General features: G+C 38.6%; 1 protein-coding gene across 1 annotated transcript; it reads right to left on the bottom strand.

The window, feature by feature from the left end:
* Positions 1-19,718: 19,718 nt before the first annotated feature.
* On the bottom strand, positions 19,719-55,278 carry LOC137055368 (5-hydroxytryptamine receptor 3A-like). The gene is made up of 9 exons (XM_067429094.1): positions 55,174-55,278; positions 51,612-51,811; positions 30,852-30,896; positions 30,604-30,713; positions 24,243-24,415; positions 23,971-24,128; positions 22,985-23,195; positions 20,590-20,721; positions 19,719-20,175 (listed from the first exon to the last, which is right to left on the bottom strand). The coding sequence occupies exons 1-9, from the start codon at positions 55,211-55,213 to the stop codon at positions 19,970-19,972; spliced, it is 1,275 nt and encodes a 424-aa protein (XP_067285195.1). The 5' UTR covers positions 55,214-55,278; the 3' UTR covers positions 19,719-19,969.
* Between the last annotated feature and the right edge of the window lie 16,811 nt (positions 55,279-72,089).

Raw genomic sequence — 72,089 nt, 5'->3', positions numbered from 1 at the left:
CTCAGAGAAAAGGTTAACTCCAAGTCTTCCACAGTCGTGGTCAAAGCTGATTCGAAAGACCACCGTTCGCCAGTTTCTGTGTTTACAAGAAGCGTGTAAGCGCAACTCTGCCATCACCAACTACTCAATGTGATTGGCCCAACCAGAGCTCAGAGCTCAGTTTATAGCTCAGAAGTGTATTAAAAGTTGCTAGACAACACTCACGGGCAAATTAGATTTGTTGACGCTAGGGTGCGTCTATGGGGTTCCATTTGTGCCAAAAATAAGTTGACTGCCCAGTGCTTTGTACTATACATTTGTCCTTGTCATCAGTCTTTGTCAAGTTGTTCGGAAAAATTGGTATATGTTGATGTGTGTGTTCACTGTTTATGTCGATTTGCTCTGTTGTCCTTACTGTATTGATCCTATTTTTTCAGATAAAGTCCGAGCTTAAACTGTATACTGCTGTCCCTACAGTCATCTTAACTGTCATCCTGTTCAGTCATCTGAACTGTCGTCCTGTTCTGTCGTCTTGTTCAGTCATTTGAACTGTTGTCCTGTTCTGTCATCTGAACTGTCGTCTTGTTCAGTCATCTGAACTGTAGTCTTGTTCAGTCATTTGAACTGTCGTCTTGTTCAGTTGTTTGAACTGTTGTCTTGTTCAGTCATTTGAACTGTCGTCTTATTCAGTCATCTGAACTGTTGTCTTGTTCAGTCATTTGAACTGTCGTCTTGTTCAGTCATTTGAACCGTCGTCTTGTTCAGTCATTTGAACCGTCATCTTATTCAGTCATCTGAACTGTCGTCTTGTTCAGTCATTTGAACCATCGTCTTATTCAGTCATCTGAACTGTCATCTTGTTCAGTCATTTGAACCGTCGTCTTGTTCAGTCATTTGAACCGTCATCTTATTCAGTCATCTGAACTGTCGTCTTGTTCAGTGATTTGAACTGTCGTCTTGTTCAGTCATTTGAACTGTCGTCTTGTTCAGTCATTTGAACCGTCGTCTTGTTCAGTCATTTGAACTGTCGTCTTGTTCTGTCATTTGAACTGTCGTCCTGTTCTGTTGTCTTAACTGTCGTCCTGTTCTGTCGTCTTAACTGTCCTCCTGTTCTGTCGTCTTGTTCAGTCACCTTAACTGTCGTCCTGTTCTGTCATTTGAACTGTCGTCTTGTTCAGTCATCTGAACTGTCGTCTTGTTCAGTCATCTGAACTGTCGTTGTTTTCTGTCGTCATCTGGTTCAGTTGTCTTAAAGGGATAGTTCACACAAGCTTTTTAGTTTTTATTATGTAACGTTACTCACCATCAGGTTGTTCCAAACCTGCATGAATTTATTTGCTGAACACAAAACAAGTTATTTTTAAAAATATGGCTAACCAAACAGTTGTGGTGACCCTTTGAATTACATTGTATTTTCCCCATACCATGGAAGTCAATGGGGCAAGATTTTTTTTTGAAAAACATAATGTTTTAGGGTACAATTTAAAATAAGTAAACTTAGTAAATAATGACATTTTCATTTTTCAAAAACTCACCTTAACTGTCTTCCTATGTTCATCCTTATAGGCTACTATCGTTTAAAATGTGTAGACTACAGACACAACAAATTCACGCAAAATGTAAAAATAAAAGCAAAAAAACAGGACGACAGTGCAGATGACAGAACAGGACGACAGTTAAGATGACTGAACAGGACGACAGTTCAAATGACAGAACAGGACGACAGTTAAGATGACTGAACAAGACGACAGAAAAGGATGACAGTTAAGATGACTGAACAAGACGACAGAACAGGACGACAGTTAAGATGAATGAACAAGACGACAGAACAGGACGACAGAACAGGACGACAGTTCAAATGACTGAACAAGACGACAGTTAAGATGACTGAACAAGACGACAGTTCAAATGACTGAACAAGACGACAGTTAAGATGACTGAACAAGACGACAGTTCAAATGACTGAACAAGACGACAGAACAGGACAACAGTTAAGATGACAGAACAGGACAACAGTTAAGATGACTGAACAAGACGACAGTTCAAATGACTGAACAAGATGACAGAACAGGACGACAGTTAAGATGACTGTAGGGACAGCAGTATACAGTTAAAGCTCGGACTTTGTCTGAAAAAATAGGATCAATGCAGTAAGGACAACAGAGCAAATCAACATAAACAGTGAACACACACATCAACATATACCAATTTTTCCGAACAACTTGACAAAGACTGATGACAAGGACAAATGTATAGTACAAAGCACTGGGCAGTCAACTTATTTTTGGCACAAATGGAACCCCATATGCGTCTAGATTTCTAGGCTACTGCCAAGCCAGAACCACATCAAGATGTTTTGTTTGGACACTCACTATTGACAATCTAAAGGGTGAGATAAACGGTTGACTTTCTAACTGCCTCTGCACACAATTGGATAGCGTTTCAACATGCTAGACGACGCTCGTGGCAGATTAGACTTGCTTCCGCTAGAGTGAGTTTAGATTTCAAGGCTAAATCTCAACAATGGTGGCCATCAAAAAGCTTTTTGCTGTGTGTGTGTGTGAAGCAATAAGTAGTTGCAAATATTTTTGTGCAGAATTTCATTCTATCAACTTCACAGAGCTGTTGTAATCAATAATGTAAAATCAACACTTCACTAATACTATCAGATATTGATTTCAGAATTTTAGTTCATCAGGTATATGAAGATTGCATTAACAATGACAACCAAACATGAACCATTGCAAAGATTTACTTTATGCTATTCCAGCCATAACAAAACATGTGAACTAAACACAGATATAGCAGCCAGAAATAAACTAATGTAAACCAGTCAACTGTCAAGGGCCACTAAAGCAAACACTAATCACCATAATGGTGACTTAAAAATGGTGACTCTTTCCTTCAGTGATTCTGCTTGTTATCATCAGGTGTCTTCACTAATGGTCAATCATCACTTAATTAATCTCTTAAGTATCTCATTACCTTTAACACTTCTTCAGAGTTACTTTTAACACGCTTGAGTGTCAAGTCAAATGCTGTGTATGGAATTATTCTATATGTATGATGAAAAGTTAATTTTTAATATGTATGCTTTTGCTCTGTACCTGATATATCTGCTGATCCATAGTAATATTCAAAATGGTGGCTTCTGCTTCAGAGATATTTATGCCGAGGAGTTCCCACTCTCCCTGGGTCTGAATTAATTCCTTGTTTTCGAGTGTAGCCTGATCTGAATCTCTTATTGGTCTAATTGCAAGATGGTGATCTGTGGGAACAAACATAAGCATTGCATCATGTATTAAGTCAAGTCATTCAGAAAAAAAAACAAAAAGAGTATGTTTCATTTTTGTGTTTGTTTGTCAACACTGATTTATGTGTTTCAGATATATACTTGAATACGCTGTAGACTGAAGTGTTATACTGCAGGTTTGGGTGTCGAAGGGAAACCTGTAGAGATCCATCTTACAGGCCGTGGTCAGAGATAAAACATCAGATGAGAATATACGGCCATTATATGTCAACCGCACATATGGAGACTCCTTTGCTCCAAAGTTTGTCTCGATGCTAAATGGATTTAAAAAATAACACTTACTAAATATTATTTAGGACAAAATGATTAGAGATCATCACAAAAAAAAGTTAGTTATACGAACCAAAATGGCATTCAGAGCAATATATATATATATATATATATATATATATATATATATATATATATATATATATATATATATATATATATATATATATATATATATATATATATATATATATATATATATATATATATATATATATATATATATATTGTAATCAGAGCAATATCCCTAGTGCACACTGCTCCCACCAGCAGGGTGTTAAAGTTACACTGAAGCAGACACTTAAGTGATTAATTGAGTGATGATTGTTGATTATTGAAGATATCTTATGTAATGAGCAGAATGAAATGAACACTGCTCAGTGTGCACACTACAGACTGTTACATGTAACACTGAATCAGTTTATTTTGATAGGGTTAATTAGATAATTAAGTGATTAATGGAGTGATGATTCAGCAGCTTCACACATTACTAACAGACTGACTTTAATGCAATGTATATAAACAATTGTACCGCCTGCAAAAACAGGTTTCTAAGCAGCAATGCATTCTGGGAGCCATGGATTAGTTTTGTATGATACACCCAGAATGCAGTGCAGCATGAAGTACATCACCATTGATGAGATTCATACACTGATTCTTGAACAAATCCTTTGAATGCTATTAATTGTTTCCCATTCTTTCACTAAGTGAGGGAAAAAAGTTTTGTTTAAAGGTGCCTTAGAATGAAAAATTGAATTTGCCTTGCCATAGTGAAATAATAAGAGTTAAGTAGGCCCTACATGTACCTCACATACTGTAAGTCTCAAACACCATTGCTTCCTACTTCTTATATAAATCTTAGAAATCAAAAACACCACGGAAAAAAAGTGCTTCTCAACATAAACCCAACCGTGATGCAAGCGTTGATGATCATTTATATGCACGCCCCAACATTTGCACCTGTCCAAACATGTTCATTGTCAGGCGGAAATGATGAAGCCGAATCATCGGGACTGCAGCGTCACTCGAGGACAGCAAAAACGGCAACTCTCATGACATATTTGTCATGTTTAGGCTTTGCAGATGATGTGAGGACTTAACAGTCATGGTTGAGGTTTATTATAATCGGATACCACAACAAATCGTTAGTTTGTTCGGCCCATTTCAAGCAAGCTTTGCTCAGCATCTTAAAGGGTTAGTTCACCCAAAAATGAAAATTATTTCATTAATTCCTCACCCTCATGTCGTTGGACAACCGTCTAAAACAAACCGTCTGAAACACCTTCGTTCATCTTCGGAACACAAACAAATATATTTTTGTTGATAGCTGATGGCTGAGAAAGGCTTCAGATAGGCCTCCATTGGCATTCAGTATATTTCCACTGACGCACTCAGAAGACCAATAAAGGCACTAAAGACGATGTTACAAAGTCCATCTCACTACAGTGGCTGTACAATAATTTTACCAAGTGACAAGAATAGTTTTTTGTGCTCGCATTCTTTTAAAATAATGATTATTTTATTAATGTTTTTTATTAAAACGATCATTTGACAAGGCAATTGATTTAGTAAAAATTTAAGGATGTAATTAAACAAAGACCGACTGAATGACACTTTAAGCAGAACATCTCAAATGGAGATTGATAAAATGCAGCTTACTTGTGTATTGGTGTTTTTAGATCATCCACGAGCAAGAGAGAGCTTGCGTGCATATGATTGACAGATTGGATATGTTAAGGTAAAACAATGGATGTGTTCTTTTCACAGAAAAGCTCTGAAATCTGGCAACCGCACGAACACGAGCTCTTTCTGGCGCGGATGATCTGAAAACCCCAATAAGCAAGTAAGCTGCATTTCATCAATCTCCATTTGAGACGTTCTGCTTAAAGGGGGGGTGAAATGCTGTTTCATGCATACTGATCTTTTTACACTGTTAAAGACTTGGAATCCCATACTAAACATAGACAAAGTTTCAAAAGTTAAGGTGGACGTTTGATGGGAGTATTTCTTTGTCAAAAATACTACTTCCGGTTAGTCATAAGTTTCGGCAAGTTTTTTGAGATCATGCGTCCCCTTTGACGTTAACGGGGGCGGAATTTCCTTGTATGGGCCTTACGGACAATTCTACCGGAAGCGCGTGAGAGAGAGCGAGGGAGAGAGCGAAAGCAACAGGCTATGCCCATCAAAGCGCTGGCTCGTAGGCTGCGCTGCACAGGTGATGTGCACATAACAATGTCACCAAAAGAGTGCGTTTTTGGTTGCCAGACCAAGACAGTCCTGCACAGATTCCCCAAAACCCCGCGTTAAGGCAACAGTGGATGTAATTTGCTTTTCCGGATCAGCAACTGAGTTGCGCGAATGTTTATATCTGTTCGCTGCATTTCGGTGCCGACTGTTTCATAAACAAGGCCCAGCTCGACACAGGATTTTCCCAATCGCCTAATGCTGAAGGATGGAGCAGTCCCAACGTTAGAAGGGTGAGTGAGAATGCTTCAAATGTCTGTGTCTTTGCCTATGCTCATCAAGTAGCCCAAACATGATCACGTATAGTTAATTGATCAATGGAGCATGCGATGTGTAGTGCGTGTACATTTGTTTAGCTGGCCACTATATGTGTAACTTTATGTTTGTGTATTGTAAAAGCACTCCAAACAACAATACACAAAGAGGGGGGAAATATGTTGAACTAAATAAGAACGCTTCTTCATTCAAATGCGCTACTATTCCGTGTCTTTCTATGTAAACACTAACTAATCCTGCTGTGCAAAACCGGTCCGCTTACTGTCTACACAAACCACGCGTAAACACACAAACACACGTGCACAACTGCACTTCCCACATGTACACCTTCAAAGACAAAAATACGACGATATAATTCAAGTATAAATATGTAAATAACACAAGCCACTAAGCATATTATATAGTTAGTGTGTAACTTGTACCACATAGAGACGTCCTGCTCTAGTCGTTTTTGCTGCTGCTCCTGTTCAACTGCAGCCTCTGGGTCTGATTCCGGATCATAGATGTATGGCTGTATCTGATTAAAAGCCATATTTTTATTTTGAATAAAGTTTTTTTCCCGCTGTTAGGGATGACGCACTCGACTCAACACAAAAGCAGCGCGCTGCTGCACACGTCATTATTTAGCTCCGCTCACACGACACGCCCCCACCCGCTCGGCTTTTTTCGGAAAGACTCGGAACAGCGCATCTTTCTTATATAATTATAAAAAAAATAAAGACTTTTCGGAGATATGCAGGATGCAATGCTACTCTATAGGTACTCAAGATTGACATGACACTGACTGAAACTGAGTGTTTCACCCCCCCTTTAAAGTGTCATTCAGTCGGTCCATGTTCTGTCAGGACTCAAGAGCCGCCTCGCTGAACAGCTGAACTGCTGTCCTGTGAGCTGTAAGCTGCTGAAATAAGCCAATCAGAGCAAAGCTCAACATTAATATTCATGACCCTTCCAAATAAGACAAAAACAGAGCATTACATCCTAGGGACAATTTATAGGGTTGTAATTGGACCTGTAAAACTGTATCTGAGCCATTTTTGCCCTTAAATAAACCACATACCCTTAATGCAGATATCAGAAAACAACTTAACATATTGTTTCAACTCATTCTAGGGCACCTTTAATTGTTTTATTTTATAAAAAAAAAAAAAAAAAAAAAAAATTAAGTTCTGACAAAAGTGTTTTTATACCTTTCTACAATTCCGATGTCTGGAGTCCACAACGCACTTTTGGGTACTACAAGTGAACCGATCCCACAAATATCACTTGTATTCCATTTCAAATCTTTGTTTGTCCAATACTGTGAAGTTATAATTATGGAGTTAACAGTGATCATACGAGTGAGATGGTTGAAAATCAAGTAAAATCTAAAATGTAACAAAAAGAAAAGAAAAAAATCAACTTAATGAAATAAGAGATTTACAACACTCACATTGATCATTTTCACCTGTGTCCAGATGCTCTGGGCCTTTTCATTCTGTAGATAAAAAGAAGTGTTGAGTGACTACAACTGCTTGCATCCCATTATGAACTGAATCGAATGAGAAGGTAAACCATGCTGGAATCATACCACAGCTATGATGGAGGACATGTATAGATCCACATAAATTATGAGAGCTCTCTTTAATGGCAACAGGGGCTGCATGTTAATGGCGTTCTTGTCCAGGGCAAGTCGTTGAATAAGTTTCCCATAATCTGCAGCATATTTTGTGTCATTGCAGTTTGCAGCATCAGATACCCAACCTGTGAAGACTTTTTGTTATGAAGTGCCATTTTTGTTATTTTCTAGTTACACATCATTGTGCCATAACCCCAAATGAGTTGAATCTTGCATAAAAAGTTGAAAATTGCTTAACTTATTTTTATGAGTCAAACAAAAGTCAAACCAGATTGACTTTACTTCTATCAGACGTCTACAGATGTTTTATTGAGGAATTAATAGAGGTTTTGCTGTTGATGATTTATTGAAAATAATAGTTTAGTTGGAAGTCGCCATTATGGTGATCAGTGTTTGCTTTAATTGAGCAGTTTGACTCGACTTATTATCATTAGTCTCTCTCTTAGTTTCTCTAGTGCTTCTGTAACTGTTTGTTATGGAAAGAATTTCAAGTGAAATTGTCTTCAGATGGTGTCAGCTATATGATGATGATAAAGATATGAATTTGAGTCACTGATCATATTCAGAGCCTATTATTTGTCATGTTATTATTTTCTTGTTAATTGATTGTAATAGTCCTGTGATCGTCTTGCAGTGCTCTAATCTGAGGGATTGTGCACCAAAAAGTTTTAATGAAGACGCACTGACAATAAATAATCAGTGAATAAATCTCAATACCGGTAACATGCTTAATGCATCCTTTAAATCTCATCAATGGCTCTCAACCAATGAATTTGGGTTGTAGTTGGGAGTAATGTTGTCATAACTTATTGATCATATATTTTTTACAACACATTTTGGTACACACACACACATCATGACTACAAGTTGAACAAACTGCTATTGTAAAAAATATATATATATATATATTTGAAAATATTTACTTACTGATTGAGGTAAAAAAAAACAACAGTAGATACATGCCGGAGAAACAAGATGCCAAGTGTTGAGATAATGTAGAATGATGATTCACTCTTGAACAGATGTCTGTCATTTGGTCATATAAATCCACTCTGTGTAAGAAACATGCATCTCCCCAAATATAACTGGATTTTTTTATGTTAATTCAGTAAGGTCTGCAAATAACTCCTGGGGACACAAACGGCAGGAAAGGGATTATAATGCATTAAAAATATAGTCAAATATTTTGTGTAAACATATACTACTAATCATAAAACAACATAAAACAACTTCCTAGGAACAATCCAACTGTAATACGAGATCATATTCATTAGGGACACACTGTACATTTAAAAAATTTTTAACTTCGGATAAAAAAAATGACAAACAGTGTACTCCCAGAGTGCATTGCAGCTAAATAAGCATTGCTTGGTTTGTTCATTTATTAATTTAATTTTTTAATTTATTTATTTATTTTTATTTTATTTTTATTTATTTTATTTTTTTTTTTTTGGGGGGGGGGGGGGGGTGCACACTGAGCAGTGTTCATTTAATCTGGGCTAACCCATGAGGGACCTCCATGGAGACTGAGGACAAAACTGGCTCTGCCTCAGTTCTGGGCCCAGGTCAAATACATCTAGGCTCCGCATGGCTGTGCTGGCTTGGGATGTGATCATATTATTTCCTTCATGTTCATACTAATAATACTTTGAAGACATAGAGCATTTGACCTATGTATTATTTTAACTTTTTACATTAAACATTTGATATCAGACTACATATTCAGCTTGCAGCAGTTCGCAGCTCTGCACACATGATACACTGATAAAGCGGTTCCGAGTCAGAACCGGGTTGCAGCGGTTTTTCGATCACCAGTACAGAATCGAAAACCATTTCTATCGGACATTTTCGATCTTTCGTGTTCGATTCTGAGAACCGGTGAGCTGAGATACTGAGCATGCGTGATAGCGTCGTCTTGAACTGAACTGTTTCTCTCGGACAGCTGATGCTGATAATATGCGCGCGGGTAAATTGAGGATTAAATTGAGGAAAATCCCAAACATGACGCTTTGTTATTAATGCATTGTATTTATAACATTATTTTATTATGTAGGCCTACAATAATTTTCACTCAAACAAATTAAAAAGTCGGTCGAATCCAAAAAGCTCTAAACGAATTTTAGAATTGTTAAGAGGGCAAATAGACCATTTTAAAAAGTTAAACAGGCTACAAAAATAAAACGTTTAGGTTACAGCTGCATCTGTCTCTGATAAAAAATGTTGCAGCGATCTGATGCTTTTGATCAATTAGATGTTATTGAGCTCTGAAACCAGAACAAATAACTTCTATTTTTTGTTTGAGTAATCTAAATTCATACGTTTTTAGCCTCATCAAACCACAGCTGGCTTGAATGCATGTTTAAGGCTAACGTTAAAGATCGTTTCAATATGACCGAACATTTTATTGTAGGCTATAGCCTAATCTTTTTTATGGATAGGATAGGCTACTAAAATGTTGCACACAGGAAAATTGAGCGGTCCTTTTTCCAAACCCATGGGTTTCGTCATAAAGGCAGTTAGGCTACAAACAGTCCTGTCAGACAAACTGTCCCACTTCAGCATGATCTTCTGATTAATTTTTCAACACCCGCAGTTAAAATTACAGACACACATTTATATCTCAGAATTCTGACTTTATAACTCACAATTGTGATTAAAAATTGTTTTCTCACAATTAGGCTATGAGTTATAAATACCGTTAAATTTACAATTTTTCGAAGTGAAAAAGAACAGGTCATTGAGTAATTAACAGTGAAAAAACGTAAATTGACATTCCCAGAATTCCCCACGTGACACTTCGTATTTGATGCATTTTCATTGAATTAACAATGTTTCTTCTTAGTTTTTTCTAATCACTTATGTACATTAAGGTTTTATGTTACATCTAATGTTGTTAAATTAATGTTTATTGCATTTTTAAAACATCATGTGTGCTACCATGATGGTGTTTGGTGTTTAGTGTTTGTGTGTGCACCTTCTATATGTTAATATTGTCCCTCCAAAAGCTGCATGTGATGAGCTTTGATTCATCATGTGATTCTCATCACCACTATAATTGGTGATTGTCAAATTATATAAAAGGAAAATAACAGATATTAGCATTTCAATTGCTTCAATTGAAAGTTGGTCATTTAATAATTCGGTTCAATATTTTTTTTTTACCATTATTGTTTTATAGTGTACTGTGTACACATAATTATTTCTATATAAACTTTCAAATTATAGGGTTTTTAACTGTAAAAAAAAACCAGTTTTAACCGTAATTACCGCATTATAAACCTTTAAATTATATGCTGTTGTCCCGTAAAACCTAAAACGTTCCTGCCGTATTTTTTACGGAAAAGTTCTGGCAACCAGAGCTGCCGGTTTTTTACCGTAAATTTGATGGGTATTTTTTTACAGTGTAGGCTACTATTTTTTTTATTTAGTGGCGGAAACGAGCTTCCATGTATATTCAAGTGTAAAGGTGGATAGGAAACTTGTCTACAGCTTCACCTGCGGGTGTTGAAATATTAATCAGAAGATCATGCTGAAGTGGGACAGTTTGTCTGACAATACTGCTTGTAACTGCCTTTATGATGAAACCCATGGGTTTGGACAAAGGACCGCTCAGTTTTCCTGTGTGCAACATTTCCTATTCATAAAAAAGATTAGTAGCCTATAATAAAATGTTCAGTCATATTGAAACGATCTTTAACGTTAGCCTTAAACATGCATTCAAGCCAGCTGTGGTTTGATGAGGCTAAAAACGTATGAATTTAGATTACTCAAACAAAAAATAGAAGTTATTTGTTCTGCTTTCAGAGCTCAATAACATCTAATCGATCAAAAGCATCAGATCGCTGCAACATTTTTTATATCAGAGACAGATAGCTGTAACGTAAGCGTTTTATTTTTGTAGCCTGTTTAACTTTTTAAAATGGTCTATTTGCCCTCTTAACAATTCTAAAATTCGTTTAGAGCTTTTTGGATTCGAGTGAAAATTATTGCAGGCCTAATAAAATAATGTATAAATACAATGCATTAATAACAAGCGTCATGTTTGGGATTTTCACTTGACAGTAGCCTGATCCTGCCCAAACAATCGTGATTTTTATGCCATTAATTTTATTTAGCCTATTCAGATATCCTACAGAAGTAACATTGTGTGTGTTTTTTACTTTTTGTCAGTATTGGAAACTCCAACAGACTTTTAATTCGTTTGAAACCCTTACAAAAAAATAACTGCAGTACATTGAAGTAAAACTGCAGTAATTTTTTTCATTGTAAAAAAAAAAAAAAAAACTATCAAAAATAGGATGAATGAAGTTTGAGAGGTAACAACACGATTTTAGATTTAATTATAATATTGTACATGAGTCAAGAAAGTGAGTCGCTGTGTGAGGAAAGTGATTCGCTGTGTGAGGAAAGTCAGTCGCTGTGTGAGGAAAGTCAGTCGCTGTGTGAGGAAAGTCAGTCGCTGTGTGAGCAAAGGGATTCGCTGTGTGAGGAAAGTGATTCGCTCTGTGAGGAAAGTCAGTCATCCTGTGAGGAAAGTCAGTCATCCTGTGAGGAAAGTGATTCGCTGTGTGAGGAAAGTCAGTCATCCTGTGAGGAAAGTCAGTCATCCTGTGAGGAAAGTGATTCGCTCTGTGAGGAAAGTCAGTCATCCTGTGAGGAAAGTGATTCACTGTGTGAGGAAAGTCAGTCGCTGTGTGAGGAAAGTCAGTCGCTGTGTGAGCAAAGGGATTCGCTGTGTGAGGAAAGTGATTCACTGTGTGAGGAAAGTCAGTCGCTGTGTGAGGAAAGTCAGTCGCTGTGTGAGGAAAGTGATTCGCTGTGTGAGGAAAGTCAGTCATCCTGTGAGGAAAGTGATTCACTGTGTGAGGAAAGTCAGTCGCTGTGTGAGCAAAGGGATTCGCTGTGTGAGGAAAGTGATTCGCTCTGTGAGAAAAAGTCAGTCATCCTGTGAGGAAAGTCAGTCATCCTGTGAGGAAAGTGATTCGCTGTGTGAGGAAAGTCAGTCATCCTGTGAGGAAAGTCAGTCATCCTGTGAGGAAAGTGATTCGCTGTGTGAGGAAAGTCAGTCATCCTGTGAGGAAAGTGATTCGCTCTGTGAGGAAAGTCAGTCATCCTGTGAGGAAAGTGATTCACTGTGTGAGTAAAGTGATTCGCTGTGTGAGGAAAGTCAGTCGCTGTGTGAGGAAAGTCAGTCGCTGTGCGAGGAAAGTCTGTCGCTGTGTGGAAAGTGATTCGCTGTGTGAGGAAAGTTCGTCGCTGTGTGAGCAAAGGGATTCGCTGTGTGAGGAAAGTCAGTCGCTGTGTGAGGAAAGTCAGTCGCTGTGTGAGGAAAGTACTTATACACTGTAAAAAAATATTTAGAAAAAAAGTTACTTGGTTGCCTTAAAATTTTGAGTTGATTGAAATTAAAATTTTGAGTTGATACAATGAACATTTTTTGAGATTTGACAACCTTTATTAAAATATTATTAAAAGATTTTGTAAGCATATTGGGTAATTGTGTGTTTTATTTCTGATGACGCAGTGAAACATGCCAAATAGATTTATCAATTTTTTTTTATGTGGTTCAGATACAAACATATTTTGAGTTTCTATTTATTGAACAAATTTACTTCATTGTATCAACTCAAATGTTTAAGTTCAATAAACACAACATTTTAAGGCCACCAGGTTACTTACTTTTTTAAGTTAAACCAACAAAAACCAACATTTTTTTTTTACAGTGTACAGATCCACCGTCGGCCTCTCAGTGGGCAAGTCAGTAGTTACTGGCTATAAAAGTATAGTGATTTCCCAAGACAAGTGTTAATCTTATTTTTGGACCTTCTCGCCTGCCGTAATCATCAGGGGTCTTCACTAATGGCCAAACATCACTTAATTAATCTCATAATTATCTAATTAGCGTTAACACTGCTTTCAGTTACTTTTAACATAATGCCTGTTCAAATGTTGCCAGAATGTTGGCCAGTTACAGTGGAATTTTGTTACAAAGGTAAGATAATTAAACTCCTCGTAATGTCCGGGTTTATTTTTGTTTTCTTTTTGTATGTTTACCTGCAGAATTTCCCTAAGACCATGCCATGAAACTCCCTAACCTGCATGTGTTTGCAGGTAAACACACAGACACAATACCTTGAAACTTGAGAGTCTATTAGTTAAATTCAATTTAATTCCTCAGTTTTTTTCTCTCTGAGCTTGCTGTGAACATCAAACCTTTTGTTATTTTCCTTGGTAGGAATATATATTAATTCTTTAGAATATTTACCCGCCCAGGGCTAGTGCAATATGTTTGTATAACTTTCACACAATGCCATCATCGTGACAGCGTTGTGAATTTATTATTGTGTTGATCTCACTGAAGCAATGCAAATGTGTTGCTCAACGACAAGATCCTCTTAATCTCTGTGAACCATCACACAACAAACACCACATGACTCACAGGTCATACAGACGGTGTACAAATCCATTTCTACACACTCAGAAAAAAAGGTACAGTGGAGGTGATGTTCTTTGGAGAACAAAACATATAACTGTACCTTTAAAGGTACAAAAATGGTCCTTAGGGTACAATTATACCACTGTTTTCCTCAGTTTGGTCCAGCGTTTGGCTGCAACCCTGAAACACATCTATAGAAGCTCTTATTGAGAATTAACAGGTTTAGATTTTGATGTTTTATTGAAACAGTTTGGTGACCATTATGGTGTTCAGTGTTTCCTTTAGTTGCGCAATTTGACTAGAATTTTTAAGTGAGTTTGTGGTTTTTGTTACAGTGTAACCAAGACACAATTGTTCAAACAAAAGAAGCCATAAACAAAGTATATCGTGAAAAATAATGCTTGAGTAATCTCATCACTGAATAAAAATATTCATAAATAATATTCAACAATAATACTTTCTTGCCATAGATCAGACATTTTGCTGTTGTGCTCATAACAAACAGTTACAGCAGCCAGAAAAATCAATGTTAAAAAGAAAAGGTCAAGAGCCCAATTAAAGTAAACACTGATCTCCAGACTTCAAACTAAACTATTATTTTCAACAAAATATCAAGATCTAAACCTCTGTTAATTCTCAATAAGAGCTTCTGTAGTCGTCTGACAGAAATAAAGTCAGTTTGGTTAGTAATGTGTGAAGCTGGTAATGCTGTTTGTGAAGTTGTTTAAACATATTACAATAACCTTGTGTCTGAAACAATGATAATGTGGACGTACAACTGAATGAAAGCATCAGGTTTTGAAAGTATGACGTTACTGTGTTACAAGTGTGATTAGTTTGGATTTTTGTACTAAGAGTTTTGAAAATGTATACCTTATTTGTGAAAATAATCCAAAAGCGAATAAAAGAAAACTGTAACTAGGGCAAGGTTAATTCAATTTTTCATTCTAGGGCACCTTTAAACTACCTTGATATATATCTTAATTCACATGGGAGGTGTTAGCTTTCTTTACTTTTGCTTTGCCAAAATAAGGCAATCAGATTCCAAACTTTTTTTTAAGTAGACTGAACTTGTTAGAATTTACAGTGATACTTTAACATGAACTTTTGATTAGTGAAGATATGAACCAATGAAGAGCATGACAGAGTCATAAGGATTCATAAGTAAATAACAGCAGCCTTTTTTATTGTAACTTTAACAGCATACAACAACTTGTAGAGGTAACAGCATAGTACAAACTCAAAAAAAACAAAACAATAAAAGTCAGGGGATCCACAATAAAATACAAATAAAGAAAAAATGAATAAATAAAATAAAATAAATAATAAATCATTTAAAGCACAAGAAATTTGGACATGTTCAATGATATTTTCAGAGCATGACAGTTCTTCAGTAATTTCAGTGAGGAGTAAAATAGCTTAAATTCATTAATGTTCAAAGCATGGGTGAAAATTTCTCCACTTACAACAATGAATATGGTATTTAGCAAGTAGGAAAACAATATTCACAATGTCTGATGTAGAATTATTTAAACCATCAAGGTAGAACAGAATATGGTTAATGTTAAGTACAGGGATGTTTGACATTCATAAAGGTGCCCTAGAATGAGTTGAAAAAATATGTTAAATTGTTTTCTGATATCTACATAGAGAGTAAGTGGCTTATTTAAGGGCAAAAAATGTCCAGATATAAAGGTACATTTACAACCCTATAAATGGTCCCTAGGATCTAATGCTCTGATTTTGCCTTATTTGGAAGAGTCATGAATATTAATGTTGAGCTCTGCTCTGACTGGCTTATTTCAGCAGCTAACACAGGACAGCAGTTCAGCTCATGAGTCCTGACCGCTTGATGAGATTCATACACTGATTGTTGATGTCTGTGCGTGTCATTGTAGATTAGCCCTTTCGTTAAAATCTTCAAGCTGATGGTTATAATACTGCAGGATCTGATGCTGCAGTAACTTAGGAATTATAATGAAAATGCATTAATAACACAATTGTTACAATCAAGTGACATTACCAAACTTTAAGATGATTATAACCCTGTCAACAACAGATAACCGTCATCACCTGATGTTAGTTCATTTAAGGTTATTTTGCTGCTACTGCAGATGTGTTTTACAAGCACACTTTCTCAGCAGCCAAAAACTGACAAATGTATAATAAGAGTAAAGAGCCCAACTAATGGAAACAATGATCACCATTATGGTGACTTCAAATGAAGCACATTAGAGTTAAACCCCTGTTAATTCTCAATAAGAGCTTCTGTAGTCGTCTGACAGAAATAAAGTCAGTCTGGTTAGTAATGTGTGAAGCTGGTAATGCTGTTTGTGGAGTTGTTTAATCCTCTGATGAGATCTTCAGATTTAATGTCATCTTTTAACTTTAGTTGATTTCATCTAAGGCTGTGGCTGAAGTCAGTTGTAGTTCTTGTGTTTCTGCTCGTCCCTTTTTCTGTTCTCGTCTTTCCTTCAGTAATTCTGCTTGTTAAAAGGGTCATTAATGCTGAAATGACTCCATATTTATTATACACCGATTTTGTGACTCAGATAAGGTCTAGTTCTGGTTTATTTCTTTGTTCTTGGCTGACATGTGGCATTGTTATGGCCTGCTTGTGGCCCAGATCTGGCAAACAGGAGTGGGCCACTCAAGGGCCGTCATTCATCGCATCATGTGGGCCAGATCCGTATTCTACATGTGCCAGATGAGGGCCAGATCTGGGCCGACACAATGTTGCTATGTGGGAACCGTTTATCCCGCCTCTGGGATTGAGCCCTGTCAATGGTGAGTTTTGAGATGGTAGTTCAATTCGCAGGACCGGACACCAGTTATTTTGCCAAGAGATTTATTTTATATAATTTTATATCAGACATAGGAGAGAAAGACAATTTTTCTGGGAGATGATCTTCATTCCAGCTTTCTCTGTCTTCCTGGACAGACACCCAGTTTGGATATTATAGGTTGCTCAGACAGAGAAATCAATTGTATTACTAGATAAACAGGTTGTTTGCGCTATACCTCGTGCTTTCACGCGGCATAATATACCCTAGAACATATGCATAGAGAAACTTGTTGTTCATTGTTCAAAATATGTCTTATACAGAACTTGTGACATGTGTCATATGCATTGGTAGGAAAACAACATCATGCTACACAATACTTCCTTACAGAGAATTACAATCAGATGTGGATAATTGGAAAACTTATGCTACATATTCCTGTGTTCAAAATAATCTCCTCTCCATGTCTCTCACACTCCTGTGCTCAGACTCATTCTGACTAAATAATAATGATTATACAAATGATAATGAATATTAGTAAAGAATAATAATACAAATACATAACTGATTAAACATACTAATAATACAAAATAATATTAAACAGTAAAATTTGGATGTACAGATAGTGTTTTTGAAATCTGTTCAGAATTTTAAAAATCGTGTAGTGTATTCCAGCCTTTACTTGTTTATTTGGTGTTTTCAGAGCTCGTGTTCGTGCGGTTGCCAGATTTCAGTAATTAAGTTCTCCCAAACAGAGCTTTTCTGTGAAAAGAAACCCGTATACTCTACGGGTTTTACCTAAACATGTCCAATCTGGCAACCATATGCACGCGAGCTCTCTCTCGCTCACGGACGATCTGAAAACACCAATAAACAAGTAAGCTGCATTTTATCAATCTCCATTTGAGATGTTCTGCTTAAAGTGTGTCTTTCAGCCTGCATTTTAGACTTGTCTTTTATCGTCAACGATATTGCATGTTTATGTAACGTTAGTCACAATGTAGGCTAACATTACACAGTGACTGTGATGTAGCCTAATCTGAAATACAAATAGGCAAAAACATCATAGGAAACACCATACTTCAGTTCTCAAAAATATAAATATATAACTTATATTTTTACAAAATGAATAGCCTTGTCAAATTACTATCGTTTTAACTTATATGGTGGAAAAGGTGACGTTTGCTAGAAGGATCGAGTGAACGATCTGTAAGCAAAGTATCTACGGTTGTATTTTGTAATACAAAATAATATTAGCCTTTGTCATTAGACACACTATTTAGTTGTGTATGATACTTGATGTTTCCTATTGTTACTGTACTAGCATCTTGCGTTATCTAGACAACGCTGACACATTGTAAAATGTGTTTCTTTGAACTTAGGTGGAATTGGCCATTTAACATACTTTGAAAAAGCCTTTCCCAACAGTTCAGAAAGGTCTATAGACACACAGTTTTTATTATAATCATGAAAAAATTTGGATTTAAAAGCATCTGTACAGAGCAAAATCCCCAGTGTTAAATTAACACTGCTCAGTGTACATATGTATCCACACTACAGGGTGTTAAAAGTAACACTGAAGCAGTGTTAAAGTTATTGAGATAATTAAGAGATGAATTAAGGGGTGATTGGACCATTAGTGATGAACACCTGATGATAACAAGCAGAATCACTGAAGTAAAGAGAAACACAAGAACCACAACTGTTCTTGAACAGTTGTAGTTCAAGAACTACAATTGACTGCATATGCTCTGAGACTAAAATATAAAACATCTTAAACTGTGTTTCGATGATGAACAGAGGTCTTACGGGTGTGGAACAACATTAGGGTGAGTCATTAATGAAATTAATTTTATTTTTGGGTGAACTAACCCTTTAAATCTCTGAAGATCTCAGCAGAAGGAGGATTAAACAACTCCACAAACAGCATTACCAGCTTCACACATTACTGACCAGACTGACTTTATTTCTGTCAGACGACTACAGAAGCTCTTAGGCCGGAGACACACCGCAAGCGCGGTGTGAGCTTGGCGTTTCTGTTGCGTGTCAGCCGCGGGGCGGCTGCGTAGCATTTTCTCTTTCTTTGCACACCAGAAGCGTGTCTGACGCAGCGCTGCTGCTGCTATTAATGTACAGGGAAGCCCTACTTCATGTTAATTACACGCCACGCAGCCAAGATGCTCACGGCACGCTTGCAGTGTGTCCCCGGCCTTATTGAGAATTTAACAAAGGTTGAGATGTTGATGATTTATTGAAAATAACAGTTTAGTTTGAAGTCACCATTATGGTGATCAGTCTTTGCTTTAGTTGGGTAGTTTGACTTGACATTTTGAGACAAGTGTCAGATCTTTATGTAGTGTTTGATTTACTGATCATAATCAGAGTGTGTTATTTGATTACATATCATATTATTAATTTCTCGTTATTGATTGTATTAGTACTGTGATTGTCAAACAATGCTCAAATTAATCTTAGGTTTTAAAGACACACACAGACATTAAATAATCAGCCAATGAATCTTAATAACACTGACATGCTTCATGCCACAATGCATTCTGGGTGCTTCATACAAACTAACCAATAGCTCCCAGAATGCATTGTGGCATTAAGCACATCACCATTGTTGAAATTCATGAAGCTGGTAAGGCTGTTTGTGGAGTTGTTTAATCTCCCTTTGCTGAGATCTTCAGAGATTTAATGTGCTGCCACACATTTTACCCTTTTTTTTCTTTTTTCTTTTTTTTTTAGTGCGTTGCTTATTCCATCCAAAATTAAAATTAAAAATGTCTGTTGTTGGAGCTTGATGTCAAACAAACTTTGGGTTTAGAAATCAACCAATTTTCATTTTCAACCAAATGATGTCTGACTGATGTTGTGTTAGTTGGAGTCAAATGTCTTCCTGATGTCACATTGACTTACTGTGCCTGCAGGGGTTATTTAAGCATCTTTGTGTTTTGCCCATGTATTCTTGTGTGCTAAACTCTATAATCTAAACATAAACTCTGACTAAAAGTTAGTATTGTATTGTATCTTGTCTATATAACACATCACTATGGAATCCAATTCGACCCAAGCACAGACAGAAACACAATAACAGTGATTATGTAAAGAACCAAGAAGATGTCATCTATGATTCTTGCCACTCTGGTCCAGGTCAGACATGTCTTCTCTTGAGTTGCAGCTCGACACTCAGTGAGGATCTGCTTCAGATGCTTGAGGCTAAAAGAATGCTCTTTATTCTGATCTCTAACTGAGTCTGGAGGGGAAGAAAGCAAAGCATGGCTCTGGATAAACACTTTTGTCTGCATAATCTCACATATGCTTTATAAACAGTTTTTGATAGGGGTTCTTTGTTGATGCTCCATTGTCGAAAAATAAATAAACTTCATATGTGGCTTTAGAGTGGTTTGTTTCATACGCAATTACATGGTTTTACATGTGCTAATGTCAGACTACAAAAGCTATTGTAGGGGCACAAGGATGCTGGAACATTCACATTTTTCATTTAATTTTCAAGAAGTGTAATTAACTCAAAGATGAATTTGATTTGCTTTTCTCTGCATGTCTTACTAACAAATCTTACTAACAATCAAATAAACCTGAATGTGTGAATTAAAAGTGTAAAATACAGGAAAATGTTCCTTAAATCAGATTCTGTGTCAGCTCTTACCATATTGGCCACTAACAGTAGCTGTTGTTTCCACTGATCTCTTCTCAGCTCCTTTAGCCATCAGATAATTCACAAAGACGGTCTCCACAATGCTGATGCTCATTAGACAGAAAACCGCACCGCAGTAAACCCCTGTTAATACAGAAAACTTTGACTGCAATAATGCCTTTAAAATAACAACTCTGTTTTATATTGTAATAACGTTCGTGGATGGAAGGAAGGAGGCGGGAACCGGCGAACGTTTCAAACATTTATTAACTCAAAATAAATAAACAAAATGAAAGTAAAACCACGGACAGCCCCTCACGGACGACTGCCCGCAAACACACACAAAATAAAACGTGGGCAGCCCCTCACGGACGACTGCCCACAAACACATAAACAAAACTAAACATAAAATCCAGGCCTGGTCCTCTCTCCTCTTCCGCTGCCCTGTTCCTCCTTTTATGCTCCCGTCACATGGCCGCGAGACGAGACCGGTGTGCCACGCAGCTGGCACTCGTTGACATTAATCACCGGCCCGCTCTCGCGGTCCCTCGCCCCGCTGCTTGCCACACCACATATATATATATATATATATATATATATATATATATATATATATATATATATATATATATATATATAGTGGAGTGGAGTGGAGCGGAGCGCGGCGCGCAACATAAGTGTTCACGGACAACTGGATCTGCAGCTGAGAATGTTTATGGGTGTGCATTTCCTCTCTGGCTCTAGTCACGTGCGCGCGCACCCTACCGGGAGAAGAGCCCGTGCGGCCCATACACCCTTCCGCTCTTATTAACGTCAAGTCGAGCCATACTCGAAAAAAACTCTCCGAAACTTGTGAGAAACCGGAAGGAGTATTTTTGACACAGAAATACTCCATCAAACGTCCAACATTAGTTTTTGAAACTTTGTCTATGTTTAGGATGGGAATCCAAGTCTTTAACAGTGTAAAAAGCTCAGTATGCATGAAACAGCATTGCTTACAAACAATTGCTAATTTTACTTGAAAGAATCCAAAATAATCAAAGATATTTGATATTTGACTTTGAACAAAGACATTTGTTTTGCTGTGTTTCACCCCCCTCTCTCTTATCAGTGGGGCTGTTTGGGATTCCTAAAGACAAAGAGATGTTGAGGGCCTGTAGGCCAAATGTGTGCCACACCTGTAATACAGTGGGGGAAGTCTGGTCTGACTGGTCAGTTTGAATGTCTCAGGGTTTCAGTTACATGGTCATGGGATGGATAAAAGAAGATTGCAACTGTTGCTCTGGGTTCTTTTTACTCTGACGCTGTCTTTTTCTCGGGCTGTAGCTTCTAGGGGCCTTCTTTGGCTCTTCTCTTTGCTCTCTCTTTTTCTCTCTCTCTCTTTCTATCTTTCTATCTCTATCTCTCTCACTATCTCTCAGGTAATATTCTACACATGCTGGGTACGATTAATGGTATAAGTTTTTATCATCTCATTCATCTATTTTGTAACTATTTTAAGTGTAACCATAGCCAGATTTTGTCATTAAATTCTTTCAATTAGAAATGATTTGCTAACTAATTTTGGTTTGGTATTGACTTTGAAGTGCTCCCTATTGCAATGCAATATAGTCACATTAAAGCAACGCTTTCCCACATATTTTCCTATTGTAACTGCGCTTATTTCCATCGTTGGTATAAGTTGCAGTGGGTGGTTATAGACAAGAAATGTACAGTTTTCTACCATCACGCTGATAACGTTTCTTTAGTCGTTCGGCAACCCTGCAGTCAGAACCACTGTAGGCGATCCACCCTTACATACTGTTTCTTCTTCACCTTTTGATCAGGAAATTATTTACTCATTCAGAAGATGTGTAATAGTTACCCCTTGCGTCTAAGAGTGAAAATACGGAAACCCAGAAAAATTCTGTGTTTGGCGGAGAAATGTTGTTTTTTTTTTAATAATGGAAAATTCTGTTTTTGGTGGGGAAAGAGTTAGTGGCAAGGACGAAAAAGAAGAGGAACAAGAGGAGGATGAAGCAAAGCAAGACAAATGAACAAGTGTTGTAAATCTCTTTCTTTTCAAATAAAAGTTTCCGAGTGATATCAGATTGTGTACGTGTTTTTATTGTACTTATTAGCCTGTAACTGCATGAAACAGGAGGGGAACAAGAGCCACTTTAATTTACAGCCTGTAGATTCATACTTATCCTGTAAACATGGATAATTCCCCCGTAATTAAAACATACTAAGAGACGAGTATAAATAATTTGTTAATTTTCCTGATAGTTACCCCTTTATTCCCCCAATTCACATTTTCAACTATAATTCACTTTCAGAGAATACTCTAAGTTTGATGCATATTATTTGATTGTGACTTCATTTGAGATGAAGAAACATTAAACAAAAATCTTAGTGTTAGACTCACCAATCAGAGGGATTTTATCAGCAGTAGAGGGCAGTGTGTCATTAACAAGCAGCAGCATCACAGAAATAGACAGGAGCAAAGTCACTTTAAAGCTCAGCTTCTCTGATCCATTTGTGCCAATGAAGAAGGAGGTCAAATCCAGAACAAGGAAGAGAAATACCGGTACTATAATGTTTATGACATACAGTAGAGGTCTCCTTTTTATGGTGATCTGAGAGAGAGAGAGAGAGAGAGAGAGAGAGAGAGAGAGAGAGAGAGAGAGAGACCAGTAATGATTAAATTTGAGAAATGATTAAATGATTGAATTATTGAGAAAAAAAGCGGTATATAAATGTAACCAATTAATTATTTATAGTGTCACTAAGCAGCCATATTTGCAGGTGATTGCAGAACTTATAATTGAATAGCATATTTCAAATCAGCAACAAAATCTGACATGAATTGTCCCATAAATGTTGTTTCTTATGCTCAAATAGCTTATTTTTCCATCTAGTCCAGCCAATGCACATGTGCAGTCCTAAGCGGAGCCGGAGCTTCTAACAACTCCATTAAACAACTCCACAAACAGCATTACCATCTTTACAAATGCACTGCTTCAAGTCAGCCACCAACTGATCTGCGCATCGCTGTATGAAGTTGAACACAGCTTTTGACTACATTCACCATGCTCTTATTATCACACGACCTACCAACATCAGTTGAGTAATTTCAATGACATTCACAAATCCACTCCTGTGGCCTCATGGGATATTAAAGTGTCCATCGTATCCACATCACAGGTCATCTGGGTACTTTTTGCCTACTCTTTTAAGAATATTGTAAATTTGCTTCTTTTGTCACATTCTGTTTTTCACCTACTGTGCAATGATCTTGGATGCAGTCAATGTACCAGCGAGGACAACAAGTGGGGCCCACATGGGTTTCTGTCTAAGTGGGGCCAACAAGAAAAGAAACAACATTTGACTCCATAAATGTGTGCTCTGTACCTGATATATCAGTTGATCTATTTCAAACCCCACATCCAAAGTAGCTTTAGTGTAACTTATATTGAGGAGCTCCCATTCTCCCTGAACCTGATAGATCTCCTTTGACATATCAGTGATGCTACTTTGATTAGTTATTGTGTTAATTGTAAGCTCCTGATCTGTGGGAACAGACATTAAAATTGTATTATTTCATATTAAAAGACAAAGTTTAGAACATTGAAACATGTTATCTTGTGTTTGTTTGTCAAAACTGATTTATGTTTCAGATTTACTTGTATATGTTGTAGACTGAAGTGTTATACTGCAGGTTTGGGTGTCGAAGGGAAACCTGTGGAGATCCATCTTACAGGCCGTGGTCAGAGCAAAGAAGTCAGATGAAGCTGTAACGCCGTAATGGAGCAACAGCACATTTGGAGACTCCTTTGTTCCAAAGTCTGTCTTGATGCTAAATGGATACAATATCAATTAACAATGATTACCCAAATAACAGATTTTTAAAACATTAAATCTCTTAAGATCTCAGCAGAGGAGAATTAAACTCCACAAACAACATTACCAGCTTCACACATTACTAACCAGACTGACTGCATTTATTTCAGACATCTACAGAAGCTCTTATTGCGAATTAACAGAGGTTTAGAGGTGCTGGTCATATAATTACAATATCATCAACAACCAACATAGCAACATTGTGTAGGCCCAGATCCGGCCCACATCTGGCACATGTGGAATACTGATCTGGCCCACTTCTGTTTGCCAAATCCGGGCCACAAGCAGGCCATAGCAAAGCCACATGCCAGCCAAGAGCAAGTAAATTACCTAGTGCTGTTTTAAACTACCAGACATCAGATGATGATTGTTACCTGTTGATGGCTTTAAAATTATCATGAAATTGAATGATGTAATTTGATTCTAAAAATTGTGTTATTAAAGGTGTGCTTGCAGGGGATTTCACTTTTTTAACATTAGTTAGTGTGTAATGTTGCTGCTTGTGCATAAACAGTATCTGCAAAGTTACAGTGCTGAAAGTTCAATGCAAACTGAGATATTGTCTTTTAAAGTTATGGCAGTTTATTGCCTATAAAAAACGGCCGGTTTGGTCAACAACAAGCTTCTTCCTGGGTTGGTGACATCATAAACCCTTGCTAGTCACCGGTAGAAACTACATTTGGCCATCTAACCAATCTAAGACCATTGTTTTTCAGAGGGATGGTCTTCATAGAAGCAGGAAGCAAACAAGCCGTTTAAATGACAGTGGAGACAGCAGTGTGGAATAAAGGTAAAATATGAGAAAAATAGAGCATTAAAAAAAGAAGTATTAAGACATGTTATACTGCACCCCATAAACACAACCAAGAAAGAAAACATGGAACCACCCCTTTAATGCATTATCATTACTACCCCTGAATTACTGCAACATCAGATCTTGCAGTAACACTGAAATTAGTAACACTGTGTGATATCTTTTAGTCACTCCCAGTAAGGCTTAGTTTAGGCTTAACACTTAGGAAAATAAAGATATAATAAAGACACGACACACCACGAGTTGTTCACTGTGTAACCGTTTTCTTATTCTGTCATTTCAGGGTCACAACAAGGATGCAAGTGTACAGGGGGTCCGTGTATCATCTGATCATTTCATTTCCTGTTTGAAATGGAATAACGAGAACACATAAATCGTCTCGTTTATTCGTTTTTTTGTTTAGTTTAAAAACGAAAAATGAGATTTTGGCTCGATTTTTCATATTTCGTTTGCGGTTTATAAAACGGTTTATGGGTTTGATATTTTGTTTCCACACGTGGGCGGCGCCGAAACGCCTCTTTCATCTGATTGGTCAAACAGCTCCGCCTTCAGCGCGAGCTCTTCATTCTGTCAGGCAGAATACAAGTGCGGGACTGACAAATGCAATTTAATTAAAATACATGTCCGAAAACACCACACACTGCTAACTACACACAATATTTAAAGCAGAAATATGTTGCTATATGAAAGATGTTGTCACGTAATTCGTGCTGTTGCGATTTGCAAGCCATTAATGTGAGCCATAGGCTATTATTTGAGGATGATAGCCTGTTTCTCATTGATAAATACGGTGCAAATAGTCCCGTCTCTTTGGATAAAAGGGAAATGGAAATAAAAATAAATAACAGGCTGAACTGTACATGATAATATGTCTGTGATATTTGCCACTCTCGTCTTTTATTTACATCAAAAGGCAGGTAGGCATGTGTGACATGTCAATAATCAAGAAAATTGAATAGAAATACAGTTTATATTTGTGAATGTGTCTATTCTGTTCACGTGAAAAGAAAGAGACAGAAAAGTGAGAAGTATCAGTAAACATACATTAATTGATACTGACAAAATTAGCAGTTTGGGTTTAATTAAAATCATGTCGGTTGAAGAGCACGACATAGGCCTACCTTTAAAATCGTATTATTTTTATTATAAAACAGATAATAAATAATGAATTGGGTGATGTTTCTCTGAGTTGTCTTTATTAAGTTTGCTTGAGAGCTCCAGCATATAGTCCTATTTAAATATTATTTATTATTAATATTATGAGAACTATAATGCTTCACCAAACTCAGCTCAGACCTTCAGACTGGTCTGACTCACTTATATCTTTTCTAACGGGTCAGACTTACTTTCCCAAAAAATCCCATTGACTTGCGTTATCTGAGCAATGATGGCCGTAATGATTAAAGCTGTCCACTAGAGGGGGCGACAGGATAAGTCTTTTCTACTCACTTTCCCTGTTTGCAACAGTTTAAATGACAAATTAATTTCATTCATAAATAGGCCATATCTGTCTATGAGAACAAGCTTTACACTTCAAGCTGTACAACTTATTAAAACTTGAACACTGCTTGAGAGTTTGCCACTCTTTAGTTTCTTTTAAGATATTCACACTTTTGCATTTAGGGCCTAATGTTTGTCCATCTGGAACTTGCTAGGTTTGCCCTTTGTGCTGCTCCCTATGTACTGGAAACCATGTCTTGAATCTGTCTGGATACATTCTCCAAACCCTGAGAGGCCTCCAACCGCTACTCGATTTGCTAAGGTAGTGAAGGGCAGCTTTTTCAGCATCTCTGTGACAATTTAAAAAAAGAAAAAGGTTACCTAAAAGGTTTCGGGCCAAAAGGTCGCTTGCAAATCGCAACAGCACGAATTACGTGACAACATCTTTCATATAGCAACATATTTCTGCTTTAAATATTGTGTGTAGTTAGCAGTGTGTGGTGTTTTCGGACATGTATTTTAATTAAATTGCATTTGTCAGTCCCGCACTTGTATTCTGCCTGACAGAATGAAGAGCTCGCGCTGAAGGCGGAGCTGTTTGACCAATCAGATGAAAGAGGCGTTTCGGCGCCGCCCACGTGTGGAAACGAAATATCAAACCCATAAACCGTTTTATAAACCGCAAACGAAATATGAAAAATCGAGCCAAAATCTCATTTTTCATTTTTAAACTAAACAAAAAAACGAATAAACGAGACGATTTATGTGTTCTCGTTATTCCATTTCAAACAGGAAATGAAATGATCAGATGATACACGGACCACAGGGCTCCACCTAGTGGTAAGTACCAGCATACATCACACACAGTAGCAGTGTTAGAGTCAATAAGATGCTTAAGTGATTAATTGAGTGATGACTGTTTGATTATTGAATACACCTGCTGATAATGATCAGAATCACTGAAGAAAAAGATGTTTCTGTTTTCTTGAAATGTTTGGTCACCATTATGGTGATCAGTGTTTCCTTTAGTTGGGCAATTTGAAACACATAATTAGTTGCAAAATAAGTTTAGGCAAAGATTATTAGATGATAAACCATGGCTCATCATAGAAAGGTTATTGATTAGACTCACCCCTGGTTAAAGTAGTTCATTCTTAAAGCAGCACTTGGCAACTTTTGCTTTCGGGGTCCCCCTACAGTTGGGAAAAAATAATGTCCTCTGTCATCCTACAACAGGTGATGCCATCGCGCATGCATTTGTTGACATGACAGCCCTGATAGCCCTGAACTAGTGATGCGTGGGTCGTCTCATAACCCGCGGACCCCGTATGTCTATTTAATGGTCGCGGGTGCGGAGCGGGTTGTAAAAATATATACAGTGGTGCGGGGCGGGCCAAATAACTTCATAAAAGCATCCCCGCGGGTTGGTGCAGCACTAACAGTTACCCTGAACACTGCAGGAGGAGTTCACATGCAGGTGTTCTTCTGGCGGCGAGTGTGAAATGTCTTCATCCCAAGTACAGTCAGTGGCATATGTTTCAGCATGTCATATGAATATAATTTCATGGGTTTTATTTTTTTCAAACGCCAAATAATTACGATGCTCACGTTTACAAGCCAGCGTTATTATAGTAGTGTATTGGTTACCGTTTTACAGAATCTATATGATACTTCAATTCAATGTTTGAGTGGTAGCTCACCGTAACAAGCAGGACAGCATCGGTCGGGCACGCCTCCTTCAGCTCACGCCGACGAGCAAACGCTGGTCCAATGTTGATCCTCGTCCTGCCTTTAATCCCATCACTTTTTCGTTTCCTCTTATTGCTTTCCTCAAACAAAACCTTTTTTTTCTTATTTGTCTGTGCTGCTTCGGACATGACTATATTATCCGACGAACAAAGCTGGGCTCGCACGTCCGAATGTAAGGAAGTGTGGGTGTTGGTGGAAGTGAAGTATATGCCGTAAAGCAGTCGAATTTTGTAGTTCTTTTTTTTCTCGGGTTAAAACCCGAAACCTGAAGTTTAAAAGTACGATTAAAAACGATACAGACCCCATCAAGCTCTGGCAGACGTGTCATTCAACCTATTGTAAGTCGATGTATCATCACAAGAGTCTTGAAAATATATTATGAAGGTTGAAAAGTTACCTAGTGCTGATTTAATAGATTATATTCAAGTGTAGATTATGCTCAGGTGTTATGAGAGCCCAGGTTGCTCTGATAGTGGCCTTCAGCTTTTCTGCATTGTTGGCACATCGCATCTTCCTCTTCACAATAGCCCATAGATTTTCTATGTGTTAGAAATGGGTTAAGGTCAACCGAGTTTGCTGGCCAATTAAGAACAGGGATACTACGGTCTTCATGCTATACAGCTGTGTTGACCTTGGACCTCAGAAAACACAGTGGACCAACACCAGCAGATGTAATGGCACCCCAAACCATCACTGACTGTGGAAACTTTACACTGGACCTCAAGCAACGTGGAGTGTGTGCATCTCATCTCTTCCTCTAGACTTTGGGACCCTGATTTCCAAAGGAAATGAAAATTTTACTTTCATCAGAGAACAAAACTTTGGACCACTCAGCAGTTCTTTTTGTCTTTAGCGAGCGAGACGCTTCTGACACCGTCTTTTGTTCAAGAGTGGCTTGACACAGGGAATGCGACAGCTGAAAGCCATGTCTTGCATACGTCTGTGCGTAGTGGTTCTTGAAGCACTGACTCCAGCTGCAGTCCACTCTTTGTGAAACTTCCCCTACATTTTTGAATGGGGTTTGTTTCTCAATCCTTTCCAGGGTGAAGTTATCCCTATTGCTTGTAAACTTTTTTTCTACCACATCTTTTCCTTCCCTTCGCCTCTCTATTAATGTGTTTGGACACAGAGCTCTGTGAACAGCCAGCCTCTTTTGCAATGACCTTTTGTGTCTTGCCCTCCTTGTACAAGGTGTCAATGGTCATCTTTTGGATAACTGTCAAGTCAGCAATCTTCCCCATGATTGTGTAGCCTACATGCAGAACTAGACTGAGAGACCATTTAAAGGCCTTTGCAGGTGTTGTAAGTTAATTAGCTGATTAGAGAGTGGCAGCAGATGTCTTCCATATTGAACTTTTCTGGAATACTGAAAATGGGATTTTCCTTAGTTGTCAGTTATAATCATCAAAATTAAAATAAACAACACATATTTGAAATATGTGTGTAATGAATAAATATATTATACAAGTTCCACTTTTTGAATGGAATTAGTGAAATAAATCAACTTTTTAATGATATTCTAATTATATGACCAGCACCTGTAGATGTTGATGTTTCGCTGAAAATGTTTAGTTTCAGGTCACTATTATGGTGATCAGCATATGCTTCCTTTGGGCTCTTAATCCTTGCCTTTTTTTAAGCTCTGTCTTTTTCAGCAACTGCAGGTGTTTTCAGAAAATATTTTTGCAGTAAAGCAGAGCAGCATGTCTGTTTTAATGGTCAAAAGACTGCATTAAATTGCTTTAAACAAAAATGTTTTCTGTTGGTTTGCTTAATTTAGGAATTGAAGCATTTTATGAGAAGAAAGATAAGCTTCATTTTTTAACTGAAGTGATTTGTGTAAGATTGTTTAAAAAAATGTTGCTGTATAATTTATTCATGCTGCAATGCATGCCATGAATGTGTGTTGTATGTGGGCATGAAGCATGCCACCATTCTTGTGTTTCATATGCCGAATGTGGATGTCTGTGAGTGTATAAATGACACAAAACATTTATAAGGCAACGTTAACACTCACAGAAATCAACAGTTGCAGTAAAAGCAGTTGTTTAAACCATGCTAAAAGAGTCATTACCCCTATTCTATCCATAATTTTACAATTTTACTGATGTATCATGTTCTGACAGATGTAATTTTTATACCTTTCCAGTATACCAATGTCTGGAGTCCAAAACATATTTTTAGGAGCTGAAAATGTTTTTATGCCACAAAAAAGGTCATGATACCACAACGTGTTCCCATTTGGCCAGGCCTGGAAAATTGACATAATGAGAGATTATAAGACACATACTGTATTCTTAGAAATCAATTAAAACATCTGAACATGTTACACAATACTGCAAATTGAGTAAAACTTGTAAAATAAGAAAGAAAAAAAGAAAACACTTACAGTTATCATTTTGACCTGTGTTGTGAGACTCTGGGCTTTTTCATTCTGTGGATAAAAAGAAGTGTTGAGAGATGACGCTACAACACTGTTAACCCAAATAAGTTGGCAAGACAAAAAAAATGCCAATTAAATGCCTTTTTTTTTTTTAAAGTTAAGTAAAGTTTAACCCTCTGAACCCAAAGAACAAGCAGGCGCGTTTTGCTTGTTTTTTCCTCATGACAGTGTAAAACAACTTAAAGGAGAACTTCAGCGCTGGGAAGGTGAATCTGTATTTAAACTGGGTCATTACTGTAGTAGAAATGTGAAATTATTTTTTAATTTGGTGCTTTCTAGACTGAGAATAAAAAAGACAGACAATGTATTTTTGTCTCATGGGGATGAAAGACAACAATTCCCAGAATGCTTCGCTGCCCTACGAGGCCACTCCCAAAGCCACCGCTACTAGATTACTGAATCAGTGATCACTTTCCCACCGCGATCGCGATCATTTTCATAAAATCAGTTCAGTTAGAGTACAAACACTACAATTAAAAACATTGTGAAAAACATTGTGAACATGTGTGTTCAATATGTAATTTAGCCACTGAGGGAGTCTCACAGCCCAAAGTGCTGCAGGAGTCACATTGACAGTCATGGATGAGCTCGTGATGAGAGCTGAGGTAAAAGCGACGGCACTCGTGGCATAGATACACAGAGCATGTTCAGTCTGCTGTGTTTTCAGTTCATGCCTTTGAAAGCTTAACTTTCATAGGAATTAGTTTGAGAAGTTGAAAAACTTTGTTCTGCTGGCCGCACCGTTTCAACATGAATGTCTGAGTCTGCTAGCCTGACAAGCCAGACCCATATCAAGATGTTTGGTCTGGAAACTCACCATTGACAGCTCAATCTGAGGGGTTAGGATAAACGGTTGTCTTTCAAACTCCATCTTCACGCGATAGGATAGCGCTACACCAACCAGACCCACATAGCAACATTGTGTCGGCCCAGATCTGGCCCTCATCTGGCACATGTGGAATACGGATCTGGCCCACATTCTGCGATGAATTACGGCCCTTGAGTGGCCCACTCCTGTTTGCCATATCTGGGCCACAAGCAGGCCATAACAATGCCACATGTCAGCCAAGAGCAAAGAAATAAACCAGAACTGGACCTTATCTGAGTCACAGAATCTGTGTATAATAAATATGGAGTCATCGCAGACTTAATAAGCCTGTTAACAAGCAGAAAAACTGAAGGAAAGATGAGAACAGAAAAAGAGACGAGCAGAAACACAAAAACTACACTGTAAAAAATTGTCTCGTAAAATAACGGTAATCTACTGGCAGCTGTGGTTCCAGCAATGTACTGTTAATTTACAGCCCTCTACTGTTTATATACAGCTCTCATTTTTTACAGTATTTTACCGTAATAATACCATGAAGGGTAACTTTTAATTTGGAAAACTGATCGCTTCAAACTGGAGTTTCCGAAAGATGTTGGGAGTACAAGTTTTGATATTATTAAGACTAATGAAATGCAAGTTAACACAATTATTAGTTCATTGAAAAATTCAAAATGTAAAGATGTTCACCAATTGGATACTATGTTTCTAAAAACTCATAAAGATATTTTAACTCCTATTATTACTCATTTAATTAATTTGTCATTTGAACATAGTGTTTTTCCCAATGCATGGAAACAAGCTGTTGTTACTCCGATTTTTAAATCTGGAGATCATCATGAAGTTAGTAATTACAGACCGATAAGTATATTACCAGTACTCTCAAAGGTTGCAGAAAAGATTGTTTTTGAACAACTGACATTCTATCTGAAAACAGTGAAACCTGGGTTACACTGTATGCAGTTTGGTTTTAGAGCTAATTATTCTGCTGAAACAGCTACATTACATTTAATAGAGCAAATAAAATCCAAAGTTGACAAAGGGGGATTAGTTGGTGCCATATTTTTAGATCTGCGTAAAGCCTTTGACACCGTTAATCATGAAATTCTACTTTCTAAATTATCTAATTTCCACTTTTCATCTAATGCCCTAGCATGGATATCCTCGTATTTATCAAATAGAGAACAATGTGTAAAAATTAAAGGGGTTAAGTCTAGTAATTTACATTATACAATGGGTGTACCCCAAGGATCAGTGTTAGGCCCCTTATTATTCAGTCTTTATGTAAATGATCTCCCGCTTCAATGTAACGGGATACAAGTGCAAATGTATGCTGATGACACTGTTATTTTTACGCATGCAAAAACCGCAGAGCTAGCAGCTGAAAAGCTACATGTTGCCATGGAACGAATTACACATTGGCTGGAGAATTCATGTTTAACCTTGAATATTGGTAAAACTAAAGGAATGTTTTTTTCAAAAACAAAGGTTCAAACACCAGTGGATATTTGTATAAATGGTGAAAAGATAGAATTAGTCAATGAGTTTAATTATCTTGGTGTAATATTGGATTCAAATCTTCGCTTTAAAAAACATGTAAAGAAAATGCTGAGGAATATTAAATATAATTTAGCAAATTTCAGACAAATTAGACATTGTCTTTCTGTTGATGTAGCCAACACTTTTATGCATGCCACAATACTTACTCATATTTCATATTGTCTCACATGTTGGGGTCAAGCTGGTGAAACTGTGGTTAAGCCTTTAAAATCCCTATATAAACAAACTTTAAAAACTTTCGATAAAAAACCTAAACATTTTCATCATTGTAGCATTTTAAAGAAATTTAAATTATTGAGTTTTGAAAATTATGTGCTATTTAAAAATTTGTGTATGGTTTATAAAATTGTAAATGGTTTGGCTCCTTTGGTACTCAGCGATTTTGTTAGTTTCCGTCCGAATATTTCTGAGAGATCTACTAGATCATCTATGAGAAATTGTGCTGTTCCTTTTCGTCGTTCTACTTTTGGACAATCCTCTTTTGCTGTGAAAGCTACGACTAACTGGAATGCTTTACCGGAAGGTATAAAAGGGTGTACATCGTTTGGAATCTTTAAAATGCAGTTGAAATCTTTTTTAGAATGTAATCAGCTTTGTAAACACTGACATGGTTGTTGTTTAATTGTTTGTATTGACAATGTTTTATTAATTTATTTTTATTTATTTTTTTGTATTGTGTATTTGTGTATATATGTATTGGGTATGTTATTTTATTGTTGACCTGCCAAAGGACTGCGGGTGAAAATTAGCTTTGAGCTAAATCCGGTACAATACATGAAATGGAAACATTTATGTTAAAAATTGTACATTGTCCTTTTATAAATAAAGTAAAGTAAAGTAAACAGTTCTCATTTTAAAACTAGTATTTATAGGTGTTTGTATCGTAAAAATTCATTTGAGTCCTTTCACATGTGTAAGGTGTAGTAGTAAAATGATTTAGAAACATGACTTTAACTTCAATCTTTGCGGTTCGTTGTGAGCAATAGCACACACGTATGTGATAAATTACTCAACAAACGGCTCATAACTGCATCAGCAAACACAGTCACTGCCGTTAAATAAAGCATCAGGCAGCATATCATCAATGTTTCTCTGCTCATCCTGGACTGAAGCACAGGCTCTACTCTTCACAGCAATGGTAACCCACAAAACTAATGAATTCAACTGAAAGATTTCTTCTATATCATCTTGTGCAACAACACATAAACACAGGTCATTTTAATATTTACTCTCCTTATCAGTTACTGACTTTGCACAACTTTTTTCTATTAACTTTCACTAATATTTCAGTGAAAATATCTTGATTCATCTGATAAATCTGACTGTTACGTTTTACAGTATATTACTGTTTTTCCTTGATTTAACGGTAATCTACTGGCAGCTCTGGTTCCAGTAAAGTGCCGTTTTTTTACAGTACTTTTCCGTAAATGAATTTACAGTTTCTTACTGTTAATTTACGGTTCCCACTGTGGGTTTTTTCATCTAACCCCTTTAACCATTTTAACCCCACAGCAAAATCTTCAGTTTTAAATGAACACTGAAGAGTGTACACACTACAGAGTGTTAGAGTAATTGAAGCATTGATGAAGTTCATGAGATAATTAAGAGATTAATTAAGTGATAACTGAGAACACCTGTTAACAAGAATCACTGAAGGACAGAGAAACACAAGAACTACAACTGACTTCAGCCACAGCTTTAGATGAAATCAACTGAAGATAAAAGAAGACATTAAATCTCTGAAGATCTCATCAGAGGATTAAACAACTCCAAAAAACAGCATTACCAGCTTCACACATTACTAACCAGACTGACTTTATTTCTGTCAGACGTCTACAGAAGCTCTTATTGAGAATCAACAGATCTTTAGGTGTTGATGTTTAATAGAAAATATTTGGTCACCCTTATCGTGATCCGTGTTTGCTTCAGTTGGGCTCTTGGCCCTTGACTCTGTAATGATAGTCTTTCTTTGTCTGCTATAACTGTGTGTTTCTTAAACACATTTATTGTAGCAAAAAAGCCAAGAAAAAAATGGTCAGAAGTTATTGGCTATGTTTTGTTATAATTGTAATAGGATGTTTAGTTTGTTAATCTTGTCCAGTGTTTTTCCCTAAACAAACCCATTCTTTTAAAAACATATATCAACTCTTATTTTACGTTATTAAACTGGGACCCTACTGAAATTATCAACCACTGATTAGGAATTAGTTATGAATGATTTATAAAGTCATGATTTTAACACATTGTTTGCTCTCTGCTGGCATTTAGACTCACATAGACTTGAAGAATCAGCGTATGAATCTCAACAATGGTGACAATCAATAAAAAAAATGAACAGATCAACTCTGAACATCACAAAACACTACTTAAAGTCAACACAACAACAGCAGCAAAAATAAAGGCAAATAGTAAGAATTAAAGAAAATAACCAGGCTATTCAGTAGCATAATTTATTCGTGCCGCAATGCATGCTGGGAGTTTTGAGTGTCACCACGGCTGAGATTCATACGCCGATTCTTGATGTCTGTGTGAGTCAGATTGATTCAGATGTTTTGACCACAAGCTGTTCCCATGCTCTTCAAATTATCTGGTTGTTGCAATACTGATGTTATAAAATTATTGGGCTCAAGTTTTACAAAAAATTAGGCATCAGCTATATGTTTATAGATCAGACTAGTAAATTATTAGTGAATTAAACCATTATTAAATAGTCAACATGACTAACTCATGTTTTTTTCTCAGCTTTGCTTGCTATAACAAAAGTATTGAAAACACACCGTTACAGCAGCGAGAGAAAAACTAATGTTATTGTGTCAATGTTCAAGAGCCCAACTAAAGCAAACACTGATCACCATAATGGTAACGTCAGAAGAAACAATCAAACATCATCTGATAATTCTCAATAAGAGCTTCTGTAGACGTCTGACAGAAATAAAGTCAGTCTGGTTAGTAATGTGTGAAGCTGGTAATGCTGTTTGTGGAGTTGTTTAATCCTCTGATGAGATCTTCAGAGATTTAATGTCTTCTTTTATCTTCAGTTGATGAAATCATGTTTCTCTTTCCTTCAGTGATAACAGCAGGTGTTCATCAGTGTCTGAATTCACTCTCTTCTTTCCTCTCTCTCTGTCGAGTGGTCTATATCAGTGAACTAGTGTAGGGAATAGTGAATAAGGGGATAGGGAGTGATTTTGAACACAGCCTCTGAGTGTCGACTTTAAGTGTGTTAATTCACAGTATATTACTGTTGGCTATTTTCTCGAAAATGACAAATATTACCCAGAATGCATTGATTTCTACAGTATATTACTGTTTTAATGGAAAACAGCATTTTACTGTCAAAATGTGGCCGTTTTTTTACAGCATTTTTTTACAGTGTACAACTGACTTCAGCCACAGCTTTAGATGAAATCAACTGAAGATAAAAGAAGACATTAAATCTCTGAAGATCTCATCAGAGGATTAAACAACTCCACAAACAGCATTACCAGCTTCACACATTACTAACCAGACTGACTTTATTTCAGTCAGACGTCTACAGAAGCTCTTATTGAGAATTAACAGAGGTTTAACTCTAATGTGTTTCATTTGAAGTCACCATAACGGTGATCAGTGTTTCCATTAGTTGGGCTCTTTACTCTTATTATACATTTGTCTGTTTCTGGCTGCTGTGAAAGTGTGTTTGTAAAACTCATCTGCAGCAGCAAAAGAAACTTAAACAAAGTGACATCAGATGAGGATGATTACCTGTTGACAGGGTTATAATCATCTTAAAGTTCACTAATGTCATTTGATTCTAACAATTGTGTTATTAATGCATTTTCATTATAATTCCTGAGTTGCTGCAGCATCAGATCCTGCAGTATCATAACCATCAGTTAGAAGATTTTAACGAAAAGGCTAATCTCCAATGACACACACAGACATCAACAATCAGTGTATGAATCTCATCAATGGTGGCAGTCAACAAAATATTAAAAATAATCAGATTAACAAAAAGCTACTAAATGTCACAACAACAAAAAAGAAACAAATAAAAGCAAATATTTTGAATTAAAACAATAGGACAATTTAGCTGCATAATTTATTCATGCTGCAATGCATGCTGGGAGTTTTGTACTATGCTGGCACCCAGCATGCACTGCAGCGTGAATAAATTATGCAGCTGAATTAGATTATGCCGCATTTTTGATTGTCACCATTGTTGAGATTCATACGCTAATTCTTGATGTCTGTGTGTGTCAGTTTAGATTACCCTCTTGTTTGTGAAAAAAAAAATTCTGATTTTATTGACTAATATTGCAGGATCTGATGCTGCAGTAACTCAGGGGTTGTAATGAAAATGCATTAATAACACAATTGTTAGAGCCAAAGGATATCAGTCATTTTTAAGGTGATTATAACCCTGTCATTAACAGGTAACCATCCGCATCTGATGCCAGTTTGTTTAAGGTTCTTTTGCTGCTGCAGATGAGTTTTATAAACACACTTTCACAGCAGCCAGAAACAGACAAATGTATAATAAGAGTAAAGAGCCCAACTAATAGAAACACTGATCACCGTTATGGGGACTTCAAATGAAACACATTAGAGTTAAACCTCTGTTAATTCTCAATAAGAGCTTCTGTAGACGTCTGACAGAAATAAAGTCAGTCTGGTTAGTAATGTGTGAAGCTGGTAATGCTGTTTGTGGAGTTGTTTAATCCTCTGATGAGATCTTCAGAGATTTAATGTCTTCTTTTATCTTCAGTTGATTTCATCTAAAGCTGTGGCTGAAGTCAGTTGTAGTTCGTGTGTTCCTGCTCGTCTCTTTTTCTGTCCTCTACTTTTCTACTTTCCTCTACTTTTAATTCTGCTTGTTAACAGGCTTATTAATGCCGAAATGACTCCATATTTATTATACACAGATTTTGTGACTCAGATAAGGTCCAGTTATGATTTATTTCTTTGCTCTTGGCTGACATGTGGCATTGTTATGGCCTGCTTGTGGCCCAGATCTGGCAAACAGGAGAGGGCCACTCAAGGGCCGTAATTCATCGCAGCATGTGGGCCAGATCCGTATTCCACATGTGCCAGATGAGGGCCAGATCTGGGCCGACACAATGTTGCTATGTGGGAGAGCAACGAAGGTGAAACAGAGCTTGTTGATTGATTAAACATTCGCCGTATCCGGTCAGCAAAACTCCGAACACATCTTCCCTTTTTAAGAATGACTTCAGTGGCGTTCTTTGTTCTTTTCTCAGAGAAAAGCTTAACTCCAAGTCTTCCAGAGTCGCGGTCAAAGCTGATTCGAAAGACCACCGTTCGCCAGTTTCTGTGTTTACTAGAAGCACGCAAACGCAACTTGGCCGTGGTCATTATGGCCCTGCCCACCGACTCTATACACGATGTGATTGGCCCGGCAAGAGTTAGGCGAATACAGCTCAGAAGGGTATTGAGGGTTGCTAGACGACACTCGCAGGCAGATTAAATTTGCTGCCGCTAGGGTGCGTCTAGATTTCTAGGCTATGAGGCTGCAGCTGGTAGTGTGATCTCCATCCCCCACGCGCGAGTTGAAAACATGCGGAAATGGCTCCCTCTGCTGGCTGTAGTCTTTAGCCTCTGGCCAACAATTCTACCGATGGCGCAAATTGACGATATTTGCACGGGAGGAATTTTTCCAGAAATAAAATGCAAAAGTATCTTGTCTCAGGGGGATATGGGGGGAGGGTTAAGCACAATCATTTGAATATACTCCATGGTTTGTTCTGATACAAAGACATATGCTAATCGCTGAAGTAACCCTTTAAAATATTCCTACGCTTTTGGCCTCACAGACATGAACGATATGTCTTTACAAAGCTTAAAATGTCTACTTTTATTTGTGTACACTCAAAATAAAAACAAACAGGGTGTGCATTCTCCCACCTCTCTCCGTGAAGTGAAATGCGTGTGAAAATGAACTCAGCGAATACTTGCCACACAAACCTGACATATCTCTCTTTATTAAGCTTGGAATGTCTTCTTTTAAATTAAGTAATTTATATCAAATATTCTCTGTTTATGTAATCCATATGAAAACAGCGAGAGGTAGAGTTCCTCAAGCCTCATTATCCTTAATGTGACCACACCACACATGCGCAAAGAGATTCACATGCAAATATCCACGTGAAGGAACTCATACCTGTATATGCCCCCCATCACCTCAAAAGAAAGACTCATCTTCATCACTCTGATTTTCATCAAGTTTGGAAGACACGCTGTGAGTTTACATTGGATTTACCTCCAAATAAGAAGATTTTCACACGAAGCACAGGCGAAGCACTGCTACTTGGACGCAGAGATATCACAGCTCTCATCCTCACTGTCACATTCACTCCTGGTCCCGGACTTCATCTCCCATGATCCTTTCTGTCTTGCACCTGAACTCACTTCCTCATCATCTTGAGAAACTCAAAATCCACTTCCTCCGGCAGGACAGACGGCCGCTGGAGAGGTACGTGGAGGAATTCTCCGAGCTGGCTTAATTGGGTGAACTGGCCCGGTGCCCCACTTAACGCGGTGTTCTTGATGGGTTTGGATGAGGACACCATTCGATTTCTCGACACTCTGTGTATGTATTCATTAGTTAAAACTATCAATCTAATCTGGTTTCTGAATGGTTCCCAGGATGAAATTGAAGAGTGTGTGCCTCGTCCAGACCCATCATCAACATCCGCGGCCGGGCCAGTTCGCCAGCAGCCGGGTGCCTCCACTCACCTCTCCAGTGGACCAATGAGGTCCCGCAGGCTAGGAAGCCACGGAGGACGAGAAGGGCAAGCAGCAAGGCCGTAAACCCGCGCCTCCAAGCCCAATGGCCTTTGGGACTAAGCACGCTCCGCTCCTTCCAGAGCCCTCTCCAGGCTTTCCCGAACCCTCTCCAGGCTTCAGCGAGCCCGCTCCAGGCTTCAGCAAGCCCCCTCCAGGCCTTCACGAGGCCCCTCCAGGCTTCAACGAGCCCGCTCCAGGCTTCAACGCGCCCACTCCAGGCTTCCCAGAGCCGCCGCCTCCAGACACCCATGGGCGCCCCACTCCAGCCATCCACGGGCCCACAAGACAATCCCCTAGTTTCCGAAAAAAAAATGTTGGGGGGGCTATAGGCCCGTGGGTGGGGAACAGAGGGGTGGGACGCCAACCCAGGCTAAGACCCCAGCCCTGTCCTGGATCCCAGGCTGAGTACTGATAATCGCCAGCCTGGTACTCCTGTTATCCCCATGGCTGCCCAAGGCTCCTGTCCCGCCATGGCCACCCCAGGCTCCGAACCCGCCATGGCCTCTCCAGGCTCCGGAGGTCCTAGTCCCGCTCTGGAGACATCCATACCCTTCTGCACCTCCCCCACACCTGAGTGGAGGTTTCCAGGGCACCCACCCCCCCTCCCCGGTGTTACATCTTAGGGGCGAGGACGCGCCTACCGGGAGGGGGAGGGAATGTCATATTCACTCCTGGTCCCGGACTTCATCTCCCATGATCCTCCCTGTCTTCCACCTGAACTCACTTCCTCATCATCTCTCCCTGGATTCCCTGCACCTGGTCTTCGTCATTAGCACACCTTTATGTTTGGACTCACTCCCTGCACTCATTATCGGTTCTTACGTTTGTATGTGTGTTGATCTTGTGTAAAAGTAGTGTTTAAGTTTCTCTGTAGCATGTTCGATGTATCTGTTCTGAGTTCTCTGTTATTATTACATGGCTCTGTGAAATACTTGATTCTAATTGGTCAATCGCGCATTCCAGCGGTACGTTATTTCCAGATAACACCCGCTCATACGGGTACTACGAGTTATCTTGACCGGTACTACTTCTATGCTTAACGCTGGCGCCATCTTGTGGCTTAAACAGCCATGGGTTACAATGGAAGACTTCAAGGCAGGTTTCCTTTATAACGTTTTTAATATAGACCTTTTTCTTACACAAACGCATCGATTCGAATCAGATGGCTCCATTAACCCATCGGAGTCGTGTGGAGCACGTTATTTGACGGACAGCTGCATTTTTTATGGACTTCAAACACAACTACAACAACTGCTTGGATTAACGTTAGCCTGGACTTTTTAAATATAACTCCGATTGTATTTGTCTGAAAGAAGAATGTCATATACACCTACGATAACTTGAGGGTGAGTAAATCATAGGCGTGGTTTCATTTTTGGGTGAACTAACCCTGTCAGCATTCATTTTCAACATTTAGCAAGGGCATATGGCAAATCTTCAGCAATAGATAAAGGCTTAAAGCAGGTTGGAACTGTTTTCCTTCGCGGAAGCTTTGCGTAAGAGCTAATAAAATATTTAATCTCGAGACAATATTTTGTGTCTAATAATTATTTATTTGAGACTAGTAGCCGTGTAATAAGCGGGATAATGTACACCCAGCCGGTTTTTAATCGCAGAATAAACCCCTTCAGAGTGATGCAAGACCTGATCACTCTGTCGGGGTTTATTCTGCGATAACAACTGGCTGGGTGTACATTATCCCTTACTTAAACATACCCATTTAGTTTGGATGTCTTGGATCTCTCATTGCCTGACTACTACTGCACGTAACACTCATGTCCTCCAGCTGTTGAGCAATTGCAATGTGTTGTGTGATATCTCTGAGCTTCGCCTGTGCTTCCTGTGAAAATCGTATTATTCTGAGGTAAATCCAAGGTAAACACAGCATGTCTTCCAAACTTGATGAAAGTCAATATCTGAGAAAATTACCTAGTCTTAATCTGCATCGCTATTTGTACTCGTTGTGAATACACAGGCCAGAAGAAGTAAATAGGTGGGGGGGGGTTTTGGGATCACTTTTACGAGGGACACGCTAGCTGGCAACAAAGGATTCTATTCATTATACTAAGCTAAGCTAACGGTGGCCCTTCCAAACTAAAACAATGCATGCACTGAGGCAAAAATACTTTTGCCCACATATCTAAATGTCGGAAAGAAGTTGACTAAGCCATATTTCTAAATCTGTTGGTTCACCCAAAAATGAAAGCCCATATTTTTATTCCACTCATGAACTCAGTTAGCTGATTTCACTAATTAATTCTACCTCTTTTGCTACTTAGCAAATCCAGGTGTTTGGAACAAAATAAAGAGCTGGACTTTTTATCTTCTGAACCTGGACTTTCCACCTCCGTTCACATTTCAAAGTCTCTGCTGCCCTGCAGTGGACAACTGGAGACTCTGACAATCACAAGATCTCAGCAGAGGAGTAAACAACTCCACAAACAGCATTACCAGCTTCACACATTACTAACCAGACTGACTTTATTTCTGTCAGACGACTACAGAAGCTTTTATTGAGAATTAACAGAGATTTAGATGTTGATGATTTATTGAAAGTAATGAAGTCACCATTATCCTCTTAAGTGTCACTAGCCCACCGGTGGGCCCATTTGCCACTGCATGTTTAAAACAATATATCCTATATTTATCCTGATCTAATGTTGACAAACTATATATCATTCGAAAGCTTACAAACTCAAGATTCATTCTGTGCAAACCGATTTGAAATCAGACCTTGCGTTACCATGGAAACGGTGCTCTAAATTATTCTAGCAGGGCTCCTCCCCAAGTGGCGTTGTCATGTTTCATATTTATTTAACATATTTATTTAATTTATAATAAAAACCTTTTCTAATCTTGACAAAACGCATATCGTCGGAAAGGTCTTAGTCTCACGGTTCTATATCTGCAAACTGTTTTGTGATATTTACACAAAAAAATATATACATTTGACACAGGAAATTGCATTAAAAAAAAATCAATGGAATTTCAATGACACCCGGTGGCTATTTGTGGTACAACGCCTAAACAAAATCTCATGGGAACTTCAATTTTTGTGATATCAACTTGAAATTTGGAACACAAATTGATTAGACATATGGCTTTGATTTGATAGTAATTTTAGAGTACACATTATTTTGTAACATATATATTTTATATTAAATATTAAATATCTAGTACAGTATATTTGATTTACAGTACATTTAAACTTATTCTTACATTTTTTGAAGTGATTTCACTTGAGCAATACTCTGCTGACTGTCCTCTTTAAAATGAGACCAAACTTATGTCTATATTCCAAAGCATTCTTGAATTGCAACCATTTAAGTCTGGATAGTGAATTTTCATATATATTTTCAAAAAGGGGGGTGACACTTAAGGGGTTATGATGATCAGTGTTTGCTTTAGTTGGGCTCTTGACTATTAACATTTTAAACATAACATTTTTGTCTGGCTGTTTGTTATGGTGTAAACAGCAAGATAAAGTGTGATCAGTTAATGTTAGCTCATTGATGATCATGAATATAATCATCAAGTTGTGGCTTAGATCACTGATCTTATGTCTGAGTTTTATATGAGTGACAATTTTCATTGACTTCTGTTTGATTATTGATGTGATTCTACAGCAATAATCTAAGAAATGAGAATGCATTGTCCACTAATCCTTTGAAACTCCTGAGGAATGAACGCACACTCAGACATCAATAATCAGCCTATGAAACTCAACAATGGTAACAGGTTTCTATGCTGCAATGCATTCTGGGAGCCATGGATGAGTTTTGTATGATGCACCCAGAATGCATTGTGGCATGAAGTATGTCACCGTTGATGAGATTCATACTCTGATTCTTTATGTATATGTGTGTCTAAAATGCAAACAGAAGTGTGAATGTATTTCTAAACTGGAGTGCAAATAAAATAAACATTATCATTTATTTTTTTATCATTCAATTTGCCTGATTAAAACAATGCTAGATATCATGCTGAAATGAGTACTATAACCAATGCTTCTCATGAATTGAAGGACAACTCCGGCGAAGTTTTAAGTTTATTTTGATCGTTATATCTTTGTGAGTACAGTCTATAGAAAAGAAAAAAAAACTGGATTGGTGCTTGCAACTATTATAGTTAATGCCCAGAGCCCCCCCCCCTCCCCTGATATGGCGGGCGGGAAGGTCCAAAAATAAGACTAATGATTTGTCTTGGGAAATCGCTATACTATAACCAGTAGCTACTGACTTACCCACTGATAGGCCGGCGGTCGATCTGTATTAGCACTTTCCTCACGCGACGGGCGAATCACTTTCCTCACAGAGCGACTCACTTTCCTCACGCGGCGGGCGAATCACTTTCCTCACAGAGCGAATCACTTTCCTCACAGAGCGACTCACTTTCCTCACGGGGCGGGCGAATCACTTTCCTCACGCGGCGGGCAATTCATTTTCCTCACAGAGCGACTCACTTTCCTCACAGAGCGAATCACTTTCCTCACAGAGCGAATCACTTTCCTCACGCGGCGGGCGACTCACTTTCCTCACTGAGCGACTCACTTTCCTCACGCGGCGGGCGACTCACTTTCCTCACAGAGCGAATCACTTTCCTCACAGAGCGACTCACTTTCCTCACGGGGCGGGCGAATCACTTTCCTCACGCGGCGGGCAATTCATTTTCCTCACAGAGCGACTCACTTTCCTCACAGAGCGAATCACTTTCCTCACAGAGCGACTCACTTTCCTCACGGGGCGGGCGAATCACTTTCCTCACGCGGCGGGCAATTCATTTTCCTCACAGAGCGACTCACTTTCCTCACAGAGCGAATCACTTTCCTCACAGAGCGAATCACTTTCCTCACAGAGCGACTCACTTTCCTCACGCAGCGGGCGAATCACTTTCCTCACTGAGCAACTCACTTTCCTCACAGAGCGACTCACTTTCCTCACTGAGCGAATCACTTTCCTCACGCGGCGGGCGAATCACTTTCCTCACTGAGCGAATCACTTTCCTCACAGAGCGAATCACTTTCCTCACTGAGCGAATCACTTTCCTCACTGAGCGACTCACTTTCCTCACTGAGCGACTCACTTTCCTCACGCGGCGGGCGACTGACTCACTTTCCTCACGTAGCGACTCTTTCACCAATATACTAATATCTATAGTAGCCGGCTACCCTTTTCAAATACTGTGATGGTTAGAAAATAAAAATAAAGAAAGATAAAACACAATGTTACTTCTGTATCCGAGTAAACAAAATGAATGCCATAAAACCACGATTTCCTGGGCTGGGCAGGATCTGGCTTGGAAAAAAAAAACATGACACTGGTAATAAAATAATTTTATAAATACCATTTATTAATATGTACGATAATTTGATCTCTAACTAATTCAAATAACAATAAAAGTCAGTTGAATCCATAAACGAATTTTAGAATCGTTAAGATGGCATAAAAAATAGGTTACACAATAACACAAATAAAAAGTTAAAGTTTACAGCTGCAGCTGTCTCTGAGATTTTTTTTTTAGCAGTGATTTCATTTGATGTTATTTATTACGGAAGCCCTGAACCGCATGGTGAAAAAATAAAAAATAAAAAATTGATGGTGGGAGAAAAAAAAAAAATTAAACCTTATCTCGTTATTTCAAGATAATAAGTCGTTATTTCAAGATAATAAGTCGTTATTTCAACATAATATCTCGTTATTTCAAGATAATAAGTCGTTATTTCAACATAAGTCGTTATTTTAACATAATATCTCGTTATTTCAACATAATAAGTCGTTATTTCAACATAATATCTCGTTATTTCAAGATAATAAGTCGTTATTTCAACATAATATCTCGTTATTTCAAGATAATAAGTCGTTATTTCAACATAATATCTCGTTATTTCAACATAATATCTCGTTATTCAAACATAAATTATATCTTCTACCTCTCCCCAGAATAAGCCTATAGTCATGCACATATTGTGTTAATATTTGCCAGAAATTGCTGCAAATATAGTGAAACCTGCTTAATCCTATTCAAATAGATTGACAGAGCTGAATTGTTTGGAACTATTGAGAGATATGAACCACGTGACAACGTGGCGGCGAGATCAAAGCGTGTCGCAACTCTCTTTTTCTATGGCTCTGGGTTGGTCTGGACCACTCACACACAAACTTAAGTAGCCTAGGTCTATCACAGTTTACAGTCTACTAGTACTACACGAATGTAATAACCTAAGTAAGCTACAAATACACCCAGTGTTCATTTAGGATAATGGTAAATAATAAAAAGCAAAGATTAGGCCTGATAAATTAAAATCTGCTATGGCGCTGCAGAACCAGACACACTCCCGGTCAGCGCTGGCCATATTCCATACACAGATGTCTATAAGAGCTGCTGCTGCTTTATAATTTTATAAAATGTTATTTGATAAAATGCAATTTTGCTGTTAATCTTGAAATTATATAATAATTTAAATGAAACTGTTGTGTATCCGCTTAAGCCATTCAAATGCATTGACACAGATAGAAGTATTGAGCGCTCCATGAGCCACGTGTCCGCGCGCGCCGCCGGGAGCGAGAGCATTTTGCAACTCCGCTTTTCAAGCCTCTGGCTTTAACATTATGCCACATTAGCGCCACAACGCTATTTATTGTTTGAATTTCGCATTAAAACTTAATAAAAAGAAAAAAAGCTATAGCTTTGTTTTAATATCAAAAGCAGGTTTGGCAATTTGGCGTGAGATTAAGCTGGGCAGAGTGAGAGTGTGACACGGAGCCTGAAAGCGTGTGTCTCACGCCAAATGCGTGCGTGTGTGTGTGTGTGTGTGTGTGTGATGGGTAGGTTTAGGGGCAGTGTAGGGGGATAGAAAATACGGTTTGTACAGTATAAAAACCATTACGTCTATGGAGAGTCCCCACAAAGATAGTGAACCAGTGTGTGTGTGTGTGTGTGTGTGTGTGTGTATGCTGCATTACAACATTTGGAGGTGATTTTTTTGTTGTTGAAATATGATCTCCAGAAGATGCACCTCATGCAATATGAGCCGAAATAATAAATTAATGCACCTGGTTGATGCGACGGCAGCCATAGGCCTATGGCGTGGAATGAATACAGATGCGTATTCACTAGCCTATATGTATTTGGATGCTAAACTATTAAACTGAGTATTGGATTGAACAGTGTAACTTTAAATGTTTGATTGACTGATTTTCTTTTTTCTTTTGATAATTAACAGGCTGCGTCAAAGTTATGCGATGCTATATGTGTGCGTAAGGCCCGGTGCGACTGAACAGCGGAAAAATAAGCCTAACTGTAAAAAATAATCCTAATGTTATGGAAAATAACACAACATTTTTTACAGTATTTTTTTGTAATTTTGAATTAGGCCTACGTTTAAAACGAAGTAAAATTACAAACAATTATACTGCAGAATTTTTAGTAGGCTATAGACTAGGCCTACTGTCACTTTATTGAAGGTGTTTGATAGGAAAAATCTGTAAAATAACAGTTTTTCACTTTTACAATCATAAAAACCGATCAAATGACTGTCAAACAAAAACCATAAAATTAAAGTAAAACATCTTAATTTAAACAAAGAAAATCTGTAAAATAACTATTTAACACTGTACTATTAAAAAAGCGTAAAATCTTAATTTAAACATCTGTAAAATAACAGTGTTTGTCACTAAAACCTTTAATGCAAATTTCTGTAAAATTATTGTTTTTGCAACTTATTTGAATTATTTGTCACAGTTTTTCTTTTTCTTTCGATGTGTTCATTAATCTATTAAGTTAAATATATTTTGCGTATTTAATACTTTTATATATAGACTATACTTTTTTTTTAAAGAAATGTTGCTTAGCCTGGCCCTCTTTAAATCTCGCGAGCAAGAGTTTGAAAAGCTGTGATAGCATATATAAAGCACACACTGCAAGCGTGTCCGTTTTTATTTCGGCTCCCATGTTAACAGGTTGCACACTGCATGCGTGACAAGCTTGAGCCAGCGCGGAAAATGCCTGCATGCTAGAAATAGAAGAGACGCCTATTTTTCACGAGACAAGTGTGTTGGAAGCGTTTCCAGGCAAAATAGAATAGGAAAAGATGTTTAGGCTATATGTCATTTTGACACGAATAGCCTACATATGACATTTTCATGTTTGAAAGTCTCTAGGTTAACCTATTATAAGGTTATTTCAACAATTAATAATAATAATAATAATAATAATAATAATAATAATAATAATAATAATAATAATAATAATAATAATTATTATTTTTCAGTTTTCGCTTTTGATAGTATCTAACGTTACTCCTATAGGGCCTATATGACCACCTTGGCTTTTAGTATGGAAGCATAAATGTAACCTCAATAAGAGTTAACCTGCATGCATATGCCTGGGATTAATGTTAAAATTCCCATGAGAGGCTAAACCTCAGGGATTTTGGAGCACCACTTGCAAAAGTTCATAACAGTATCAGTAGCCTATAACTACAATGCGTTAACTGATTCCCTGTCTTATTCTGCCCTCTACTGGCTAATATCGAAATAACAACACAGCTAAACAATACAGACTTATGTCGAAATAACGACTTAATTATCTTGAAATAACGAGTTATTATGTTGAAATAACGAGATATTATGTTGAAATAACGACTTATTATCTTGAAATAACGAGATATTATGTTGAAATAACGACTTATTATGTTGAAATAACGACTTATTATGTTGAAATAACGAGATATTATGTTGAAATAACGACTTATTATCTTGAAATAACGAGATATTATGTTGAAATAACGACTTATTATCTTGAAATAACGAGATATTATGTTGAAATAACGACTTATTATGTTGAAATAACGAGATATTATGTTGAAATAACGAGATATTATGTTGAAATAACGACTTATTATCTTGAAATAACGAGATATTATGTTGAAATAACGACTTATTATCTTGAAATAACGAGATATTATGTTGAAATAACGACTTATTATGTTGAAATAACAAGATATTATGTTGAAATAACGACTTATTATGTTGAAATAACGAGATATTATGTTAAAATAACGACTTATTATGTTGAAATAACGACTTATTATCTTGAAATAACGACTTATTATCTTGAAATAACGACTTATTATCTTGAAATAACGAGATAAGGTTTAATTTTTTTTTTTCTCCCACCATCAATTTTTTATTTTTTATTTTTTCACCATGCGGTTCAGGGCTTCCGTAATAAATAACATCAAATGAAATCACTGCTAAAAAAAAAATCTCAGAGACAGCTGCAGCTGTAAACTTTAACTTTTTATTTGTGTTATTGTGTAACCTATTTTTTATGCCATCTTAACGATTCTAAAATTCGTTTATGGATTCAACTGACTTTTATTGTTATTTGAATTAGTTAGAGATCAAATTATCGTACATATTAATAAATGGTATTTATAAAATTATTTTATTACCAGTGTCATGTTTTTTTTTTCCAAGCCAGATCCTGCCCAGCCCAGGAAATCGTGGTTTTATGGCATTCATTTTGTTTACTCGGATACAGAAGTAACATTGTGTTTTATCTTTCTTTATTTTTATTTTCTAACCATCACAGTATTTGAAAAGGGTAGCCGGCTACTATAGATATTAGTATATTGGTGAAAGAGTCGCTACGTGAGGAAAGTGAGTCAGTCGCCCGCCGCGTGAGGAAAGTGAGTCGCTCAGTGAGGAAAGTGAGTCGCTCAGTGAGGAAAGTGATTCGCTCAGTGAGGAAAGTGATTCGCTCTGTGAGGAAAGTGATTCGCTCAGTGAGGAAAGTGATTCGCCCGCCGCGTGAGGAAAGTGATTCGCTCAGTGAGGAAAGTGAGTCGCTCTGTGAGGAAAGTGAGTCGCTCAGTGAGGAAAGTGATTCGCCCGCCGCGTGAGGAAAGTGAGTCGCTCTGTGAGGAAAGTGATTCGCTCTGTGAGGAAAGTGATTCGCCCGCCGCGTGAGGAAAGTGAGTCGCCCGCCGCGTGAGGAAAGTGAGTCGCTCAGTGAGGAAAGTGAGTCGCCCGCCGCGTGAGGAAAGTGCTAATACAGATCGACCGCCGGCCTATCAGTGGGTAAGTCAGTAGCTACTGGTTATAGTATAGCGATTTCCCAAGACAAATCATTAGTCTTATTTTTGGACCTTCCCGCCCGCCATACCCTGAGGGGTGAAACACTCAGTTTCAGTCAATCTCATGTCAATCTTGAGTACCTATAGAGTAGTATTGCATCCTTCATATCTCCGAAAAGTCTTTCGTTTTATCATATTTATAAAAGAAATATGGGCTGTACCGAGTCTTTCCGGAAAAAACCTAACGCCTGGAGGCGTATCGTGTGGGCGGAGCTAAAGAATGACGAATGTGCACAAAGCGGTGATGTCCTCAAGCGTGGAGAAACCCATCTATCTCAGCTAATACAGATAATGATCCACAATCAAATCTGAGGCTGAAATAAATTGAACAGGAGAAACGGCAATATCAGGATGTCCGTCTCTGTGGTATGTACTGTATTTAGGGGCCTCTGTGTGTCTTTACGCGCAGTTTATGAGGACATGATTCGGTTTATGGACTATTGTATGTGACTAGACCTTAGAGGTAGCAAGCAAAACGGTTTTGCACGTCAGAGTCAGACTAGTGTAACGTTATACAGAACAACAATGGAGTAACCGTTAGCGCATTTGAATGATGAAGCACGCGATCGTGTCGTTTACTCATGCGACGGTAGCCAATAGCAGAGACATTTAAAGTTGATTTACTCACCCGCTGCTTCCAAAGCAGGACCGAACTTTATCGCTGGGACCGCTCCGTCAAAAACACACTTCTTTGTAATGATTTGGTGAAGTCCTGTGACAGCAGTGACCGTGGAAATCCACTTTGCGACGCGACTGAAGCGATGCCTTGAAGCTTCCCGTCATTTCTGCGTTCAAATCGGTTCAAATGCAGCGCTGCCTTCCCGGAATGCTGTGCTGAAGCGTTGAAGTCGTTCAACGTCACCCATAGGAATAAAGTGAAGCGCGGCGCGTCATAAGTGTTCACGGACGACTGGATCTGCACCTGAGAGACTGTTTACAGCGTGCATTTCCTCTCTCTCCCTCTAGTTACGCGCGCGCACCCTTCCGGGAGAAGAGCCCGTACGGCCCATACAAGGACCTTCCGCTCTATTTAACGTCAAATAGACCCATACTCGAAAAAACTCGCCGAAACTTGTGAGAAACCGGAAGGAGTATTTTTAACACAGAAATACTCCATCAAACGTCCAACATTATTTTTTGAAACTTTGTCTATGTTTAGGATGGGAATCCAAGTCTTTAACAGTGTAAAAAGCTCAGTATGCATGAAACAGCATTTCACCCCCCCTTTAAAATGTGTCAGTTTTGAGAACTCATAAGAAAATTAAAGTTCTAATTAGTTAATTAGTTTGAACTCATTTGTTTAATTTGAGTTGGCTCTACTCAAACGAATTAATCATTTTAGGGTTTACTGGCTTGACGTCCATTGATGAGAAGATAAATCATGCTGAACTCATACCACATTTATGATGGAGGTCACATACAGGTTCACTTCAATGTTGATATGGTGGGCAGCGAAGTAGTCATACTTGTTGAATATCAAGGGCCACATTCTGGTATTCTCAGAGTCACTATTGTCCAAGCCGAGATGTGCAAAAAGTCTCTTTTTAGCTTCAGCTTTTTCTGTATCACTGCAGTTTTGAGCTTCAGACACCCACCCTGTGGATGGAAGACATTTGGTAACACAGCAGAATAAATTCTCCAAACACACAGTGAAAGAGATTTGTTTAAACATTTATCATTCTACATTTCATACTCTTGTTGCACACACACAAACAAATGGATAAATTATTGCTCTTAAAAATCAAAAAATCCTATAGAATAACATTGCAGCAAATTTTGATGAGTCAAAACTCTGAGTGAGCTTTTTTTTCTGGTTATGCTGTTTGTGGAGTTGTTTAATCCTCCTCTGATGAGATCTTCAGAGATTTAATGTCTTCTTTTATCTTCAGTTGATTTCATCTAAAGCTGTGGCTGAAGTCAGTTGTAGTTCTCGTGTTTCTCTTTCCTTCAGTGATTGTGCTCATTATCATCAGGTGTTCATCATTAATATTCAATCATCACTTAATTATCTCATTTACGTCAACACTGCTTCAATGGTACTTTAACTCATTAGTGAGCACACACATGAACACTAGGATTCATTTAATTTAACATGGGCGTTTTTCTGTGTACTTTTACATAATTCCTAACTGTTTCATGTACGTATAACTGGCATATATCAATCATCTTCAGTTTATTAATTTGTCTATGTAAAAATAATCCAAATGCATTGAAAATGTATATGCAGTTTACATACATAAATCTTATGCTTTACATTTTAATGTAATACTTACTGGTTTTCTATTTATTTTTAATAAATAAAAAAAAGAAAAAAAATTGTGCCTCCTCTAACCACAGACTTGTACTTGTCCGCCTAATTTTGAATTTCATAGTGCACATAGTTCATAATTCTCTGGTAACCACAGCTGCCAGCATTTTCCTGTAAAAATAATATTATTTGGTTGTTGTTTTTACAGTGTTCACTGTAAAAAAGATCCCCATAAAATTGACAGTAAAAACGTTACCGTAAAAAATACAGCAGTAACGTTTTAGGTTTTGCTGGACAGCAGCATATAATTTAAAGGTTTATAATGTAATAATGACGGTTAAAAACCATTTATTTTACAGGTCAAAACTGTATAATTTAAAGGTTTATACATTTTATTTTATTTTACAATAAAATACCATTAAATGTACAGTTTTTCGAAGTGATAAGAACAGGTCGTTTTGTAATTTACAGTGAAAAAACGTAAATTGACATTCCCAGAGTTCCCCACGTAACACTTCGCATTTGATGCATTTCCATTGAATTAACTGTTTCTTCTTAGTTTTTTCTAATCACTTATGTACACTGAGGTTTTATGTTACATCTAATGTTGTTAAAGTAATGTTTATTGCATTTTCTAAACGTCATGTGTGTTACCATGATGGTGTTTGGTGTTTAGTGTTTGTGTGTGCACCTTCTATATGTTAATATTGTCCCTCCAAAAGCTGCGTGTGATGAGCTTTGATTCATCATGTGATTCTCATCACCACTGTAATTGGTGATTATCAAACTATATAAAAGGAAAATAACAGATATTAGCATTTCAATAAGTTGGTAATTTCATATTTCAGTTCAATAAAAAGGTTTTTACCGTAATTGTTTTATAGTGTACTGTGTACACATAATTATTTCAATATAAACTTTCAAATTATAGGGTTTTTAACTGTAAAATAAACCGTTTTGAACCGTAATTACCACATTATAAACCTTTAAATTATATGCTGCTGTCCCGTAAAACCTAAAACGTTACTGCCATATTTTTTACGGTGAAGTTCTGGCAATGTTCTAGCTGCCGTTTTTTTACCGTAAATTTGATGGGTATTTTTTTACAGTGTACATTTGTCTTGTGTAGATCTAACAGGCAATCTTTGGTCTCATTAATCTATAATTTGTTCCCTGACAGATAATTTTGGCTGATGGCAGAGTGAAGGTTGTTTGTTTTTTTGTTTTGTTTTTTGTGTGTTTTTTTGTTTTTGTTTTTGGCTATTACCGTTGTAGATAGCACTTGAACTAGGTAACTTTTCAACCTTCATAATATATTTTCAAGACTCTTGTGATGATACATCCACTTACAATAGGTTGAATGACACGTCTGCCATAGAGTGGTGTTTTATCATATATTTCGTTTTATTGTAGCCTAAAATACATAGGCCTACACTTTCAGTGACACTATGAAGAACGCTGCTGTTATCAGATCAGCATGACTTGACGTGTCCTGCCGTCCTCGGGAGTTCTCCAGTCGAACATGGCAAGTCTGAATTACACAGACACAAGTCAGAAGTTCGCGTAGCCTACTTGGTATTGAGACACGTACATTTTAGGATACAATAAAACGAAATTTGTCAAAAAAAAAGCTGCCTCTTTTTTCCTTTTCATAAAAAAAACAAACATAATTTTAGGCTAAAATAAAACAAAATTATGTCATAAAACGCCACTCTTCCTTTTTTCCATTAAAAAACAAACAAACAAAAAAAAAAACAATATTTTAGGCTATAATAAAACGCAATGTGTCAAAACGCTCTGTCTCTTTTCTCCATAAAAAAACGTAAATGTATTATAGCACACAAATGTGGTTCAGGCAACTCTTGATTATGCATGTATATTTATAACAAAACGAAATATAAAACACAACCCTGCCTCTTTTCTCATGTTTCTGATATCTGATGTTTAACCACAGAAGGTCTACCCGAGAAAAGGCTGCTCTCGGCGGTTTAACGAGCGCTGAGCACGTGCTGACCGATCTCACAACACGCCAGATAAAATTGTCAAATATGCACTCTCTTTATACATAAACCACATATTTAATCATTAAACAAGTACATTCTTGCCTGAAAAAGTTAAAACTACATTTTTTGACACATTAACAGTATTTTTAAATTACACGGGGTCTCTCATCCGGGATTTCTCCTCTTGATAAAAGGGGCGGATCAAGGACACATCCAGGGATTTTAACCGTAGCCTGCTTGGCTAGATGTGAACTTTGAAATGGAACAGTACTTCGGCAGCAACTGATGACGTTTTACAAGTCCACGAGAACACAAGTACAGACAAGTACGCATATTGAGAAACGGCCGTATTCTGACTAGAATTGAGTATGACGAGGTTGGGCTACAGGTGTTCATCACTAATGGTCAATAATTAATCTCTTAAGTATCTCATTAACTTTAACACTGTGGAGTGGGACCATATATACTGTGAGCAGTGTTAATTCAACACTGGGGATTTTGCTATCTGGTAATTTATAACTCTTATAATTAATTTAAAAAAAGCATTGTTTATATTAACAGACATGAATGAATAATATCCAAATGAACATTATCTAGATTAACAATGTTTTAAAAATGTTAATTATTGCCATTTATGAAGCCTAATTCATTAAATAATGTTAACAAGTTGAATCATATTAATTATTAATTAAACAATATTTACTTACCCATTGAGACAAGAACGAATATTAGCTGGTGCAGGTGCATGGTCAATAGTAGAAAAAACTGTCCCAAGTGTCTGAGATACTTCTGCTGTAGATGAGGATTCACTCTTGAACTGATGTCAGTCATTTGGTCATATTTATACTCAACACATTGAGTAACACATTCTCACATCAACCAGTGGCAGAGCAGGATATTTTCATAGGAGTGGCCACAGAAATCTTCATTATTTCAGCATAGCAATTAGTTTGAATATAATGTGCTGGACTGTTGTATTGCCTACAACACCACAGTTACTGTAAGAATTTGTTCTTACAATGTCATAATTGACCCAAAAATGAAAATTCTGTCATCATTTACTCACCCTCAAATAACCCTTATCCATATCACCCCTGTAGGTACATTCACACCAAATGTGAATAGAGTGTCCGGAGCGAATGATTTCCATGTTAAGTCAATGTAAAGGCGTTGACGCGCGACTGGAGGTCCTGCAGTGCGATAGACACGTTTGGCGTGGCACGATGGACGCGATTCCGCCTCATTCGCGGATGACGCGAATTGAGCATCTTGCACGATACGCACGTTTTGCGCGAGTGGTGTGTTTTGTGCATTCACGCGTTTGAAGCGAATTCGCGCCTGATGCTGCGTTCGCACCAAACACGAATGACACGATTCACGCAAGTGATTTACATGTTAAGTCAATGCAGAGACGTGAATAGGCATTCTGCGGCGCGATTCGCGCAAATGATGTGGCAAGGATCACGCAAATTGAGCGTTTTGAACACCAGATTCGCGTAAATTGCGATCTGCAAATCTTTGCAAATCTGAACTTTGGCGAATATTCATGCTGCATTAACCAATGAGGAGCCTGCTTACTGCTGTCACATGGTGAAGTGACGGATGGGAAACCCCGAGGCCAGAGTAATTTAAAAATACTACTATTATTGTGAATGAAGCGAATGGATTCAAAATTGTTCATGCGTCCAATTTATTTGCATCATTCGCGTCCGGTGTGAATGCAGCATGCCCTCCTAATCATCCCCCTAACCCGAGTTGAAAAATCTAAACTTTGACATCAATTTGCGCTGCGTTAACCAATCAGGAGCCTGCTTGCTGCTGTTACATGGTAAAGTGATGTGATGAGAAACCCTGCATAATTTAAAAATACTATATTTTTGTCACTAAGTGTAGTTTTAATGATTTTCAGTTGATAATGTAGTTGTTTAAAGCTAAACAATGTGGTTTATTTATAAAGAGAGCACCTTTTTTATTTTAAATCTTGCGTTTTTGGAGTTGTGAGATCTGGGCGATCACTGGCGCTCAGCGCTCGTTAACCCCAGCGAGAGCAGCCTTTCCTCGGCCAGTCCTTCTGGCGTTTGCCGCTGGCTCGGATGTCTCTGTAGAGGTTAAACATGAAAAATGATTTATCGTGTGTACATCAAATGGACGATCTTTGGTCCAATGAATCTATTGTTGCCTACCAAATCATTTTGACTGAGGGCAAAGTGAAGTTTCATAACTTTATATTTTATAAGGATATTTAAATATACATGCAGTGAAGATAATCCAGGTAGTGCGTTGGCTGAACCACATGTGTGACTGTTAATGCTTAATATATATATTTTTTGAAAATGAAAACAGGCAGAGTGGTGTTTTAGGACATATTTCACCTGGAACGCTTTTAACGTGCGTCTGTTTCGCTTCAAATGCTCGATTTCTACGCGCTTCAGGTTGTGAATTTCACAAACTACACGTGGTAGACACGATTTTGACGCTCAATTCGCGTTTGGTGTGAACGTAGCGTAAAGCTAAGCAGGGTTAAGTCTGGTTTAGTACCTGATTGGGAGACCAGAAACTGGGAAAACCCGAAGAGGTGTTAGTGAGGCCAGGAGGGGGTGCTCACCCTGTGGTCTGTGTGGTTCCTAACACCCAAGTATAGCGATGGGGACACTGTATTGTAACAAACACTTTCCTTTGGATGAAACGTTAAACTGAGGTCCTGACTCTCTGAGGTCTTTAAAAATCCCATGTCCTTCAATAAAGAGTAAGGGTGTAACCCCGGCATCCTAGCCAAATTTGACCTTTAGTCTCTGTTGATCATGCCCTCCTAATCATCCCCCTATCCTGATTGGCTTCATCACTCTGTCTCCTCTCCACTAATTAGCTGGTGTGTGGTGGACGTTCTAGCACAATATGGCTGCCATTATTTCATCCAGGTGATACTGCACATTGGTAGCCTAGAAATCTAGACGCACCCCAGCGACAGAAAATCTAAACTGCCACGAGTATCGTCTAGCAACTCTCAATACATGTCTGAGCTGTAAAAACCAAACTCTGGTCAGGCCAATCACAACCTGTATAGAGTCAGTGGGCGGGGGCTTAACAAAATGATGGCATAGCTGCGCTTGCCAGCTACTAGTAAACACAGAATTGCACGCACATTATGACTCCAGACACAGATTGTTAAAAGGTAACACCGAATCAGTGTTGAAGTTAATGACATAATTAAGTGATGATTGAGCATTAATGATGCACACCTGCTGTTAACAAGCAGTATCACTGAAGAAAAGATAAACGAGAACCAAAAAAAAAAGAGTCAAGAACTACAACTGACTTCAGCCACAGTTTTAGATAAAATCAACTGAAGGTAAAATAAGACAAACATTTCTGAAGATCTCAACAGAGAAGGATTAAGCAACTCCAAAAACAGCATTATCAGGCTAAACACGCTTCACGCATTATTAACCAGACTGACTTTATTTCTGTCAGATGTCTGATGGATGTTGATGATTTATTGAAAATAATAGTTTCATTTGAAGTCACCATTATGGTGATCAATGTTTGCTTTAATTGGGCTCGACTTGTTAAGGTTCTTTTTTTCCCTCTCTGGCTGCTTTAGCTGTTTGTTATGGTGAAAACAGCAAGAAAACTCTCTAATGGCCAGTCAATGAATGGTAGCCTGACATGCCAGACCCACATCAAGATGTTTGGTCTGGAAACTCAGCATTGACAGGGCTCAATCCGAGGGGCGGGATAAATGATTGTCTTTCAAACTCCCTCTGCACGCAATTGGATAGCGCTACAACCAACCAGAGCAACGACGGTGAAGCAGAGCTCGTTGACAGATTAAACTTTTGACGTATCCGGTCGGCAAAACTCAGAACACATCTTCCCTTCTTATGAATGACTTCAGTGCTGTTCTTTGTTCTTTTCTCAGAGAAAAGCTTAAACCCAAGTCTTCCAGAGTTGCGGTCAAAGCTGATTTGAAAAACTGCCGTTCGCCAGTTTTTTGTTTACTAGAAGCACGCTCATGCGCAACTCAGCCGTTATTATATTAAGCCCCGCCCACCGACTCTATACACGATGTGATTGGCCCGACAAGAGTTTGCCGTTTACAGCTCAGAAGTGAATTGAGAGTTGCTAGACAACACTCGCAGGCAGATTAGACTTGCTGCCGCTAGGGTGCGTCTATAACCTAGAAATCTAGACGCAGCCTAGCGGCAGCACATTTAATCTGCCCGCAAGTGTCATCTAGGAACTCTCAATACCCTTCTGAGCTGTATTCCTCACCATCTGGATGGTGTGCAGGGCCATAATGACGACGGCCGAGTTGCGTTTGTGTGCTTCTAGTCAACACAGAAACTGGCAAACGGCGGCGGTCTTTCGAATCAGCTTTGACTGCGATTCTGGAAGACTTGGAGTTAAGCTTTTCTCTGAGAAAAGAACAAAGAAAGGCACTGAAGTCATTCTTAAAAATGGAAGATGTGTTCGGAGTTTAGCCGACCGGATACGGTGAATGTTTAATCTATCAACAAGCTCTGTTTCACCTTCGTTGCTCTGGTTGGTGTAGCGCTATCCTATCGCGTGCAGAGGGAGTTTGAAAGACAACCGTTTATCCCGCCCCTCGGATTGAGCCCTGTCTATGGTGAGTTTCCAGACCAAACATCTTGATGTGGGTCTGGCTTGTCAGGCTAGTGCCTCTAGATTTCTAGGCTAAATTAATGGCCGGTTAATTCACATCTGTACTGCCGGTGGGCAAATATAGCCCCATTTCCACCAAAATATGGTCTAAAGTACCGTGAATATTAGTCCAGTGATGTAGAACTGCACCCGTCTTTACTGAGCCCAGTGGATTTCTTCCTCTGTGAATAAACTTAATTAAACATTAACCTCGTCATCAGTCCATTGGTCATATTTTTAAACTCCATTGTTGATTTGAGTGGCAAACTGCATGCACTTTTAGGTTGAAATAAAATGCTGTGTGAACGTGAACCCAATCCACATGTTGAGGGCCCAAGTCCCACTCCCGAACTTTGAAAAAGTGCTACCTTGCCAGCAGGGCCATTTTGAGGAGGAAATATCACCCGGAACTTCATTTTTCTTCACTTTATTCATTATCAAATGTATTATGTATAAAAGTTGAAGAACATTCAATGCAAACTCAACAAAATCTATCTTATAATCTAAATCTATCTTATAATCTTTTGATTATGAAAACATAGAAAACAACAAAAACATTTGTCTTAAAGTGATGAAAGACTTAGAATTAGACCCCATTGACATGCATTATACGAGCAACGGTTGGAGTTAAAAATCTTCATTTGTGTTCTGCTAAAGAAACAAACACCTACATCTTGGATGGCTTTGGGGTAAGCAGATAAACATCACATTTTCATTTTTGGGTGAACTCCAACCAAAGGATCAGTGTTTCCTTTAGTTCTGATGTCAGGATGTGCTTTAAGCAATTGTGTTTAATAAAACACTTAATTTGTCACCATCATGGTGATCACTGTTTGCTTTGGTAAGGCTCGACTTGTTAAAATTACTTTTTCCCCTCTGACTGCTGTAGCTGTTTGTTTTGGCGAAAACAGCAAGAGAAAATTAATAATGACAGTTAATGTTGGTTTGTTTTTGATGAAACAGTTGTTCTCATATAGTGGCTTTCATATGCTGAATGTGTGTGTGAGTATATCTTTCAGGAGTTCAAAGTGCACAATCTGTTTTTAAACTTATTCAATTTTTTTTTTGATCATCAAGCAGCTGACAGTATTGGATTGTGTTCTCTCTGGTTTTCTTGCCATATCAAACACAGATACAGCAGCCAGAAAAACACTAACATTAATAAAAGTTGTCAAACTGTCCAAATAAAGAAAACACTGATCACCATGATGGTGACATAAAAAAGTCAAACTGCCCAACTAAAGGAAACACTGATCCCCATAATGGTGACCAAATATTTCCTTCAGTGATTCTACTCATTATCATCAGGTGTCATCAGTAATTGAACAATCATCAGACAATTCATCACCTACGCATCTATTTAACTCTAAAACTGCTTTGAGTGTTACTTTAAAGCCCTGCTGGTGGTTCCCATATGAACACCCACATGTGTTCATTCAACACAGGGGAATTTACTGTGTAATAAGTTAACTAACATGTTAATAAAGTTAATATATAACACTGGGGATTTTGCTATGTACCGGCAACTATACAAAAAACTATAGATCTCTTGTAAGATTTGTTTCATTTGGATGATTCTATAGACCTACATGATTGTGTAGATTATGTTCCAGTTTCCCCTAAAACAACACTCTCACTGTTTAGTGACTGTAACTATAAGAGCAAGTACTGTACTTCCAATAACTGTACAGTCATGTCATGATTTAAATACGTGGCCTTCTTCCTTATTTCTGGTCCATCACTTGCCGGTTTCCCCCCAAATTCAAATGCAAATTCTACAAACACACATTTCTACAAACTTTTGTGAAACAATGGGTTGCTCTCAGGAGGTCAGTAAATTCAAGCATGGGCCTGTGATATGTTGCCACCAGTACAAAAGTCCATTCGTGAAATTTCCTCACTAAATATTCCACTGTCAACTTTTATTGGTATTATTAAAAAAAAAGAGAAGCAATTGGGAACAACAGCAACTCAGCCAAAAAGTGATGAGCCATGTAAAATCACAGAGTGATTTTACGCACCTGATGATAACGAGCAGAATCACTGAAGAACAGAGAAACACAAAAACTACAACTGACTTTAGCCACAGCTTTAGATGAAATCAACTGAAGAAAAAAGAAGACATTAAATCTCTGGAGATCTCATCAGAGGATAAAACAACTGCACAGTTATTCCTGTCACACTGTTCGTCTACATAAGCTCTTATTGAGAATTAACAGGTTTAGATGTTGATGTTCTATGGAAAATGTTTGGTCACCATTTTGCTGATCAGTGTTTCCTTTAGTTGGGCAGTTTGACTTGGGTTGTTGAAGAGCGGTGTTGCTAACAGTGTTTTCTACACTTACTTAGTTACAATGGAATCCAGAAGCAAATCAGTTCATATAGTTTTCATAGGGGAATAGAATGATTTACTAATCTCATCACTGACCAAATGTTGTATTTAGTAGATTTGTCGTTTTTTTGCCACAGGTCAGATTTTTTAAATCACACAACCAATTATTTTAGCCAGACATCAAGAATCAGCATATGATTCTCAACAATGGTTCATGCTGCAATGTATGCTGGGATTAACAGAGTTTTTTTATTTATTTGTATGTCACCATGGTGATCAGTGTTTCCTTTAGTTGTGCAGTCTGATGACTTCTTTAATGTAAGTGATTTTTCTGGCTGCTGTGACTAAGTATGCTATGGCAAGAAAAAAAACAGATGCTCAATAATCAGAATATGATCATTGTGTAGTGGCTTAATTAGCCAATCTGATGACTGAGTATGAGCCATACGCCATTAAACTTATTTTATATTGTTCCAGTAAATATCAAACACTGATTTAGTCAGAAAAGCTGAATACATTTAAAAACAGACTCTACACTAAACAATTGGAATTGCCACAAATGTTACTCACACACAGATATAAAGTATCACCCTATGAATCTCAACAATGGTAACATGCTTCATGCTGCAATGCATTCTGGGAACCATAGATGAGTTTCGCATGATGCACCCAGAATGCATTGTGGCATGAACCATGTCACCATTGTTGAGATTCATAGGCTGATTCTTGATATCTGTGTGTGAGAAATATTTGCTAAAGTCGTAAGTTTTTATTGTGTGATGAAACTGGAGAACTAAAACTACACATTTTAAAAATCATTTAGTTAATCTGTTTAAAACATTGCTGGACTTTCTGTAGAGTCACAAGGCTACTGTAGTCAATGATTCTCAGAAAGTCAACAAAAAAAGCCACTAAATATCCCTGTTTCCACCTAAATTACCCGGAACAATCTGTACCAGGAACTTTTCTTTCTTTTCTTCCCTTTTAAAAACATTCTCTCACAAGGCGGGACACTTGTTACTGGCATGCACAAATATTTTTTAGCAAGTACATACAAATGAGGAAACATTTCTGAAAATAAGTTAATGGATCATGCATTCTGGCCCAATACAATACACACATCTAAAACCAAATTATGTGGTGTTTCCAAATGGAAATGCTCCCACACCAGATGTAGTACGACATATAAATATATAATCAAAGGCCCTTTTGTGAAGGCCTGCCCAATCTAACTATTAGTTAATTATTAATTATAATTTAGCCTATTATTATGTTAGTGATGCTAGATTTCTTTCGTCACTTGTTTCAAGAGCTTCACGTGTGATCATAGATATGTACCTAGCCTGATATGTCACTAGCCTATATCTATCCTAACTATCTTTAACCAAAGCGCACTATAAATCTCACTTATATCACAAAATCTCTCTCCTCTCACAAAAACCCACGAGGTAAAGATGGATTAACGTCAAAGAAACCGGTGCGGTTTCCCGCGGTGTTACTTCTTGAATATCTTTCAGCTGCTCGGAGATCTCGCCTTTGGAGGAAACTGTTGATTGTATACTTGAAAAACGTAAGTATTACTATAAAAAAAATTAAGATTTCCCCCAGAATGAACTGCACTGCTAGCACACCCACAAACACTTACAATAATAATGACAAATGCTGACTTATATTACTTTTTTTTTTTTTTCGTTTTAGTAAAACAAGCAAAAGGCAACTTGTCATATGACATAGCGATGCATGCCATGAATACACATTAGACAAATGCAGCCAATGTGAATATGATGTGAATAATTTTATTTACTGACAACTAAGGAAACATGAATGAATGAGTAAAAGAATTAATAAAAGTAAACATCACAAGAAATGAATAAAAGTCAACACATGAAACAAAGCTTTATTCAAACGTATTGTTCTAGCGATCACACATTTACAGTTGGTGAACGCCACATCTGCTGCCCATCTCAACACAGGTGTGCCAGTTCTGCAGCTTTATATTGATGAAGCAGTTGACCAGCGTGAACACCTTCATCTGTCCTAGCCATCCATCATGTCCCTCATAGCGTTTGGACTTTTGTGGTGTAGTGGGCTTTCTGGTTTGATCTCCGTAACCGTCACCACCAGTGTGTGCTTGAGCAAGGCTCTTAGCTCCAGGGGGATCGTCCCTGTAATAAGTGCACTGTTAGACGCATTTGGTCTTTTTAGAAGTCTCACTGGCTCTGGGTTTACTGAGGATGAAGAGACCACAGCAATATCTGGCCCAGATGATGCACTAAGGTGAAGTGATGAAGGGTCCAGGATCCTCAGTGCTCACACCCGTCTGCTGACATCTCAGATCCTACAAAAATGCACAAACATAATACAAAAGCACTCATTTAAATAGCACAATGCCATTTGATTTCTGTATTAGAAGTAACTAAATGATATTACTTTATATTTTTGTTTCAGGTTTTCCCCACACATGACACCCGTGTCTTAAATGCCCTGCTCCATCACAAAAGCTCTGCAGCAAATACAGAGCCATCAAGAATCAGAAAAGTGCTGAAATAACTCTGTTTGAAATAAAATACAACTTAAGATTTAAATAGATGTTTTATTCATTTCTGTAGTATACTGAATCAAAGCCTTTGATGACAGCTTTCCTTTATCAGCCACTCTCCACCAGATAAACACACACACACACACACACACACACACACACACACACACACACACACACACACACACACACACACACACACACGAGCTCTTCTGTCCCTGTAACATCAGACAAGATTACCGTTACCTATGTGATTTATGTTCAATACTACATTTAAATGTAGTTGCTGATGTGTTAATGTTCCTCAGTTTATCAACAGTACTAATGGACAAATTAAATTGATAACTTATGTTTAGTTACTTTATGTAGATTTGTTTATTTACATTGCTCAGGTTTATGTAAAGTAAGCAGAGTTGACAACAGTGAACTCTTCATTATAGCGCACACACACACCATTCTGATCTAATCAGATGTATCAGATGTCTATTTTATGGTGTGATGTGCTCATCTGCAATACTTATCAAAAATTCCTGTCAGATGTTAAATAAACATTTAGTAAGTATCTTTATCTTTAACATGCATTTGTAATCCACTTTGGAGACGTATGTGTGTTACTGGAGCTCCCCTGTTAGCTATAGCCTACACAATAAATCGTGTTTTTACAGCACAATCACAACTATTTAGACAACTTTACACCTTCAACAATTCAAAAGTTTACTCTACAGAAGCTCAACAAACGTGATTTGAACACAAGAGAATCGTGATTTTAGTTTGTAATACTCACGTTTGAAAACACCCGCATCGCTTTCCTCCGCCTGACGTAATCCTTTCCTGTGGCCTTATGGGAAGGCAGGGATAGAAAAGTATCCGACGATAGCTGTGTCTCATTTCAGAAGGCTGCGTCCTCCGGAGGTCGCATTCGTAGGGTGCATACGTCATAAGGCCGTCTCATTTAAAAAAAGTGAGTAGGACACTCCAAACGCGACCTCTGAATGCGTCCTTCTTTCACAGGAATTCGGAGTGTGCATGAGGTGCAACCTTCACGGCTGGAGATAACCCACAATTCTTTGCGTCTCCGTTAACAACCGTCATATTTTTTTTAATATTATATGAAAAAACGGCACCAACGCCAGATACACATGCGAGCGTAGGTGTGGTGTTTAAATTAAGTAGTTCAAGCTTTTTGTTTTTTTTAAGCTCTATTACCTCAAACAGATAGTTGTGGTAAACAGGATTACAACTGTTTAGTGCATTTTAAACGTTTAGAACAGTACATTGCTGTCAAGACAAGAAACATTTCATAGTCATTTTCAAGTTATAAATAATTTTCATTCATATAACTGGCGTGAGAGCGCAACAAGGCTGAACTTGTAGGCATAGCAACGTGATACTTTCTGCCTGTGTGTCCTACGAAGGACGTCTCGTTTAATTCTGATTGAGGACACTCCGTATACTGCATCCTACACAGGACGTGTCCTCCGGAGGACGCAGCCTTCGAAATTTAACGAAATGAGACACAGCTGATGAGTGCTTCACAATCTGGGCGGAGAGCAGTAGGCCATCCGGGGATTTCTCGCCTACTCTTTTATGATTACTGAGGTTTCGAACATACTACTCCTTTCACGTACTGTTTTCGCCTACTATATAGTAGGTTAGTAGGCATATTCGGACGCAACTTAAGTACACGCATGTCCGAATCTCGCAAGAAATAGTCCAAACGCCTGGTAGTTCTCGCCTACTCTTTTATGAATACTGAGGATTCGGACATACTTTTCGCTCGCCTACTGCTTTTGTAGCCCTGAATGTTTTTGCCCCTTTAAGTGAGACAGATAAATGTTGCCCCTTTAAATTTTGCACTTGGTAATGGAGTTCTGATAATAAGAGTTAATAAGAATTACAGTGACATTTGATTTTAATACTGTTGCGATGTGTTTTAGAAAAAAATAATGGTAGCGAAACTCGGCTTCACCAGTAGAGGGCACCCTAGGCGTTACACTAGGCTAAGGATCGGTTGCTGACGCGAGTAGAGTGAAAGAGCGCTCAGTATGTAATGAGTGAGTTTGAGTGTACACGCTACGGAGAGTGCTGCTGATCTAATCTGTCATTTTCATATTTTCATACAGGTAAGCTGCCGAAAATTAACTTTCTAGTAATACACAACAGTATTGTGTCCTTATAAAACTGTAGTTCGTGTTAGAAATATTGAGATGTGAAACGTTATGGTGGTTATGAGTTTTTGCACCTAAAATGGCGGACGATCGTATTTACAACTCTGATAAAAGCTTGTAACTTTCAGCGTGGGTAAAAATGAGTAGAAAGAGTTTAAAAATACCATGATTCACACTAAAATCTGAGACAAGTGATAGATTACGTAACGGATCGATGTTTAAGAGCCTGAAATAGTCATGTGCAGTGTTAAAAGAAGTGAAGCTAAAATGCACACGTGTGAACAGGCCTATAATCACCCCGCTCACGTGTTTATTTCATGCAGTGTCGTCCCGTCAGCCATTAACGGTAAAGAGAACATTTCATGGTGCACTATTACTAAGAAATTAGACTCAGAAATCAGACTTCGTGTTAAAATTATTTTATTATCCATTTGTTGTTGATGTAATGTTAAAATATAGAAACTGATATTGGCTTAACCTTGATTTAATTAATAAAAGAGAATAAAACCGATCGAATTAATTCATACATTCATAAAAAATGGGCAATAAGAAATGGTTATTCAATTATAAACACTGAGGTAATGTAGCTTTGTATTGAATAGTGAGTTTCACTGTTTATGAGAATAGAGCTTGTACATTACTCGCCTGTATTTATGTTGACAGTGCAATGTGAGTCTTTATTGTTATCTAATCCATACCTCTGCATAGTGTAAAGTGAGTATTGAACATGTTTAGTTTGATTGTGTTACAATGTTCATGGGTTTAGAGAAGGTAACTTTTGAAGGATCGTGGATAGTGTGTCCAGTCAGTGTCATGAATATGCATAAATGCTTGCACTTTGAGACATTATCTTTGATACTTGATTAAGAAAACTGATGCTAGTAGATTGAAAGAGCGCTCAGTATGTAATGAGTGAGTTTGAGTGTACACGCTACGGAGAGTGCTGCTGATCTAATCTGTCATTTTCATATTTTCATACAGAAAATAAATGTGTTGCAGAAAGGAAGAGCCCCGCCTCATTCTTGAAAGTGTAACATATTTTGGCGAGCCAGCCAGGAGGAGGCGACAAAGTGACCAGCCTCACTAATTCCCCCTCCTTCCCAACGAGTCGAGCCTTCAGCAAGATGGACGCTAGTCAGATCCTGCGCGATCAAGTGAGTGCAGCTCTGTGGCAGCTTGGGGAAGAGTCTCTCTGGGATGTCTGCAGGTACCTGAAGTGTGATGGCCTGGACAGTGGAGAGTCCCGCAGCAGGACACGGAGGGCGCTCATCAAGATGGCTGAGTGTGCATTGGATGAACTGGAGACGAAACTAGAGGAAGAAGACATCAAGCGGTATTGTTCTGATATTTTAACATTTATTGAGAAACAAAGTAAAAGTAGTCGTCAACCAGATGAAGAGTACGTGTCTGAGGAACCAGCCCCAAAGCAAGGACTGGAAAAATACTTTTCACCACACAGCTCTCATGTAAAGAGAAACGATTCACCACTCAAGAGCCAGCTAGAGCCAACTCGCCCATTGTCTGAGGTAACAATGCGGAGAGAGTTTAAAATTTGTGGGCAAATTGGAGAGAGTGGTCAGAGGGAAAAATTGTCGTATCTCAGTTTAGTTCGACAGATTGAGCTGGGGATAGAAAAAGGGCACACTCAGGCTGAAGTAGTCGAGGCTGTAATCAGGGCTGTCAGTCCAGGGCTGCCTTTGAGAGACATGCTAGAGATCAAGCGCGGTCTGACCCTCAGTTCACTCCTCACCATCCTGAAAGGTCACTATCGAGTAGATAGCTCCACTGAACTTTATCACCAGCTGCTTAACATCTCTCAAGAACCCAAAGAAACTGCCCTGAACTTTGTATTCCGCGCAATTGAGCTGAAAGAGAAGCTCTTATGGAAAGCAGCTAACGAAGACACAGACGAACAGTACAGCAGAATCGTCATTCAACGTAAGTTCCTCCGCTCGATAGAAACTGGACTTTTGAGTGATTCTGTGAAGTTCCAAATCCTGCCCTACCTTAGTGATGTGAGTATAACAGATGAAGAACTCATACAGAAAGTGGATGAGGCGGCTAAAGTCGAAAGTGAGAGACAAGAAAAAAGAAAAAGATCCACTGCTGGTAAAACACCCAAAGTGCAGGAGCTTCAAGCAGATTCTCAGGTAAAATCCACACCTGCACAGAACCCCTCTAAACTTAAGGAGTCCAACTCAACAGCAGCAATCACAACAGTAAAGGGGAACGAGACTAAGCCTGACAGCATGAATGTGCATCAGATGATGGAAGAGCTCCGCAAAGAGATGAAGCAAATGTTTCTGGCTGCAATGGAAGCAAGTCCCCGTTCTCCCGAACAAAAGCAGAGTGTGAAAGGCTGCAAGAAATGTAGGGATGAGAGAACAGGTGAGAGCTGTTCGCACTGTTTCAAATGTGGGCAGGAAGGCCACTTCTCTCGCGGATGCAGAGCCTCGCCGGGAAACGGGCAGGGACTACTGAGGTGGGGCCAGCAGTAGTCCAAGAACGAGCCCCCCGAAACAAACAGCCACCATCCAGCACAGTCATTCAGCCCTCAACAGCCCTAGAAAAGAGAGCAGCTGGCACCCCCTCAGCTGTTAGTGTAATTAACTACATACCACCCAGATATCAGCCACAGTTAGTAAGCCTTGTGGGTAGCCGATGTATAGTTGAGTGTGTCATGGATAATTGCCCAGTTAGAGCTCTGTGGGACACGGGAGCACAGTCCAGCATAGTGAATGACCCCTGGCGGCTGAACCACCTTCCCCACACTGTTGTCAAACCCATCTCAGAGTTGTTAGGGGATGAGACACTGACAGTTTTTGCTGCCAATGACACGCCCATTCCATATATCGGCTGGATTGAAGTCAGTTTCAGACTAGGCAGTCACCCCACCCAGACGAATGATTTAAAAGTGCCCATGCTAGTGTCGAGCGACCCAGCAGTAGCCAGTGACCCCATCATCGGCTACAACGTCATTGAGGCCATCATTAACAGGAATGAGGAAAGGACGAAGAGTGAAAGAAGGGAGTTGGCACACAAAGTGAGTAAAGCTCTGGCGATAACAGTAAAGACTGCTCATCGTGTGGTCAAGTTGATGCAGAACAGTGATTCCGACTCAGAGACTGGTGTAGTTCGTACCAGTGGAAAAAGAGTGCCCTTACCAGCGAACCAAGTCACCACTGTCTACATAAGAGCGCATGTGAGTTCACGAGCCCAAGGCCAACACATGTTCTTTTCACCTGACTTGCTTAATCCTCTCCCAGAGGGCATTATCTGCAATGATGTTCTGGTTCAGATTCCAGAAAGAAGAGTTCCATACATACCCATCTCCATGACCAACACGACTGATCGCACCATCTGTCTGGACCGTCATAGTGTGATTGGGTACCTAGAACCTGTCAAGACCGTATACACAGCACCTATAATAAGTAATGAGACAACAGCTGAAATGAAGGACAACACAGAGACAAAGCCCAGGGAAGTAAGTAGCACACCACAGCAAAATAACTTCCAAGTGAGCAGACCAACCTCTTGGGACCCCCCTGTGGATCTCTGCCATCTCTCAGAGGGACAGCAGGAGGCGGTAAGGAGGATGTTGCGGGAGGAATGTGAGGCATTTTCCTTTGACAGTGACGATGTGGGTTGTATACCATCACTCAAAATGCATATCACTCTCCACGATACAAGCCCCGTACAAAAGACCTACATGTCTGTTCCAAAGCCTCTTCACAATGAAGTTAAGGAGTACCTACAGGATTTGTTGAGAAGAGGGTGGATCACACCTTCCCGATCTCCTTATTCATCACCAGTGGTGTGTGTTCGCAAGAAAGACGGTAGTCTTCGTCTCTGTGTTGACTTCAGAGAACTTAACCGCAAGTCTGTCCCTGACCGCCATCCGATACCGAGGATTCAAGACATGTTGGATGCTCTAGGTGGGAGCTTGTTGTTCTCAGTCTTAGACCAGGGTAAAGCCTACCACCAGGGTTATCTGGATGAGGAGAGTCGCCCTCTCACAGCTTTCATCACACCCTGGGGGCTCTATGAATGGGTGCGCATACCCTTTGGCCTGAGTTCAGCACCCGCAGAGTTTCAGAGGAGCATGGAGCACTGTTTGACTGGTCTGAGAGACACAATTTGCCTCCCGTACCTGGATGACAACCTGGTACACAGTAGTAGTTTCGAGGAGCATGTGGAACATATCCGTCTTGTTCTCCAGCGTTATAAGGCGCATGGTGTGAAGCTGACTCCAAAGAAGTGTGAGCTGTTTAAATCGAGTGTGAGGTTTCTTGGTAAGCTGGTGACAGGAGAGGGTTATACAATGGACCCTGCAGAGATTGCTCCGGTGCAGGCATTAAAAGAAAAGACCCCTGCCACAGTGGGCGATGTACGACAGATTCTGGGGTTCCTCTCTTACTACAGACCCTTCATCCCCAATTTCTCTCGTGTGGCCCACCCACTGTATAACTTACTCACTGTCCCTAACCCCGAAAAGAGCACACCGGACCCGACTGTGAAGAAGTCCCATAAAACAAGAAAGAAAAACAAGGGTCACTTACCATCGCAGACACCTGTACAGTGGACCAACTCTCACCAGGGAGTGTTGAACCAGTTAATAGATGCTCTCACAAAGCCCCCAGTCCTCGGGTATCCTGATTTCACCCAACAGTTTGTCTTACATTGTGATGCATCCCAAGTTGGTCTGGGTGCGGTGTTATATCAACGACAACAGGGAAAGATGAGAGTGATCGCCTATGGGTCTCGCACCCTGAGTCCATCGGAGAAGAGGTACCATCTGCACTCTGGAAAGCTGGAGTTTTTAGCGTTGAAGTGGGCCATCTGTGAACGTTTCCGGGATTATCTTTACCATGCTACATCATTTGTGGTATATACAGATAACAATCCACTGACGTATGTTCTCACTACCGCTAAACTTAACGCAACAGGACACAGATGGGTGGCCGAGTTGGCTGATTATAACTTTACCATCCGCTACCGCCCAGGCAAGAATAACTCTGATGCAGATGGGCTGTCACGGATGCCCTTGGATATTGAGGACTACATGCGTTGCTGTACAGCTGAGGCCAGTCAAGATTTAATCAGTGCATCCATGGAGAGTTTCATGGCGGAAAGGAGAAACCCTTGCCGGGGTGTGGGGTTGATCCAGGTCAGTGCTTTGAGCCTGGTAAAGGACTGTGAAACCAGCCAACCCTTCAGTGCAGATCAAATCCGCAAAGCTCAGGAAGAGGATGAAATCCTGTCAAGGGTCCTCTGGTACAAGTCACAGAGCAGGAGGCCAAGTAGAGCTGAAGTGAAAACAGAGAACCCTGCAGTGACCATACTTCTGAAACAGTGGCTAAAGGTTCATGTGGGTCAAGATGGTGTTCTGCGCCGTAAAACTTCCCGTCGAGAACAACTGCTGTTACCCAAAGCTTATCATCCGCTGGTCTTCAAAGAACTACACCAGGATATGGGTCACTTGGGGGTCGAAAGGACGCTTGACCTGATTCGAGAACGGTTCTACTGGCCACAAATGAGTCGGGACGTTGAACATTTTGTCAGTAAAGTATGTGAATGCCTAAAGAAGAAGAAACCAAGTAAGCAGACCCGTGCACCTCTGATGTCCATCCAGACCACATACCCATTCCAGCTCGTCTCCATAGACTTTTTGCATTTAGAGAAATGTAAGCATGGGTATGAGTATATATTGGTGGTCGTGGACCATTTTACGAGATTTGCACAGGCTTACGCGACAAGGAACAAAGCGGCTAAGACTGTAGCTGACAAGATTTTTAACGACTTTGCCCTTAAGTTTGGGTTTCCCAGCCGACTCCATCACGATATGGGCAAAGAGTTTGAAAACAGATTGATGGCCTGCTTGAAGAAACTCTCTGGCATCCAGGGCTCGCACACGACACCATA

This window comes from Pseudorasbora parva, chromosome 2, assembly GCF_024679245.1.
Source record: "Pseudorasbora parva isolate DD20220531a chromosome 2, ASM2467924v1, whole genome shotgun sequence".
Taxonomy (NCBI): Eukaryota; Metazoa; Chordata; class Actinopteri; order Cypriniformes; family Gobionidae; genus Pseudorasbora; species Pseudorasbora parva.
The sequence above is the reverse complement of the archived record's forward strand: the minus strand, read 5'-3'. Positions and strand labels throughout refer to the sequence as shown.

Coding starts and splice junctions, on each gene's coding strand:
- LOC137055368 (XM_067429094.1), bottom strand. CDS start 55,213: ATGCACCTGCACCAGCTAATATTCGTTCTTGTCTCAATGG. Junction 24,129..24,242: donor TCAGTCTACAACATATACAA/GTAAATCTGAAA, acceptor CTGTTCCCACAG/ATCAGGAGCTTACAATTAAC. Junction 20,722..22,984: donor TGATAAAATCCCTCTGATTG/GTGAGTCTAACA, acceptor CTGTATTAACAG/GGGTTTACTGCGGTGCGGTT.